Below are 72089 nucleotides of genomic sequence, written 5' to 3' on the forward strand. Positions count from 1 at the left end.
AAAGTATCTTAGTTTACGCAATAGCTTTAAGTTAAGCTTTATACAGATTTAAAAGAGAATAAGTAATAGCTTCTTCTTTATTTTAGGACCATTATATTGCCATTTAGCAACGCAAATGAATCTTATTTAATCTATGATGTTGTTCTTGCAATTAGAATAAAAGCAGAAAATATAATGTTTTTGTTTTTGTTAGAAAAAAAATAGATAATAATATCAAAAAATATCACTTTGAGATTTTGCTACTATTAAAAAGTTTCGAAGTATTGTTTTACAATAGCTTAATGTGAACATTTCGATTACTTTCATTTGCGAACATTGCTGAATAGTTTTTGCCGTACCGGATAAAGCAAAAACCTTTTTTTTATCCGTTGGGTCGAGGTCAATCACTTACCTGGCTCGTTCGAAGCTATTTTCCAATTAATTCTGGAATAGTTATTTTCTGAGGGAAAATCAGTTTGTTACATTTTCCTATATAAAAATACCTACTCACTTATGTAGGAAAATGCCTTGAGTTGTGTACGCGATACGATAAGAATTCAGGAAGATATTGATTTGCATTACACACCCAGGACTGGGTATTGCGGCAAGCGATGGGGGAGGCATTTTACGGCAGGGGAGGGGTCTTCTTAAGATACCATGTCTTTTGGGGGAAAGACATTATGTGAGATTTCTAATCACTAAAAACCTATTCTGTTGCCTGTCTCATAAGCGACTGCGATCTCCAGTAGAACGAGGTCTACGTCCAGCAGTGGGCGAAGTCCGGCTGACAATGATGATGATGACGATGCATCTGAAAATTCTGTCTGTGAGCATCGGATAATTTCGCTATTTTAGCGAATTCAAGTGGCTGCGTGATCGTTTGCCATTTATTGCTAGAAAAAAATCTTCTTTTGAAAATAATATAACGTCAAGTTAAAAGTAAGTAAGCATAAAGCTTGTATACTACAGCTTATTTTGCGAAAAGTAGCTGCAAAAACGCTAGTTAAGTTTGCGGACTTTATTGCTTCCTGACCGCAGAGGCTTGCGGAAATTGTGGCCTTTTTCCTTGAAAGCATATTTAATAGCTATGAACTACGTTCGATTAGATGTTGCATGTATAAAAAAATATGTATGTGCTCTCCTGATCCTAATCGGTCCAATATTGCCCCGTTTTCGACGATTTACTTTAACCTAACGGTTTAACTTAAAGGCCAAAGGCAATCCGTTTGAAACTTCACTAGGTAAATTCTAATTGTAACGACTGATACGATTTAGGCACCGTTTTGTATATACTTCATTGGCTGCACTAAACGAATGAACTCAATTAAACTAATCGACAACATGCATTAAAAAACATGTAAGTCAATTAGTGAAATGATTCGTTCGATATGTCATGCCTAGACAAATTATAGATTGGCGGCATTCATGATTTGTCGCTGACATACACATCGGAGGTACAACGGAATTTCAATGATACGTCACTGACTATGCAATCACGAACCAGACGTTTGCAGTGAATTTATGATATTTGCTAATTGATTCAGCCGCAACGAGAATGCACGCAGGCCAACATTACTGCTGATTTATTAGCGAAACGAAATATTTGCTGAGTTACACGGATGGTTCGAGTGTCAACAATATTGTATATCATTCAAGATTAACTACCGCTTTCACCGTTTTTAGTCTCAGAAACCCATGATGATCTTTAAGTTAGTAGTAGTGGTAGTAGTAAGGATATCTTTTAGTGTAGATTTAATACGAGAAATCTACCCTAAGGGTCTGTCTAATTACCATCAAACCACTACAAGTGTAGAGATAATACTAAGTATGTAGCGTCAGTATAATAGAAGAAAATGGAAATAATATATAATTAATACAATAGCGCCTTTCTAATTAGTCAAATAGTTAAAGAATTCGTTATTAATATTCTTATAGCTTTACTGTCTGACTGATGTTTAAGATATCTTAAAACTTGTAGACTTTAATGTACATGTGTTGAAAAATTGACTGCAAAATGAATAAGCAACCAATTTTACTCTCTTTAACTTACGCACTACACTTTAAACGGGAGTGGGGTGGGTGGAGACATTACACATTGAACTTTAAAGGGACTCCTTTTAATAATATACTTTAGTTAATTACTAAGTTCGTTTTAATTTGTATTAGTTAAGCTTTAATATTTATTTAAATAAATTACATTCCACATTACATATGTATACGCTTTACTCTGTTAGTCCGATAACATCTCCAGAACCGGGTCAATATTGCTATAACACCTACACTAACTCGCATGTCGATTATCAACCTAATTAAAGGCATTGTAACGTCTAATACTAGCGCTATGCTACGTAACGTTACAAATAAATAGAGAGAGAGAGAGATAAAGAACTGTGAAAGTGTTAAAGTTTTTAAAAACAAACTTAAATCATATCTCATCGCTGTAATGTCATAATCTATTCTGAATATTATATATAGACTAGCGGACCCGACAGACGTTGTCTTGTCTACACGTATTTAATTTGAAAATTTGACACTGCGATGGTAGCGCCGTCTGTCGGATCCAATGTAAAACACTCCAAAATCAACAACTACTAATAAATTAAAAAATAATTAAAAAACATTGTCCAGCGGACAAAATTGTGAATCTAAACCATTCCCAGATCCCCTTGAACTCACACAAAAAATTTCATCAAAATCGGTCCAGTCGTTTGAGAGAAGTTCAGTGACACACACTCACAGAAGAATTATATATATAAAGATATCATTTCTGTCCAATTTAACTTCTTATAGTTGTACTAAGGTCTGTTTTTGATTTATATTAATTTTATATATGGTTACTATATTATGTATTAGCCCGCCAGCCCTAATGTTATATTTTACATTTATACTCATTGTAAGCGAAACTTTGTGTTTTTATGAGTAAATAAAGATATTTAAACCGAAACCGAATATCACAGACAATTATCACAAAGCATTTGGTGTTATTCGTATTCGTATCGTACTTCGATTTTGGTTTGTTACTCTTACAAATTTGAGTTGTAGGATACCCACCGTGAAATGGAAATCGAAGTACATTTTTTTATAAGAGAAGGGGCTAACACCGAGGTGTTCATTGACGCCCATGGACATCTGCTATATCAGAGGAACTGCAGATGTAGTCCACTACCCATATAATTATCAGTAAATGAACTCACGTAAGTTATAAATTAAGATAACATTTTCCGTCTTGTTTATTAAAAGATGTTATAATATTTGCTACTAAAACTAAAGACCGAAGTGGCTGAATGTAATCTATGTCAACGCTACAAGCGATAAAACCATGTTAAATTGTTTTAGGTTTATTTCGGTACATCGTATTTGAACTATTACTAGATCTTAATAAACTCTTAAAGTATTCTTTAAATTATTCTAAGTATCATAATATAAATAATTTCACCTGCTCATTTGTTGACTACAGTCTAAATGTTCTGAAACATATAAATCTTGACGAAAAAGCCCCCAAGAATCGTGTTGTTTGAAGAATTAGAATGACACAAAGTGAGAGACAATATGTGTCAAGCGTCACATGAGCAAAACACACTGTAATAATAACTAGCGGTCGCCTGGGACTTCATCATTTTAGCTACCTCCCTCTCCAAGTTCCGTCAAAATCGGTCAAGCCGTACATGAGATTATCCGGGACAAACGCGTCCTGCGGACAGACATGTAGACAGACAAAAAATTTAAAATTGATTTTTTCTTTATGAATTACGCAAATAAATTATATTGTCTCAAATATGAATTTATTATTTCAATGTTACATACAGACACTCTTATTTTAATATGTTTATATTTTATAATCAAATACGTAATATACCTACATTAAATTGCAGCGAGATATTGACCATTAACCAACCACATTGGCCGCTTATTTAACATTACAATTCTGATGCAATACGTATTAGAATTTATAATATAGTTTCCATCAACCGCTAAATTATGTTAACGCATCATATTATCGCATGCATCGTTCTGCACATAAATTAGATACCTAATTAATAAATTATCTCATATCAAATGGCATAAATTACTATGCATCGTAATGTTTTAGAACATAAAAGCAAGTATTGTATGTCACAGATTGATTGCAAAATTAGTCACTTTTTAATACTACTAGATATTATATAAACTATCAGCAACTTATAAATTGAAGTAAATAAAATTATTTTAACGTATAAGATAAATTATTGTAATACATTTTCAGTATGCCAACTTGATTTCTATGGATTAGTAACTATCAGGTAGTGACGTGACAAATGTTTTTGTATATTTAAAGTAATCATGAGTCGTAACATTATAATATCTTTCATTTTCTCTCAAAAAAATGCACAGGTTAAGACAGTTTTAAACCTTAATAGGACGATTTTTTTTTGTAAAGTCATACTTACGTAATTTTCTTTAAAGTAGTTCAGTAGTTTTTTTTAATTAGTTGTTCGTCACACTGGACACAATCGAATTAAGGGTTAACAGTATCACTAAACGAGTACCAAATGTTTGACATAACGAAGTTTTCACATATCCAATATACGATTGAATTCAGTTGAGTTTTCAAAGCTTTAGAATGTTTTAAAATCGAGGCGTAATAATTGTAAAAGAGGCAACCGGCATTTGTGGGAGCGACGGAGCGAACATTTATAAAACATCAAGAGCCCTTTTACATTACATTGCTTTCAATTTTTTTTTACCCTCGTTAAATGAAATCGCCGAGTGTGAAATCTCTTTTATAAATGGTCACGTAGTAAAACATCGGATTTTATAGAAAGGCAATGCTAATTATTATAAACGATCTGAAATAATTTAGCGGTTAGTCATTATATCATCAACCTATCCTTATACCTATGGAAGGTAGGCAGAGTACGTATGCAGGCGAGGTCGCGGACGAAAGCGCACGCTTGCCCGTGGCCTCGCCATGATGCGTAGGAGGAACAGAGGGGTTTAGTGGGTATGCTTCCCATCCGGAAGAGAATCCCACATAACTACTGCGTCCCCCCCGGGGCGCGTAGTATGCATAAAGCCTTTCCCTCCAAAAAAAGGCACAGTATGTACTATTCCTCCATACATCTCTATCAGCCGTCATATCTGAATTACCTCCTACTTACGCATCTCCCCTTTTACATAATCCATACATACTTTCGTTGGTCTTCCTCTACCTGTGTAGTCATCCACATTCAATCTCTTTAATATTTTGTTCATGTTATCATGAAATTCGGTGGCTAATCTTGTACATTAATATATCAACTTATATTAAGTAGTATAAAGTATATACTTTTTATTATGTAGCTTATTTTAAAACATTTTTCTCTGTGCCAAAAAGATTAAGCATATTCTTTTTTGATAAAAGGATACTTTGACAACGAAATTGCGGCAAGGTTTTAAACGATAAATGAATTTTCAGACAATTTCATCGGCGCTTTCCCTTTTCGAGCTTTCAACATTTTAAAATTTAAATTTCGAAAAAAATTCCGAGTTTTAATTTTTTTTAATATATTCACAATAAAAGATGAGACTAACTTTTGTTTTATTTTATCACAATAAAAAAATATTAATCGTATCTTGTACAAACTAAATGTGACTTCTGACTCCCTTATATCAATTTCAGACACGTACATAACTTTATTCAAAATTATTCGGCTTAAAATCTTTAGTCATGATTATTGTTACAATTTCTAGAATTCCTTTTCCTAATTAATATTCCAATAATAAAACCTGATTGAAATTACAGGCCACGCATAAACAAGTGACGATCGAACAATTTAAAAATCAGTTAAGTTCAAGAAAAGATTCGATTTTACATTCGTCATTTGTTTGATAATTATCTTAACTAGTCAGTCCATTTTTTTTGAGTCTGTTATGTGATTTAAAAGGAACGTACGAGTTCGCACCTCGCGCTATTCCAGACGGCATTCTCTTCAATTACAGACGTCATGAATATTTAAAGCGGTTGTTTTTTCAGAGAAATTTCCTTTTAGTTTTATGCTACTTTAAATGAATAAATTCTAATAATTTGGTACCAACTTTGTATTACTATAAAGTAAAGTATTTGTTTATAATGTTTAAATTGAAACGTATTATAATATATTAAACTGGCAATATTTTTTAACATGTAAGCTAGTAAAAAGTTGTAATAAGTAAGGGATTAAGCACGACCGAGTTCGGAGCTGAAATAACATCTACAAACTTTTAAGCACTTACTGGCTAAAAGCCTTCGTTTATATACATTTTATATCGTAGTAAGGCAGTTGCTTTTTGTTATTTTACAACCATTTTCATTTGTTTCGTAACAATATTTTTTTTAAATTTTCCCTTACTTGTTGGAGCAATCAGAAACTAACTTACCGTGGGTTTTCAAGACTAAAATCTCCGTTTAAAACATATTAGTATCTTTGTTTATCCATGACAGAGATGACGATGTGTTTTATACAAAGGTTAGTTAGCTAACAGTTAGTCATAGATTGCAGTAAAGGGAAATACTTGCCGATCATCTGAATTTGCAATTCAGAACAGCTTGTTTGCGCTTGTCAGAGTCAGTCGCAGTTCTACAAGATACTAATATTTTTATGAAACCCGCGGAAGCATACAACTATGTATGTTACATGGCAGTATGAAAGTGCAAATGTGCTGTGCAAAAATGAATGCAATTTGAAGTAGCGTGCGATATGACTGTAACAAAGCGGCGAAATAAATGATGTACATTTATGTAAATTTATTCCGATTTAAAAATAAAAAATATTGTCATGAATTTCGAAGAGAATAATAAATTGACGTAATAATTTTCGTTTCAATTATGAAATGTAAAATTAATTTGTTAACATCATTTAAAAAAAATAACTTTATTAGTTTTTTTTTTTATTTTGCTGCTTGAAAGAATAGCATTTATTAAATATAGTATAAATCTTCGGAGTAGATAGCGTTGTCAACCCATCTCTCATATTAAAATGAGAAATGACCTTCGTCACTTAAATTAGTACGTACTATTTCCAAAGTGACACCATACGAATTACCGACCTTACCTTCCGAGCAATCTATTTTTATGTATCAGTGACAACGTTGTCTTTATCAAAAAATAAATTCCAGCTTGATACCTTTACGCGTTTTTGAGAAAAAAGGTCTTGACAGACGGACGGACGGACAACAAAGTGATCCTATAAGGGTTCCGTTTTTTTCCTAATAGGTACGGAACCCTAAAAAACATCTTCCATTATTAGAAAATGATTATTTTTTAAAAAAAGCTGTTTCTATGTAACATATGAGATACTTTTTTCCGGCGAAATTTCTCGAAACCGTCAATTTCAAATGCAAAAGATCGGCTCTCGCAGAAAGCAAACAAAATTGAATCAGACGGCGGGATATTAAAGCGTTCCCAAACAGAGAGGAGCTCAATAATGCAAAGCTTCAAGCGTTGTTAAAATTCAATGAGACCATTCGTTCTTTAACGTGGATACAAACACAGGCTCATTCACGATGTAGACTGTATTTAAGATGCATCCATACTTTATCAATGATTCATTCAAATGAAGGAAATCAAACGAGAATTCTTAAATTAATGCTATCTTTAATATTTTAAATTACCAAAATCTCAAATATAGCTTCATATTTGAGATTTTGATTGATGATTTGATCATTCATGAAGCGTCAATAGCCTAATGGTTAAGGGTACAGATTTCCGATCACGATGTCGGGGATTCGAGTCCCGCCATTCGATTAATGTCGTAAATCATATCCTAGCACAAGCCTAGAGCTTAGTTGGAATGGTAAAAGATATATTAGTAAATTTACAAAAAAATCTGCTAATATTTAAAAAAATATATATCAAAGTTGGATTTGATTACTTTTTCCTCTAAACAAAAATAACTAGTTAATTAACAATCAAATAAAACTCTAATAATACAAAAACTAATAATCGTAAACATATTCGTCTCAGTCTCGTTGATAAAATTGAAATATTAATAACTCTTTGTACAAATGTTTTGGCTCTGAAAATCTATAGTAATTCTGGAGAAGATTACTAACAAAATCCTATCATATTAAAAATACAGAACTACAAAAGATCGCAATAAACGGACATACATGAAAAACATTACCGTTTTCAATCGATAAATAAAACTCCATTCCTATTGATTTAAGAGCAAAGGTTTTAGTACAATAGGAAAGTTAATATAAACAAACAAAACGAAATTGTTACAGCTCCTGTGTTGATTTGGGATTGTTCTGCAATTTACGTAGACCAGACCGAATGTTATCCCGAATACTATTACGAGGAATTTCCCAGTTGGTGGAATAATTGCGTACCGCGTGCTGCGGGTACGACCTGATTATTTATTGTTAAAACGTTATTATAACGATATCTATTTATAGATGATGGTAATTAGCTAAGACCCTATTGTTTTTTTACTATTATTATTTTTAAATGGTTTCCAAATTACTAATATTTTCTAATCGATGCTGTTAATTTTATACGTCATGTATGAAATACCTCTTCCTAAAAATTTTTTATTTTTATTTCCAGCTTGACGGAAGCATTGGCTCACGACAGGGTTTTGCCCTTGTTCAGCCAACAAGGTTCCCACATAATCGTATATAAGATTATTACAATAAAGCATTTATTTATTTATTAGAGCGCCGGTGGCTCAGGGATCAAGCACTTGACTTGCAATCTGAAGGTCCTGGGTTCGAATCCAGCCATGTACCAATGTGTTTTTCGATTTCCGATTTACATATATACATTTATTCGGATAAATTCCTGAAGTTCTTACGCTGAAGGAAAAAATCGTGATGCAACCTGCACATATCTGAGAATAAATTCAAAGATATGTGTGAAATCAACCAAGACGTATCCCTTAACTTAAGGTAGGCTCCGAGCCCCTCGGAGGGGACATATAGTGAGCTGATGACAATGATAATTTATTTATTTAATTTACATGTGAAATCTACGAGTTTGTTTAATAAACCTCTTTCTTGATTAACATCTTTCAACGTTTTTCCAGTAAAATGCATACAAAAGACAACGTTTGACTAGCACAAGAAGCAAAACACAAGGGTTTCATAAAACGTGTTTACGATTAATAGAACAATTCAGTTCAGTGCATAAATCTCGTGTATCTTCAGTAATTAATCCAGTCCAATAATTATCCACAATTGGTAACAATTATGGAATATCTGTCTCCGGCAATATACCGCTCCGGCAGACTGAATCATATTAGTGATCCAATTAAAATGTGAAGACGAAGAGAATTCTATTTGCATCAACAGCATATATTCTAACTAAGTAATATTATTTAACTATTACTGTATTGCCCTGGAGCTATACTTAATAGGACTAAAATTCTCTATCAACCCGACTGATTTAGGATGGTAACATTTTCGCGCGTCATCTCCATTGTAGCCTCCTGTAGTCGAAACTAAAATTTTGAATGAGATCTCGATGCGTATTCTTTTCCTTACTGGTGTAAGGGCTTTGAAATCTCATGATTTTGTGAAGTTGTAACCATAATTGTGTCACGATAAATAGATAAAATTTAACTTAAAATGCAGTTGATAGTTTACTAGATTTTTAATCAAAGGTTTGTCGTATCGCTAAATAACCGAGAGATCCTTTAATTAACTTTTTTAAATTAAAAACATATTAAATCCTCAGTAATGAAAGCAGCTTCACCACGACGCAGCCTCCGGCGCGACATTCTGAAAGCATCAGCTCGAGAGGACGAAGTTAACCTAATTATTAAAACTCATTTGAAAAGCAGAAACGCTCTGTATCATTTATATAAATTTTCATAAATATTTTCTGACACTTTTAATTCAAAATTGCGAGGTTATTTCGCTTCCAGAAATTTTTACTTATTTCAACTAATGAGAACGTAGTAAAATCATCCATTTCACTACGTTTCGACTGAGGGGCTCAGTGCCTACGTTAGAAGTGACTAGGCCATAGTCAACCACGCTGGCCTAGAGTGGATTATTAACTTTACACATATCTTTGAATGTCTTCTCAGATGTGCAGGTTGCATCACGATGTTTTCCTCCGCCGTAAGGTCGTCGGATAAATGAACATATGTAAATCGAAAAACACTTCGGTATATGGCAGAACCACGCCACGCTCTAGTAGTAAAAGTTCTTTTTTTTATTAACCGACTTCAAAAAGGAGGAGGTTCCCAATTCGTCTGTTTGCTTTTTTTTTAATTTTGACATTTCGAACGGCGATAGTGGTAATATTACTTTGTCTACAGAAGCAGGACGCCGATACACGCCATCGAATAGCTTCATTCAAACACATTTATTTCATATATAAGACAAAAATGGATTTAAAATTTAAATAGCGTAGAATTTTTATTAAAGACGCAGGACGTATGGAGCTAACGGTTAAGTAAATTCAGCAATAAATTGTTCCCGACTCACCCTTCGATCGAAGGGATCACGACCTTTGCCTAAATTATTACTTTAAGTTTTTTACGGCTTTTATTAATCGAATTATTTCGCTATCATAGAATAACTGCAAATCAGTCTTGCAACATTGAATATATATTCCCACCAAAGATTTCTTATATAATACTGAAAATTGTATATTTAAGTTAATTTGGCTCATAGTTTCACATATAATATTCCCCACGACACTTCATTTTACAGGCGCTAACAAAAGTTATATTTGCAGTATCCCTGTTTAAATTTAATTAGTTCACTAACTTTAGTTATTAACATAACTGAAGTTAGTTCCAACCTAGTTAGTGTAAAATAGCATTAAATTTGCATATTATAATGACACTGTTTCGTAGTACATAAGGACATTATATACCATATACATAAGAACTAATAGCTACTAGGAAATATAATCAATAATAATTTACTACTTTCTATTGCTTTTTAACGTATTCCATCTGGAGCCTGATTAAATCTTTATATATATAATTCTTCTGTGAGTGTGAATGTCACTGAACTTCTCTCAAACGACTTGACCGATTTTGATGAAATTTTTTTGTATGTGTTCAAGGGGATCTGGGAATTGTTTAGATTCACAATTTTCATCAAATATTAACTTCATATTAATTTATTCAAATTAAAGACGTGTAGACAGGACAACGTCTGTCGGGTCTGCTAGTCTACGTATAAAATTTTGCAAGCTCTTTAATAGGTCTTATCATTGCAGACCACAATTCCTACCATAATTTGGTAATATAATCTCTCTAATATAAATGTGAATGTTTGAATGGATGTTTGTTAGAAGGTATCTCCAGAACGATTGCACGGATCTCGAACACATGGTTTTTTTTTAATACCGCGCGGACGGAGCCGTGGTCAAAAGCTAGTAATTACTAAAATGTGTATTGAGGATTCTAACTTTTTAATATATTAGGGTTGATATACTACTTAGTAATATTACAATACGATTTGGTAATACCGTGAACAATATCGGTATCGTATCCAAATTATGTTCGGGTTACGGTTACATAAGCGGCTTAGCTGTTCAATTTAATTTACAATCGTAATGAATTAGTGCTGATCGTGCGGTCTGTCGCTGGATGTATTCGCTCGCGTTGTCACTCAAATGTTGTTCAACCTCATTTCGTATTCAATGCGCATCGCCGTTTAGATTGTTAATTATTGCCGAAGCGAATTATGTACAAACCTCAATTTATTGCGACCACACGTTATGGTAATGAAATTAGAGTTACAAAGGAATAAACATTCACTCTAATGTATAGTCATCTGCATAAATATGTACACATTTTGAAATCTTCTTACACTTGTATAAACCTTTAAAAAATATGTATGCACGTATGCATCCATATGCTTCCAAATATCTAATACATGTTAATGACGAATACATTCATACGTTTTTTTAAACGAATAGCCTAAACAAGTTTCTAAAAATGATTTCAAAATGCATACATATTTTTGCAGCTGACTGTACAGTTCTGGTTACAGTATTATAGTTGTTTACAATTATTTTCAAGTTATTTTTTAAGTATGACGTGTGTCAATAACCAAATGGTTTTTATTTCCTTCCATTTTGTGTCGTTACTAAAAAAAGGCTGGCTCCGTTTACTGTGTGTAAAGAGTCGTGAAACGTGTGACTTTGAAAGCAATGGTCCGTAAATCCTGCGTAGAAAATAGGTTACTTTAGGTGATCGTTTATGGAAATTCAACGACCCAACTGGCACAGCGAAAATGGCTTTTGAACTTGATTCAGAAGTACTACGAAAATAAATGAGAAAATAACCACAACGCCTCGAACCCGAGTAAATTTAATTTCATAAAATATTGATAAAGAAAAAGTTAAAATAGGTTCAATAAAATGGTGTAGATTTTATTAAAATAAATTTATAACAATGACTCATACACTTGCTTAAAATATTCGAAGTTCTAAACACCAACATATCAAAATTATAACAAAGCTTACAATTTGAACATGTCCAAAATATTCATGGTGCAAAGGATGTTGGAGCAATTTGTTGTGGTAATTTCGTATACGTTCGTCTATGTTAATGTCGTAGTAAAATATCTTTTGAACAGTAAACAGATTATCCCTTAGACCCGAGCACATTACCTCACCAGTCCTGAATACATTATGTCTTGTTTAAGCCAGGCCTATTTGAAAGTTGTGCAAGTTTCATCATGTTTACAATTCCTTACAATAACGAGGAACTTGCACACGGTCTTTTGTTCTCTTGTTTATTTAAACGTTAATATAGTGATAGCAACTAAACAAGAAGTAATTTAATGAAGCCAGACATATCAGCTTTTAGATTATACTACAATCTGTCCCGGGAAGATGGCAACATGGCGCGGTCACGTGAAGCCAAACTGATTGAAGGCACGAGGAAGTATGTATGTTTCCTGGAGTTGTGCAGAAATTCAGTATAGAGCGCCCAGGTGCGTTCCATTGGAGATCCCGGGAACCTTGCAATCACACTTGAGGTTGACCGAGGGAATTTTAGTGAGTAGGAATCTCAGTTAACCTTGTCTTTCCCCAAAACGACCAGAGGAATTACAAATGTTATTGGTAGAAAAGCACCAAAAACACACCATTAAACCAAATTACGATGTTTAATAATGTTATAAAATTATTTTGTTATTTTCTATCCGTAGTTGCGGTTTCCTTTAGTGGTGAATCCTTTATTAGCATCTCTTCATTACTTGAAGGGAATGAGTTATGACGTCGATTGGAACGGAAATTGATGAATTGAAAATTCTCGTCGAACCAAGATTGATTGATCGAGATAATTGACTATTTTCATGCGATGGAATTGTTATGTTGAGCAAAATGGTTTTGACAAATTAAGGGAAATAAAATAGGGATACAAATGTCATTCTAACTTGTTTCTGTCTCCTTTCTAAATTAAAGAATAATACTTCTTTTTATTTAAACATGAAATCATAAAACCAAAATGTCTCTTAAAAATAGAAATGTGATTGTCATGTTTTTGTGAAAATAAGATTCATTTATTTTGCAATACCAGTTTTCAGTGTTTTAATTTGGACCTGGGAAAATAAGAACACAATGTTATCCTCGCTAAGGAACGATAGCTCAAATAGAATGTTATGAAGTGAAATAATAAAATATTTAAAACAGTTCTTAAGTACTTTGGAGTTGTATCTTTCTTTTTCTATTATTAAAGCCCAGTCTTCGTTGGTTGAGAATTTTTCTTTGTTAATATCTCTCACTTTTAAACTAAACGATTTTTGTTTTTGTTAAGTTTATTGTGTTAAGAACAATACCATTACGTCGTTTAGTTATTGATCTATTCTTATATAATAAATAGAATAAATTTGTATACATCTTTGTTTGTGTTTTGAATACTCTCCGAAACTACTGAACCGATTAAAAAAAAAATCTTTTACTGTGGCCTTTGGCATTTATTACTAGATTTTTTTAAATCCGAACGGACAAAGTCGCGGGCTATTATTAATCTTTAATAATAAGAATAGCATTTTCCTGCTTTTTGGAGTAATAAGAATAAAGAAATCTGTTTACAGATTTTGTTTCGAAGGGATTTAAATTTTCATTAAAAAAAATTTTGCAAATATCATAAAATCGCTGCTGTTTTTTACGCGAGCGCACACAACTTAAGATTTAAATCTCCCACTAAGAGATACTGCAAATAAGCCAATGCAAGATAAGCTCCATTGCGAGAGAAAGAAGCAAACAAGGATTGCGTGAAATTATATTTTTTGTCAAGTTCATCTCGTAGACTAGCAGAAAAACTTAAATGTAAAAATTCTGGGTTTGGTTTTTAGCTCAGGCAAGATATTCTCAGGCATTTCAAAATAATATATGGCTTAGTCTGGTTATTCCCCATTTATGGTTACGATAAGAAACCTTTAGCTGAAGTATTAAGTTTGTTTTTTTTTTTATAACAGAAGGGGGCAAACGAGCAGCGGGAACACCGAGATGCCCATGGACATCAGCAATTCTAGAGGAATCGCAGATGCCGGCCTTTGAGGTGGTGATGAGCATGGTAGTGTGAAAGAAAAAAATAATTCCAAAGAAACTAGCCAATAATTACTGAAATCCAAAAGTTACCAAAACTTAAAATCAAATTAAATGTCTGCACATTCTTTTTTCAAATATCTCTTAGCTGTTTATGCAGTTATAATTTTCATTTTTAACTTTCTCAGTTCTTGTTACCTGAGTCGCTACAATAGGCGAGAAATCACACGGAAAGTATTCAGCACTTTCCGAGTTTGGCTTCTTTCCAGTAGCTAACTGCAATTTGTTGTCGTAAATTTCATTTCTTATGTCCGTTGAGACTAATAAAGTATCGCTCAAATACCTTTCTCAGCTTAATTTTACACCTTTTCCTTATTCAAAATAATCGTTTACTGAAGTTCATACAATTACCGTTTCTTTAAGATCATATTTAATATATTATTCCTTAACTTTGTTCGTTCCTTTTTTAATTCTTTAATTTACGCTGACGTTATGACTTACTTTCATACTAACATTACTTCTTTTATGTAAACTTATTAGTTAAAATGTTCTTTAGAAGTAGTTGCTACGATATCTTTACCAGATGCAGAAATAGCTAATTAAATAATATTTCTAAAGACCTGTTTCCTGATTACTTATAAATTTTACAGAAATAAATCTTAAAAAAACATTAGTTGACAAGCTTTTATAGTAAAAAATTCAATGAAAACTGCAACGATGAAAAATAAACTTCAGGTCAAATGAAAATATAGTCAGAAAAGTCGCTGTACTTTAATGGCGCGTAATTATCTTCATCTTCGCAATATTAAGTTTTCAAGAGCATCATTAAAACTTGCTCGCCGCATGCTCACGGCGTCTCTGCTTCGACCACTGCCACAAACTTTACTCTCTTGTATAGACCTTCCACAGAATCTTCCACTTTTATAATAGCTGCAAGACTGCTAATAATATTTAACTCTATGATTCTTATAATACAAACTAAAGGAACCTGAATTGTAATAAACACATTTGAAACATAAAATTCTCTCGTGTTTTACCTTCCTGATACTTTTTAGTTCAATCTTAAAAGTTTGAAATATTTTCTAACTTATTCTCATGATAATTATAACTACCAAAATATTTAGAGCAAAATTACATTGTAGTGCCAAAAATATCACTATGCGAAACTACTGTTGTATACTTAGAAAACAGATATTCCACAAAACAAGGCATTTATTACTGGAACCGCTCTCGACGACAAACACGACTCACTCACATAAATAACATTTGCAATGTAATTAACAGTGCGGTGAACCATTTATCACTTGTTCTACCTCCGACTTTAACTTTATGTCTGTAAGCAATCAAACATCAAATGTAGCAAATGTCACAATGTTTTTTACTTCTGCATTAAGATTAATTACTATTATAATTAATGGCACGATCCCTTCTTCATTTGTTATTCCTTGATCCATGTATTCAAAAAGACTTAAACCTGCATTAAAAGTTAATTTTATCTGCTCTTTTCGTTACGTCGTTTGTAAACACAGAACACACACCAAAAATATTCATGCGTGTGCCTTCTGTGTTTGTAACTTTATACCTTGAATACATATAAAATGAAAGAACCATAAAGTAGACGCTTACAACCTTACGATACGAGCTGTAACCATAAATTATTACGATCACTTTTATGTGTATCATAATTTTGTGTTTTATACTATTTCATAAAATGATGACATAAAGAAGCTTAATTATGTAACGTATATAACTAAATATAATATGTTTACTTTAAAAGTTCAGGGGTACGTTGTATCGAACGTCAATTATGTCCGTCCGATATGTGCTGGTTGCGTCATGATGTTTTCTTTCACCGTAAGAACTTCGAATAAATGCACATATGTTATATGAAAAGACACATTGGTATAGGACAGAGGTCGTGTCCAGTTAGGCCAAACGCTTAACAACTGCGCCACAGACCCTCTCGAACGTCCATTAAAAGGAGGGATTGTGGACATGTCGTTAAACTTTCTGACGTGCCAGTTTTTCATCAAGAACCTACTAAGCTTATTAATGAAACAAAAAACTCAAAAAAGTCTCCCAGAAATTAAAAATAAGGAGGAGAAATGTTATAAATCAAATTCAAAAACTATGGAATATAAATGTGTTTATTTCATAAATGCATTATAGTAATCACTTGTAACTATCTCTAGTTATAAATTTAGGTACATTAAGGAATTAATACGTACAACACTTGTGTAGTTAAGTAACACTAGCAGTGCAGACTTACATATATTTAGAATCCTGTGAAAGATTACTGTTTTAAATCAACCTTTTTTACAGTCCCTGTACTTGTCTCTGTGTCATTGGAAGATCCTGAATTAGAATGTTCTAGTTTTGTAGTTGGATCATTTCTAAAACTATCGCTTTTACAACTCTTTAAAGTTTTGTTTAAAATTACTGTAGGATTAATTGTCTTTTTTTGCTTTACCTTGACAGCTTTTTCCAGAGGCTTATTAATACTTTCACTTCGTTGCTGGAGCTTATTCAAACCAAAATTTGGCTTAATTTTTGCCGTTCTTTCTGTGTCACTAATACCGGGTAGAAAGAAATCTGATACACAAATATAATCTTCTTTAGGCATCACCTGGACTGTATTTAATTTTACAGGTACGATTTCTAGTCTTTTTTCGAATATTGTTTCTGGTCCCTTGGAATCGAATGTTACTGAACTAGTCGGTGATTCCACTCCTCCCACTAACTCTTGAATAAGTTTATCTTCAGCGAGATCATCAAGAAAATCGTCTTCTTCATCTTCTATGTTATCTTCTGAACAAATAGATGTAAATGATTTAACAGATCCAGTTGTGTGCGAGTGAAAATCATCAGGTAATCTAACTCGTGGTACATTTGTAGATATATCAACCTGACTATGTGAAGGTTGTATTAAGATTTTTGTATCTGAATTAGTAGGGACATGACTAGAAGCTATTATAACTTTTGGGTATTCCCGTCTATGGTCAGCGTGTTCATTTATGCCGTAAATACTTTCAAACGATTTTTTTGAGTTTTTAAAATCATCGTAGCACGTCGAAAGGGATTCTATATTTTCATAATCTTGTACTGACTTTGGTTCACAATTTGTAATGTTCGTCTTAATGCCGAACGAAGAAAATGGCTTAGAATTTTGATATGCTAGTCGACGTTCCAATGTTGTAGTACGTGGTGGAGGTTGGGGCGGAACTCTTGGTTTATCGAAAATATTTTCTGAATTCCCTTGAAAATTTCTAAATGTTTGCAGATTTGTAGGTTGTAACGATAGTCTTTTTTGTGCTTTCGGAAAATCTGGTAAGACTTTCGGGAAATTTCTTCTTTTTATAATCATTAGTGATTCCTCTGGTGATAAGGGTTGTAGTTGAACATCGTCTTTTGAAGTAACATTTATGTTATTTCTAAATGTAACCGGAGGTAGAATATCAAAGACGTTAGATCCCGAATTCATTTTCTCCCTCATCAATAACTCGTAATTAACGTCGGTTACGGGATCTGACGATGAATGTTTATGTGATATTTTCAGCGGCGTTTCTTGTTTCAATGACAATGTAACGACATTAGTAAAGGTCTTATTTTCGTTTTCTTTTATTCCTTCGCATTTGAAATCGCCTTCAGTTTTTGATCGTTGTAGTTTGTTTTGTCTCGAGTCATCCGTCGTATAATCAAGTGACTTAGAAAATTCTATAGGTTCTTGTTTTAAAACAGAACTTGTACGTGCAGCAGGAGTAGCGTCAATTGCCACAGAAACTTTCTTCGACTTCATACTATCAGTCCCTTTACTCTTCAGTGAATCGTTTGACTTTGCAGTATGCTTACTCACCAATGATTGTTTGTTACTACCTATTGATGAGTGCGAACCTAATGCAGACGTAGATGTAGTTTTTTCTGAAGTTTTGGTTTTATTGTTACGGTAATTTTTCGATAGCGAATTCTTTGGTGATACACTGTCACTTATGTTCAAACCATCTTTATTATTCTTTTTACCATCTGATAACAATTCCTCAGATCTTGTAAATGGTATTCTAACATTGTTGCTTTTAGCGGTATCCAATTCTGAGTTAGATTTTCTAAGTATATTTGGAGAACACCTATGCATGACTTCATTGGCTATCCAATCTCTAACTTTAGTGTTAGCGTCTAAAGTACTAGTAGACAGATGTCTTCTCAATTGAAATCTTTCACGAAAACCCCCAGAATCATCAGATTTTGGAGTTTTACAGGGTTCTTGTTTCTTTTTATTTTTCTTACTATTTGTGCTACCTCTCATTTTATTAAGACCAATAGTTTTGATAACGCTACAACTATTTTTAAATGTTTTAAGTGCACTTTTATCATCTTTGGAACATTTTTGTCCAATAACATCGACTTCACCAATATCGGCACGAGAATGTCGCGTTGTTTCCAAAGTCCTTTCACGCAATCTAATTCTTCGCTTCTTGAAATATAACACAGCACATATTCCGACATTAACAGCTAAGAAAAGAATTCCCAATGTAACAATAAGAGTTACGGTCGCGCTGGAAGTTTTTACGGGCATGTTGTTTAATGTCGTAGGCTTAGCAGTCGTCGAATAAGTATTGTGAGTGACTTTTTCCATTAAACCGGGCGGAATGGGCCTGGATGGTGTTTTTATTGACTGTATTTCCCGATATATCATATTCGTATCTGGTCTATGTTCCGGTTGTGAGAACGGACGTATTTTACCATAAGAAGTTGAATAGTATGGTGGATTACTTATTTGAGGTGACCATATTTTTCTTATAGGATCTGAAATAAAGTTTTATGATCACTTTTGGGTTGACTTCTAAATTCTTGGGTCGTATCTTGGGTGTATTTATTGGAAAATATTAAAACTGGCGCATTTTTTTTTAAATAACTCGAGGATTTTTAAATTAATATTATCATACCTATAATCCTATGTGTAGTTTTAGGTCTCGATGTTGTTGGTTTTGGTGTGTACTCAAATAAAGGGTCTATTACATATCTTTTTGCTTTATTAGGTAATGTTTCCAGCCAAAATTTTGTAAAGTTTTTTCTATATGAACTGCTTATAGATGGTGGAATGTCTGCAAAATTCACAACAAATTATATTTACAAAGATGCATACAACTAAAGAGGGAAATGTTAGTCATTTTGGACTTAAAAAAAATGCAAGAACTCAAATTTGAATTACCTAATTTTAAGTATGGTTGCTGCGCTTCTGTGTATTCGGGCCATTCGACATTGTAATGTGACCATTGCTTTCGATCCAGAGAGTAATATTCATTAACGCTTTGTGTATTTGGAGATCTGTGTAATTAACAATTTAATTAATAAAGATATTTCGTTTGCCAGAATTTTTTATCAAATTATAAAAATATTGTTTTTTGCTAAATGTAATCGAATATTTACCCGTTTTTAACGAAGTTAGTCCATAATCTCATGACAACTTCGCTAAGTAATTTTTCTTGGGGAGTGTACTCAGTATGGAAATGTGAGTTGGCACCTCCAAGAGGGATGCCTAACACGTAAGGCATTTCTTCTCCATGAACACTTTTGTTTAACTGCAATGTTTTTTAACAAATATTAGTTATTTATGATTTACTTCTATCTTGTGTTTAGAATCGTTTGACAAAAATAATGAATGGTTCAAGTTAGACTTCCAATGTATAAAATAACATCCTTTTCAGCAGAATCAAAACTAATATTTGTAATAAATTTTATTAAAAAAAATGTAGAGTTTTTATAAATTACAAATAAAACAATACAAGTGGTAGGTATAATTATGAAAATGTGCTTCATAAAATATTTGAAAAATATATAAATTGCGGATAAATATTTTCTACTAATGAAAGTTTTCATAAATATATTCAATAGCTATACAAATAATAATCAGGTTAATGGCGCTGCTTCGCGAGATGAACTGATTAATTCAAGTGGACTATAAACCGACGTGAAATTGATATTTTCACGAATTAATAATCAGAAATGTACGATGTATTTAAATTCGCATAATGCTTGATAAGTTTACAAATTTATTTAATTTGCTCTTTTAATGATTTGGGAGGAAGTCACATGTGATATGAAATCTATTAACCAATATAATTAAGTGGCAAGTATCTTCACTTAGGCCATAGTCAACCATGCTGGCCCAGTGCGGGTTGACTTCACATATATCTTTCATTTTTTTGTCAGTTATATGCCTAGTCACCCCTAACATAGAGTAGGCTCCGAGCCCCTCAGTGGGATGTGTAGTGAGCTGATGATAAATGGATCCTCATTTGCATTATAACTAATATTAAATTATTAGTTCAGTAATGACGAAGATATTAATTAAAATTAATAATAAAAATGTATTAAAAAGCAAATTGCATTCAACTTATCCTATTAGTCAAACTTTATAGATCAAACACACACAAAATATTAAACATACGTGTACATATAATCAATCTTAGCTGCTTCCATTTCATCTTGACGATGACAATTTTACTAATATTATAAATGCGAATGTTTCGATAGATGGATGGATATTTTAAGTTATCTTTAGAACGGCTGAACGGATCTCGATGATATTTGGCATACATATAGAACATATGGAAGAACACATAGGCTACTTTTTTTTTAATTCCGCGTGGACGGTGTCGCGGGCGACTGCTAGTAAGTGATATTTAAACAGCCACTTACCGCTGCGTACTCTGTACTTATAGAATTATGTCCAAACACATAGAAGTACGATTGTCGATTGGCTTTTGACTGGTAATTCGCAAAACTGATCATGGGAGCTAATGTCCTCGCGTCACTGAACAAATCAAGTATGACGTCACGATTCGTGTCCACATTCCAACGTTGCGGGTCCGCCTTTGACTTGGAGTATCTGGAATGATAGAGAAAAAGATATACAACTTTCTTCTTTTTATTACAGAAGTTGGCAAACGAGCAAACAGCGATCACAGGGCTTCACTGAAACAACCACACTGAAGTAACCTATGCTCAGAAACATTTGCAACGCGTTACAAGAAGACAGAATCGATGAACCTTTGGCAGAGGAGATAATGAACAGACAAGGGATACTTTAAATCTTTTTTATATATCGTCTTCCTCTCCAAATCCACTTCCTGGTCCCATAATCTCAGTATTACTTTCTCTTCCAGAAATACCAGTTCTAACTATATTAGAAACAAATCATACTTACTGTTTAAGTATATCTTTAACTGCTTCTTGTTCGGCACCTTCAAAAGTTATTTTCATATATTTCTTTATGAAGTCATCTCTTTGATTTTCCAAAATCCCAGAGTCTAATTCTATGACACCAAAGTCATGGTAGCTCTCTAATTCTGTTACACCACTTAGTAATTGATATCTGAAAAAGTTTATGTCGAGTTATATGAACTGTTTTATTTATATATTTAAAGTTTTATGAAGAGCAAGAAAAAAGAAAGCTTAATTCAAATATGCTATGATAATATTCTTCAAATATACATCTACAATCTACAGCATATAAAAATTGTTCTTTTGTACCTTTATTAAAAGGAAATGAAGAAAATGAAGTGATTCTGATCGCAGCGTACTAACTTTTAAATTGAAATATTGAAGAAAAAAGTTATAATTCTCACTTGCTTAGTAAATTGGGAAATGATTGCATTGTTTTCTCCGGTTCATTGGGCACGAAATATCCGGCGACGCTAGGACCGAGCGGCGTTTCGAATTCTCGAGCCAGGATTTGTACTTTCTTTATATCAGATAAACTGAAAGAGAAAAAATATTACACAAATTTATTGAAAGAAACTATTTCAAGATCGGCAATGTGTTATCTAGAAATAATAGATGAATCATTTTCAAATATCGTTAGATTATACGATATTACTTCCCAACCGAGGGGCTCAACCACGCTGAACCTGTGACTTGGATATCCAAACAAATTTTTGGATTATTTCGCAGATGCATGGAGCACAATATTACCCTTCACCCTAATTACAATAAATCTATGCGGTAGAAATAGAACATATTTTTTTCTTAGCTACGCTTCAATTCTTTAGTTAGGGCATAAGGAACAAATTATGTACATCTCCAAATTTATACGAAGCTGTGAGATGTCTCACAAATCTTACCACAAAGGAAGGCGGAGTGTTCGTCGGCTAATGCATAATTTATGTCGAGCTCTGATTCTTATAGTTAGGTTACGATGTTACGAAGCATATCTACTCCATATCTTACCTAACTATAGAACAACGATCTTAAAATAATAATAAATAATATAAAAGTGATATCGCTTCAAGGTTAGCTTTCAATCATAAAAGCTTGTAATAGCGTTAAGAAAAGAATAAATTTTAATAAGCCTAAAAATGGTTGAATTTGGGTCAGATAAGCACTGAATTGGCTAAAATAATAATATTTTTATAAGTACAACGACTACTTACGGTTTGTTCTGCAAGCACGTCATCATGTGCTTAGAGGTGGGGTTGCAGCCGAGGCCTTGAGCGACTTGCAGCGTGTACTGCGCGGGGTCCCGAGTCATCGCCCAGTCTGACAGCGCCGAACCCGACATCAGGATCGCTCGGTGGAACAACGCTGTAAACAGTTATATCATCGTCAACCTGCATTAGTCCGTTTGACATTGGAATTCTAAAATGCTTCTATATTTTCTAATCCATGCTTTAACTATTGAACTCTAAACTCTTTAATCGCTATATTAATTACAACTGGCTGAAAAGCAGTACAAAAACTAGAAATCTCCACAATATTATTACGAATTGTATTTTTATGTCTTAATATATTGAAATTTAATCCAGCACTAGCTTTTTCCTCCTAACTTCAATATTTACCGTTAGAAATGGGTGAGAGCATGAGAAAGTTGACGCAGGCAGCACCAGTGCCGTGTCCCATCAGTGTGACGGAGTCAGGGTCACCGCTTAGGTCCTCGATGTTGTCCTTGATCCACTTGAGCGCAGCTAGCTGGTCGAGCAGACCATTGTTCCCGTACTCGTGCTCAGTGAGACTTGGCTTTACGAAACCTGGAAATAACAAAGACTTTATTATTCTTATTAGAAGTAGCAGCAACCAAAATAACACAGACATAAAGTTCAATAATTTTGTATTTCGTCTAATTAGTGACTTGGTATAAACTTTAGTTCTGAATTTAAGGTCTGAGATCGGAGTAATGTATCTCCAACACTGATGTTTCTCGTATGTATGCAACAATGAGAATAAGTTTTGGCAGTGGAAACTCATACATTAAAATACCCACCTAGTATTCCGAGACGATAGTTGACAGTGATAACCATAATATTGCCGTATGCGGCAAGTATTCTGCCGTCGTAAGGGTTCCCTGAACTCCATTCAAAGGAGTCGCCGTGTATAAACACTAGCACGGGGAATTTCTTTGATTTTTGTTCTGAGAAGAAAAATAATTATAACTTTTAATTTTAGAATATGATACGTTTGCATTTTTATATAATTAACATATAAAATAACTATTTTTATAAAACGTACAAACTTTTAGCTATATAACTTGTGGAGCTTTTGATTGAGAAGTGAACCGACGTGTGAAAAAAAAACATGGGATTGTCCACATATAAAAGTTTTACCCGATATAAAATAAATTGTCAGAGTTAGGAACTAAGCAAATAAAAGTTAGATGATGTAACTTTACTCATATAAGAAGAGCTGAGTTGGCATAAGTCAAATAAATGGGGAGCCTCCATTACGGGCATCTATTACGGTCCCTCCATTTGGCCGGAAAACGTTTCTTATGAGGTAAATTTAGCGGCGAAGTAAATTGACCGCTATTTGTATCGGTTGCAAAGTGGAGAAGTTTCACCGAACGTCCGATAGTCGGAATGCTTGATGAACTTTACTCCAATGTTTGTCTTATATAAATATTTGATTATACGTCGGTCAACCTTAATAATGATTGGAATTGGATTTACAATATCATTCAATCGTGTTTAGGAATGCAACTTTCAATAGAAGACCCGAAAGCGACGTAGACATCGATCCTTAACTCGAATATAAATAAAAAATTTAATAACTTTACTGCTTTTCCCATACGGGCAGGGGATTGATGTGTAAACTAGGGTACCCTGGGTGATGGATCATCTGTTGTACGGAACCAAAAACCACAGAATATTTAATTGAAATTTATATAATATTACAAATAATTTGTTACGAAAAGACAATTTTAAGAATTTATGGAAATGCTATTGAAAGTTACAGTTAGTGTGCGTGTATGTGTTCGTATTCCGGCTGATGTGCAAGTGTGTTTGTACAACTTATTTATATGTGTTAGTTTAATCATTGTATAGAATATCATCTGTTTGCACGTAATCTAACTCCTACTATAGGTACCATGCAAACAAATGGATCGGGTAGAACGGGAAGAATGAAAACTGTATGACAAATGTAGTTTTTTGTTTGTGTCCAGTTAAAATACTCAGTTATTTCTGTTAGTGTTCATGTTTATTTTTGATTCATTCAATAATAAAACATGTAACACGTAATGAAGCTATTGTGTATAATTACACGAGTTAAAAGGATTCCTTGCTAATGCATTTTGTGGTTTGATTGTTTAGAGAAGATCAAAGGCGCGTTTGAATGAAACTCGCCACTCGGAGTTATGGTTCTAGTTTGATATAACAATGCTTTAACCCCGACTGAAGCTGTCCGATTCAATTCAATAATCATTTATAAATTTTCAAAATTAAATCATTGTGATAAATTGTTTATTTTCAAGGTTACTGTTCTTTAGTAAAAATTGGAATGTCTGATATTGATAGTAAATATAATTGAACATGTTTGAAATGAGAAAATACAGTTTACGGAATATATTATTATAGTTTGTGACATACATTACATATTTTCGCACCAGCAAAAATATGACATTATCAGTGGCACCATCAACTTTGGTTTTTTGCTTTCAAATCACACGAAAGTTATATTTTAAGAACAACGCCATCTATGTGATGCTTAAGGTTTTCATTGAATTTTCAAAAATGATTAGATTTAAATATGTTGCTATTTGTCCCTAGATGGCAGTTAACTATATTTGATTAGCAATTTATTTTGTTTACAGATTTGTTATTTTTAAAAACATAAAAGGAAACAACATTTTTATTGTAAAAAAAATTGGGTTATTTTTAAAATATCAATATGAAATATAAAATATAAATTTAATTTTGAATTTTTTATGAAAAACAATGCCATCTGTTGTTGTAAATTTGAATTACAACAAATATTTTGTATCAGTCACCAGTTAATAATTTCACTATTCACCAACAGATGCTGCTTTTCTAGTTCATTGTATTTTAAAACTACGTAGCGCGGAAGTATTCATTACTGTTTGAAAATAAAATCGAAAATTTGATTTTTATACAAATGAACAAACGCATGGTTCTTAGTATCGATAATTTCAATGTTATTAATTCAAATAATCAAATTCTAACTTAAAAAATCTGAGTATTTAACTACTGATATATATATTCTGTCGTTAAAAACATTAGTCGATCGACCTTCGGATTAAAAATGTTAAGTAGAAATGTCGCGATTAATCAAGATTGACTCGAAATCTGAACGATTTTATTCGAAATAACAATTGATTCCAGAACAAACAATAATTTTAAAGTCAACAATATTTTCCAATATTAATAAAAAATAAAAAAGATCGCATGTAACGTGTTGATTGACATTATAGACACGTGGGTGAAATTGAAAAAGTGTACATTTTGTGATAACAATAACAATTGAAAGGCGCTCGCTTTGCCCATAGCTTTTATTGTAGCTAAGCTTTTGTTCAAAGCTTCCATTGTACGCGGGCAGCTAAATAGAAAATTCGCTTCCATATACGATTTATGGCTAACTTCCGACCTACCTTTTGGATACGATTCAACTTGCATGATATATTGAATTAACAATTTTGTTCTACTGTAATAAATAACATTATGAATATATAAATAATAATAGTGTTATCGTTATATGAAAAAGGTAATCTTACTTCTTACTAATAAATGCAAATGTTTAGATGTATGGATGAATGTTTGAAGGTATCTCTAAAACGGCTGAACAGATAACGATGAAATTTGGCATAGATATAGAACATAGTGTGTAAGACCACAAAAATTACTCATTTAGTTTTTATATAATTCTGCGCGAACGGAGTCGCGGCGACATCTAGTTCTAAATATATTAATGTCAGTTTTGTGTGTGGATGATACAAAGATAAAAGAAGACATAAGAAAATATGGATAAAATGTAAGAGAATATACGTAAAAAAGGAAAGAATTTAGATATAAGGGCTAATAGACACGTAGAAGAGTAGCTTATACGTCATATGCCGATCTTTCATACGGAATAGGAAAGTAACGTTAATTATGTCGGACACTTATCATTTGTAATAGTTTTAACACTGTTTCAAAGTTTCTAAGTATCAAGAACTGGCTGTCGCTCGCGACTTCGTCTGCGCGGAATGAAAATATTCTATGTGGTCTTCCAGATTGTTCTATATCTATGCCAAATTTTAGCAACATCCTTCCATCTATTCAGACATCATATTAGTAAGATATAGTACATCTAAATAAAATTTACGTGTAATTCATTTTAGTGTTAGTTAATATCAGTCAACGTATCTTGAGTAACAACTATAATAATAGTTTATTTGTATCATAAATATAGGAGAGCTGTTAAAGTATTTTGTGGCGCCAATGTATAGATCGATTCACATGTTTCCCTGTCTATTTATAAACATTTCCGTCGCGGTCGTGTGTCCAAATTCTTAACGCGGGCGAAAATAGATGTCGCTCTTAACAAGTTTTGTAAGTGGGGTAATAAAGGAACACGGCCGTTTATCTTTAGAAAAATTTTTAATCATTTAAACTATAGTGCTGTGGTCGTGCTACTTTAGTTAGTTACTTTGAAGTGTGCGGATCGAATCAGAACGGAAAAAATATCTAGGAATTTTATACAAGGGAAATATAATTCCGCGACTTCGTCCGCCTTTTATATCCGTAATTTTATTTAAAAATACGTCTTCCCGGTACCAAATATATATTTTACATTTCTAATGTTATAAATGCGAATTTTTAGATGGTTCGATGGATGATTTTTAGAAGGTATATCCAGAAGGGATCAATGGACCTCGATGAAATTAGGCATAAATATAAAACATAGTCTGGAAGAACACGTTTTTTTTTTTATTCCGCACGATCAGAATCGCGGGCGACAGCCATCACATAAAACATAGATTTTTATTCATTAATGTTAAGTCTGAGTTTAATAATCCTGGTAGATTAATAGGGAAATTGTGGGTATTTTACCTGCAAATCTGAGAAATATTTCGAGAACTATCACATCTGCCAAATGGCACTAATAGTGCGGTGGACGTGCCCTCATTCTCAAGAAGTCGTTTGCCCACACGTGGGTGTGGAATTAGCTTTACTTTACTTCTAATTAAAAACTTATAATGTGATATATTTGAATGCTATAAAAATATAAGATGCTATCTGAAAGTTACATCATAACATAGATATAGGTAATTATAGATGTGCCTTACTTTATTAAGCTTCCTAGCTATGTTTTGGATAAAATCATGCTTTCTTTTACGCTCGTTATAAACAACAGGAGAAGCAAAAGGGCACCGCGACGCGAAACATTAGAAATTAAATTGATTTAATTATTTGCAGTGACCCTGCTTATCAAACAAAAGTAATCTTAATGCGAAACCCAATTTAATGTAAAACTCTTTGTTGCGTTTTCTCTCTGTATTCGTATTTCGGTGTGCTCTGAGCTTAACGTTTCGCTTCGCTTCCGGTTCGCTTTCGCTGCCGTTAGCTACAGTTACTCTAAAAATAAATACGACAAGGCATACTGTCAATTAGTTCAATCTCAATTCTCCGTTCAAATAACGATGTTGAGCAGTTGGCCGCAAAATAGCAACGTGACATGCGCTGTGTAAAATTAATGAAACCAAATGAGATTCAGATATACATATGTACGTAAATATTTTGCGTACCAAATACAATTGACATCTTACTAATATTAAAAATGCTAAAGTTTTGATGTTATCACATATCTTCAAAACGGATAAACCGACCGAGCGATCGGAATGCATAAGGAAAACACATACAATATTTTTTTTTATATCAAAGCGCCAATAGCCTAATGGTTAAGGGTACGGATTTCCGATCACAAGGTATGGGGTTTGAATCCCGCCATTCGACTATTGTCGTAAACCATATCCTAGCACAAGCTTAGAGCTTAGTTGGAATGGTAAAAGATATATTAGTAAATTTACTAAAAATCTACTAATATTTAAAAAAAAATTAGGTAGGTTATTATAAATAAGTAAGCAATTATATAAACACACATTTCATAATTCCATTCCAATAGTAAAATGTTTTATTCATTAGCGCCAATTTTTAACTAGTCCGGCTCTAATTTTAGATTTCTGGATTATGGTCCGTCGTTGACAGTCGTTGGCATGTGTACTCTAGTTTGGTGACATGTTTCAACAAAATGGATACAAACACGAATTTATGTAGCATTTGTAGTGAAAAATATTTTAAATCTGCGTATTTTTGTCTAATTTGTTACACTTAAGAATTTTAAGAGTCACAGTTTGAATTTGAACAAGATTCGTAATACTCAACTATTTTAATGTGTACTTTATGGTGAAACTTGCTAAATTTATATGTATTTATTCGAAAATCGATAGATTGAATTAGTCATGTTTGAAATTGAAACGAAATTTTTCTTTCTGTGCATCCTCTTCATCGTTTAAAGGTAGGCAACGCATATGCAATTGCGTATGTCTATGGGCAACGGTCACTTCGCTATTTCAGCGATTTCAGGTTCAGGCCGCTCGCTCGTTTGCCACGTTATTCTATAAAAATATATACTATAACTTTCTAAAATCCTTTCGCATTCCTCATTCTTAAATATCTTAGCATGGTATTGTAAAGTAATTTAAACTTAATTTATTTAATATTGTATAGAAACGTAAGGCCCACAAATCTAAGTTCGTGGCAAGTTTTTTTGTATTTAGCCTAAGAAGAAATCTAAGAAAGGTGAGTACTTCAATAAAATTGAGGTGAAAGAAAATAATTCACTTCATACCTTATTTACAACATAAATATTTATTCTATTTTAAGAAATAGAGTTTCGGTGGAACAACAGAAAGATTGATTGGCGTGTATTTACTCTAGAAATTGGGTTGCCGGATCCATCGCACTGTTTTTTATAGCTTTGTTTGTCCAATACAAAAAAAAAACATTAGCGATGCCGGGTATTGCTGAAATATTTGCATCTAAATTAAAAAGGTAAACAAATAAACATGATATAATGGAAGATTTATCTATAAAGGTTTAAATAATTTTTGTTTTGTTTTATAATTTTTGTTACGAAATTTCATACTTTTCATTGATTAGCTAACACTAGCTTTTGCCTGCGACTCACTCCGCGCGGAATTAAAAACAAAACTTAATAAGTAACCTATGTGATCACACAGTGTTCTACATCTATGCCAAATTTCATCAAGATCCGTTGATCCGTTCTGGAGATACCTCCTAACAAACATCCATCCATCGAAACTTTCAAATTTATAATATTAGTGAGAAGTATTATAGAATTAACTACAAGTAAGCAGCGGGCAGTGTCCGTGAATGCTTAAAGAGTTTGTAAGGAAATGTTTGGAATGTCCGCTCTATAACATTTTTTTGTTCTCTTTGTATTATTGTATGACACAAGAATAAACATTAAATCTGTCAGTAGTATGTATTTTACTTGAAAGTACGTTGATATGTTTATTTTGCTCACGTCTTCACTATGATATTAATTTAAAATATTACACATTTTGTAGAAATAAAAATGAAGCGTATTTTTTTAAATAAGTTTCATTCGTTGCATGCAAATTTTCCACTAGGACATGGCTTATTAGGCTGCTTGAATTTCAAGCGAACCAACGAGTGACTTGCACATAGCATTTATTTTCACAAATGACCTACTTCGGAATGTTTGACGAGACTTCAGTGTAAGTTTCATTCAATTACTACTTTCATATGTTACGAAAAACTAGTAAAACATTATGTAGTAATTATTTTTAGACATCATTAATTACAGCGTCTGTGGCTCAGGGGTCCAGCACTTGACTTGCAATCTGCAGGTCTTGGGTTCGAATCCCGCCATGTACCAATGTGTTTTTCGATTTCCGATTTCCATATGTCCATTTATCCGACGTTCTTACGGTGAAAGAAAACATCGTGATGCAAGCTGCACATATCTGAGAAGAAATTCAACAACATGTTTGAAGCCAACCAACCCGCACTTGTCCAGCGTGGTTGACTATGGCCTAATCACCCTTAACTTAGAGTAGACTCCGACCCCTCGATGGGGACGTATAGTGAGCTGATGATGATGATGATGATGATGATTAATTACAATGCTTTGGCGCGAATAGCGCGCTTACATTGCAAAGTCAAGTGTCAGAATTATTAGTGAGGGGACATAGTTGTCGACATTTTAGTAAGGCTTGTGTTGTGCCAGTACACCGGCACAGTGTCGGATTTTCTTCCTAACATTATGAAGCTAAACTAGACATTAAATTAATTATTCCAACTCCTACAAAATTAAAATTAGTAAAGGAAATTAATTTTTAGGTAGAGAATTTCATTCAGTAACTAAAATGGACTGTTGTGAAAGAAAAGATAGGGATAAGGGAGTGCTTTCAAACAAAATGGCTGATAGAAATGTATGAAACAGTGTGTACATGAACATGTAATTATCAGACGGCATTTTTTTAGGTACAAAATTAAAAAAAACACTTACCTCTATAAGGAACGTAAATATTTAAATATAGACAATCTTCTGACTCATCTTTAAGGAATTGTTTCAGTTTGTTCATGTAATTCTGCCTTCCTAGTGATGGTGGATCTCCTTTCTTTATCACTGGCAATGATTGTGGACACACCGGCGCGAAACGAGTGGCCATTTTGATGCCTGACCAAGGTGGCGCACTTACTGCAATAACAATAATTGTATTTTTAACTTTATCTATTTGTAGATAGAGTTGATATTTGAATAGCAAAATTATACAACAGCAGATAATTGCTTTAAAACAAACGAACTACTACTCTGGTCGTTAGATATGCACTAAAGTATGATAGAGTTCAATAGAAGTTTCTAATAAAAATAAATATTAATGACTAACGTTTATTTTTTTCTATTGATCTGTTTTGAAATATGTGTAACAATAATAATCTACGTTTGATATTCTCGAGAATCATTCATGTATGATTTGTTTAAATAACAAGAAGAAAGAGTGACACCAGTTTAAAAACAATATTAAAACGTACACAAGAATTCATATAGGTTGTTAATTCCTAATCAAAGAAACTCTCATTTTCTTTGGAGAACTATAGATAGTTAAAGACCCTTGTGTTAGTTCTGTTATTATCGAATTAAATGATTTTACGTAATGCTTTGTGCGTCGGTTGCTCAGTGGTCAAGCACTTGACTTGCAATCTGCAGGTCCCGGGTTCGAATCCCGCCATGTACCAATGTGTTTTTCGATTTCCGATTCACATATGTACGTTTATCCGACGTTCTTACGTTGAAGGAAAACATCGTGATGCAACCTGCACATATCTGAGAAGAAATTCAAAGGTACGTGTGATGTCAACCAACCCGTACTTGGCCAGCGTTGTTGACTATGGCCTAATCACCCTTAACTTAGGGTAGACTCCGAGCCCCTCGGTGGGGACGTATAGTGAGCTGATGATGACGTAATGCTTTGAATTACAATATTTAAATGATCATTTGTTTTTTGTTGTGTTACAAAACAAACATTTCCGTCAAAGCTTTGTTTTTTTTTGTACTTTTTTAACTTTATACAATATTGTGTAAAGCAATGTCTACTTCACATAAAAATCAGACGTATTTTACAATTCCAATGCCATTATTATTCAGAGGTCTGAGTTTACTTTTCATCTCTATGTAAATTTTTTCTGGTGTCTAGTCCAAACGACTTTTTAGTAAGCATACTTTCATTATTTTTTGATATTTTAAGCCTTGTTAAATGTTTAATTTTTGCCTTTTATTTCCTAAACGTGATGAAGAATATTCTACGCGATTGTTTCTTGTTTATTCAGGACTTTTTTGTATATTAATGGTTTTATTAATGTAGGGAAATTTAAGGAAAAATTGAACAAATCTTGTATTTATTTAAAATAATTTTCTGTTTTATTTATCCGCACCAACGAACGAAGCGACCTCGCGTTTTTTACTAAGCAATGAGTGAGTGCCTTTGTCTCTATTCCCTTCTCTTGTTTCCATGTCTTCCTTCTATGCCCTAACTTTAAAAATTCTGTCTATATCTAGCTAGCTCGATATATCTACATATTCTTTATGATCTCAATATTAAGAATAGTTGTGTTATAATTATTTGCCTTTGATACGAAGTTGTGTCCCTCACTATGACAGAAATCACTTAAGATGACCGTGATAAGCATTTACCTGGAGGCATAAACCTCAAGGATCCAACCGGAGCAGCGGCGTAGGGTATACCTAAGAACATTTCCACTTGCTGCAGGTCGTACTGACGACCCGGTTTCACTATCAGACCCCGCAGTGCGCCTTGCCGCAGGTGATATTCTCTCGTCAACCTCTTCTCCTCATTCGCGAAGTTTCGTGTGTTGTCGTATATCTTCGCATCACCTTCGTTCACCATCGGTAATATGAGAGAGACAGCAACAAAAATAAACACACCGTGGCTTATAAATGGTGTCGCGTGCCGGGTCGAAGCCATTTTGTTTATGTCCGTCGAATTGCTCGCTTTTCAGCCCACGGTCTCAGAATAGTATGGATTTTATTGTTTCGTTTTGCTCTTTGGTTTTATTGCCTTTGGACGTGGACGTGAGTCACGCTTGAACCTGACACGACACTCGGAAAATATTCCGAATTGAATTTTCGTAATAACTAAAAAATTCTTATGTACTTAAAAGAAATTCACAATTTGGCTAAGTATCTTATTAATACTGCTAAATCACACAGTTTTGGTTTTTATTTTGTACTTCTAAACTTATTTAAATTTACCGAAAATTGTCAAAACAATATCACAGTACTAGAAAACACTTAACAAACTCAAAGCAATTATCGTCACTTTCCAAAACAAAATAAACATACTTCTACGACATTTCCGAACTAACTGCACATTAACTGGCGATTATTGTCTCAAGTCCGATCACTTTTATGTAATCAATAAACTATTTTTTCACGCATATTTTTGTTATGAGACCAGGCATCCAATATGACCAGTATACCGCGACCTAAACGCAGGCGCGCGCGCGACTGGACCGATTCCAAACTGTCGCACCCATCTAGTACCGAAATATTACAGAATGCGAAGCAGAGGGGAGAACATAACAGAGATACTGCAAAGCTAACACACTTGCGAACACTTTACATTATACTTGTACATGTTGTTCTATTTCATTAGTATCTGTTCTGAGTTCGCTATAAATCACTTCTGTTCCTGGTAGTACAGATGTCTTAATTATGTTTTTAATTTTAACCTTTTCTATGATCTCATTCATGTATTCTGCGGTTAAATCAGAGATGGTCTCTTTATTGTCATTACTTCACTGTTGGGAATTTATATCTTACGTTCTGATGAAATATTGTTTTAAATGGCACACATTTGTACGAAACAATTTGTTCCAGTTCGGAAGACATGGTACTTTACTTGTACTTTAAATAAAAATAACGCTATATTCAGTTTTATTTTTGCAGTTTTCTAAAGATGAAATCCAAAGCAATAACTGAAAAGGAAGAAAACGCTGAAGAATACTATTAACAGTCACACAGAAATGAATCCCTTAACGTTAACCAAAGAAAAGGAATTGGAAGAACTATCAGTATATAAGATTTTTATCTAGATCTAGCAGTCATTTTCTAAATGTTAAAATTATCGGCAATTTCTGGAGTTGCATATTTACCCAGAAACAAATTAACAAAATTATGACGCAAGCAAACGAAGTATAGAAAATGTTTATGAGCAATTTTATTTGTAAAGCTAAACTGAGAAAAAGTTTGCGTCGACTGAAAATCTAACTGCACTACTGCGTTTTAAAATGGCATCTTTACATAAAATTTACATTTCTCTATTCCAGAATTTTTCCGACATAGTTTGATTCTTTAAACTCCGTATAACATATACCACTAAATATGGTTATTTTATTATCGTAATGCTTAACCCAGAGTTGCTAATTGGTCTTTAATGGAGATACTGTAGAAATCTCATAAATACACTAAGAGGTTCTACTCCGTAAGACTCTGAGTGCGGATTACAGTATGTTTATTAATTGTTTGTATAATTATCTGAAGACAAATCATCGAACAGCATCTCACGTGCATGCGTTCTCGGGCACGCGCACTTATCCGGGCTGTTATTTCTGTCCTCGCCACGTGCTCGCGGTCCGCGCGGTAAACATCCGGACGATGCTGAGGAAGCGCTCCACTCTAAATTATCTCGTTAACTATTACGATAATTGTAGCTTCTAGTGTGTTGATTTTGTATAAATTATTACGTACAACAAAACCAGCAGCGGCAAAATAATTTATCGTAAGAGTGTGGAGCTAAAGTGCAACATTCATTAAACTTTTAAAATAGTATGCAGCTACAGTCTTTTAAAAAAATAAAAAAGCTAATATCAATTACACGACTATAAAATATATTCCTAAACCTAATGAATATGGGACTGAAGTAAATTTAGTTGCGGAAACTGTCAACGCTTATTAAAATAGTGTCACACAAAAGGAGGTTAGCGCTTGACAAGCTGTCACTGCGCACGTTGTTTGAATTATGGATAGCTTAAAAATTCTCGTCATTACGTTCCCTGTTCTAATTATTACTGCTTTTACCGCCTTGTAATGCTTAAAATTTACTTCATAAACAAAAGAAAGCCGTTTTTCTCGTAATAAGTGAAGTAATTGTCTTTCGTCAACTGCGTTATACCATTTTAGTGTTATGACTACAATTAACTCTATATTCATTACTAGTAACTAAATAATAAACGAACAATTATTAATTATTATTTTCATGGATCGTATATTTTTATTAAGTTCCAATGTCTGTAATTGAAAAACAATTTTCAAAATGTCCTTCATGTAAAATCTTTTATGAAAAAAGAAATCAACAATTGGTCTAAATTTCAGTGCGCCGCGATTCCAAGTAATCCGTCGCAGTAACGAGTTCCTCTTGTTGCTTGCATTTGAATCGACATAGGGAGAAATAAAGGCAGTGTTTCACTAATATTGCATACAAATATGTATTTCCTTTCTTGTGTGGCACTATATCACAAGTACAAGTAAAGTGAAGGTATTTTAAATAATAAAAATAATAGAACTATTTATCTTACAAACTTTTACGGTTAATCTCGTTTAAATTATTGTAAATTTATTATTTCCTTGACTATGATTATTTGAATTAGATCTCTTAATTCGTTCTTATATGCTTTGGTTTAATAAAGACTAATAAAACATGAAAACTTCTTTGATGATTTGAACATGAGTTATAGAAATTCTTTTCTCTAAGCTTTACAAACGACAAACGATTCGTAGCGATACGATGCGCCTAAAGCCTCGGAAAAACGTAACTCTAACCGTTAACAAGGGCCTGTGTGCACAACGCTCTAACTCTGTTTGCGTGTACTTTTTGCAATCGATACCTCTGGAACAGAGCAGCTGTGCCATCTAAACCCGATGCGCGGATGCCGCGTCTTTTTGCTCGCAATCGTGTGGATGGCGTTTATTTTTGGAATGACTCGAGTTATCCTTTTTAGTCTTGTGTTTTAAGTTTATTAAATGTATATCTGTATCAAGAACTGCGTTTTGGATTGTAATAATAAACTAAGTCCTTAGGAGTTACTACTGTGAACTGTTTTGATGTTAAATATTATTTTAGCATATCAGATGGGATATTATGGATGTTATTATTCTTGAGGATATTTGATATTTTTAGAGGGTAATGTAAGCTCTCTGGACGGGACTGTTGCAGCCATAAAATTTGGTATTCAAATAGCATTTGTAAAATGATACGGGGAAGTCCCAACGATGTGCAAACGAGATATTAAAACGCCATTAACGATCGCATAACGATAAAACAAAGAGAGAAGTTAAAATGGAACATTTAAGTAACAGTCTCGTTTTTTTTTTGTCTTTTTCGGGTCGTGTTTATTCAAATTAATTGCTTCTTTACGGCCTCGTTGAGAACGTGACGCTACGTGGCGATGAAAACTCGAATATTAAAATTGTTCTTTACTTTAGTTTTTAAATCTTGGATAGGCTTGGTTTGCGTTTTTACTATCGTAAATGAAGATATATTGTCTAATACAAAAGCAAATACACTTTTTAAACTCAATTTAACAAACTATTTTAACCTCTTTTATTTTTAGTAACGTAAATTCAAGTCTTTTTTTTATCATAAATGGAACACAACAAAGTAAAAATTTCTTAACACATTTTATGTATTTTAAAAGAAATTAAAATACGTAAAGAGAAAATTCCGTCTGAAAAACTTACCTAAATGAAAATAAAATAACTTTCAATTTTCCTTTCTGCTTAATGAGGCATAAAGTTGATGGATCGTTTGAAATTTATTGACGACTTCAATGAGTAATCGGAGAGAAATTAGCTGTACATTTTAAATTATTACTAAATATTGAAGACTCATGGACGATTTACTACAGTCTCGAGCAAACGAAGAAAATTGCCGACTTTTAGATTAAATTCAACTAAAATAAAACAAAGATACAATGATTTTCGATTTTCGAAAACTTCCTATTCCGAGAATCTATTTTTAGCATGCTCGTTTTTAACATACTTTAGCACTCTTAAAAGTTAAACAGTCTTTGTTTAAATTTCAAATAGGCACGAGTTGTAACAGCTTATCGTGTAACGGATCAGCTTCAAGTTATAAGAGATTAACCAAGTAGAGAAATACTAGAGATTCCCCCACAAACTCTAGTCATGAGTAAAAACTATATTTTCAAGATGCATACTAAATTAAGAGACATATGTGGGGGTGAAATGAATTGTGGCAATCCTCCGGGATGAAAAGGGTAGGCAGCTGTTGACATATGTCTCATATTATAAGAATTAATTTAACTAACATTTTTACACTTCATGCGTACTTTAAGACAGATATTAATATATATTAAAAACCAGAAACTGCTCTTCCTTACAATTTGTAGCAAACAACAAAATTACATTGTCCAATCTTAATTAAGCGAAGTTGTTTACTAAGGATTGTGTACAGAGGCAGGACTCGTTTCTGCCACGAGGTAGGTAAATTACGCTGTCCTGTATTTCGCAGTTTTTTGTCTCTACTAAAAAAAAACTATATTACTTTATGTAGAGTTTATTAAGTAAAAAAAGCTTTTTGTTAAGTATAGTTTTGACTTTTGGTGAGCTTTTTGTGTTCTGTAAAGAAGAAATTAACAAGTATGAATAACGAAAAAAAAATTACATTTTTTTACTTGAGTAGCATTTTAAAAATGTTATCGCTCTTTGTATTATGGTTTGTCTATTGTCGTCAAAATTAAAAAAAAAATACATGCGACGTTTCTTGTCCACCATTATTTTTTGTTATATTTATTTCAAATATATAAGACATTTTATATTTTCTACTAATGTAAGAAAGGAGAAAAAAATTAACAAACTCTTCCTGAGTCACCGAGTATTTCAAAAACATTTTACCCTTACGATATGCTGACGTTTTTCAACAAAAACGCTTTGTTTTTGCGTCGGTTACGTAAGGAATGGTAAAGTTGATGAGGGTACGAAGTGGGCAGTTTGTAAAACAACGTAAGTATATACGGCTTTAATATATAATGCCTAAATTATCTTTAAATCGTGCTTTGTATAAGCAGCATTTCGCTTGGCGTTTGGAGTTTGACTCGATTCGACGACTCCCGATTTTAGGTGTATATTTTTTCACGATCGTGTTTTGTTTTGTTATCTTTAGTAAACAATTTATTTGCCAGGATTAAAAAGAACACAATGTATGAATTCATTTTCATATGTTTCAAAGAATACCTTTGTATCACAGTCAGTCACAACGGTTTTCGATTTATAAAATCCATTCCGTCTGTGCATACGTTTGTGATTCGTATGTTATTGCAATCTGCGTGGCCCGGTACAAATGCATAGTTCACTTACTCCTGTTGGACTCATTCATGTGATATCCGTTCGCATTTTTACAGACGGAATACTCGTATGTATAGATTAAAAGTATGTATCATGTTACCCATATTGTTTGTACATCGATGTACGTTTGTGTAACAAATAAAAAATATTATTGAATATTTTTATATTGGATTTATTTTAAACTCTTCTCTTTTAATGGCAATTAGGAAAGGAATAGATAAATGTATTGAACGATTTGAAATCATATCATAATCAAGAACAGAGATATGGAAAAAAAACAAAGGTTAGTTAACAGTGTTTCATGGCATTTTAATTAATAGACGAGTAATTGCTGAGGTCTAAGGTAGATTTGTAATCTTATAGACTTTGTGTCAACAGAAAAGGATGTTCCATTCTTCTTCTTCCTCTTCGTCGTTACAGTCTTGTCAGACTGATCGTGGTCATCGAGTAGTTCCATTCTATAGATTGAAAAATTCCCCCCGATCGATCGGTGGGGCGATCAGCTCAACGGGAAACACTCACACATTATAATATTGGTGAACAAGTTATTAAAAGTTGACTTTTGTATCCTAAAATGGTTTAGAAGTATTTAAAAATAAGTTAACCAATGATATTAAAGAAGATAATTTATCTGGTAGAAACGTTAATTGAATGTCGGGAGCGAGTTTCTCTTACTTCCCGGGTCCGTGTCGGCGAAACTTGTATTGCCGGGGGATTGCCTCAAAAATTAGCACCGTTCTGGATAAGTCAAGTCGATGTAAGGCGTAAGAAATGGGCGGAATTCGATATAAATATCCATTGATAAGTAATTGGTTTGTCTCTATGAAATTACTGTTAAAGTTTAAGCTGGCTACGTTGTTAACTATGATTCTCTTTTGATATTCATACATAATGAAGCAAAGTCAAAATATGTAGAGTAAATATTTTCTCATTTTATTTTGAAAAAGAATATACATGAAAGCAACTGATTTGATCTCATATTGTGAATAAAGTACTTCTTTGATCTTGTAGTTCCAAATAAGCTTGGTTAAAATTTTAATCTTAAATGATTTTCTTTCATTTTTAGTTTTGAATTAAATATAAGTTTTTTTTTATTGGAAACTCATTTTAAAAGGAGTCAAACGTGGAATAAAGCAGCATTTCATTTACGCTACGCCTTACAACTTGTGACGTCATTCTTGAATACTTTTAAGTCGTCGGGGAGCTTTTGCAGAGTTTAGTTGGGAGATTAAGATAATTAAAATACTTTATGCTGAAATTCCAAGATCGTGGTTGAGACTTAAAAAAAATGACTTTTACAAACGTAGAAAATGTGAAGTTAGTATTTCTGTGAAATTTTAAATTATTAATCGGTCTTCATTTCATTCCTAGAAAGTCAAAGTCACAATTAGGTATGATTATTATTTAAATGATTGTTAAAATTGTGACTTAAACATAGCTTCAGTCTAGGCAGGTTAATTTATATACTTTGACGGTTAATAAAGTGATAAGGAAAATTACGAACAAGCTTCAACTTGCAGCTCTAAACCATCGAGTCGCTCCCAATCCACTTTCAAATGTCACAAAGTTGTTGGAAACTTCGTAACAGATAACAATGGCCCGGCGTTTGCGAACAGACTTCTGGGATGTCCCAGTTATTTGGCTAAATGCGCCTCTAAGATAAACACGGCTTTATCAGGAGTCTTCTTTTATGTACTTTTACATAATTTTAATGTACTAAAACTGGTTAATTCTTTTAATGCTTATGGATTCTTAATAGTGATAATAATTTTGTCTTTGGCAGAAATTAATATTCAAAATCATCTAAAAACTTAGGGGGAAAATGCTGATGGACACTTTTCAAATAAGGAGTCTTTTAGACTGCAAGTTAAAATCTTAAATACTTATATACATAACTATATTACCTATATATCGATCGGGTGAGAATTTCTAACAATTTGTATATTTCTTTTATTTCATCTTCCTACGTCAGTTAAGTGAAATTTAGTGCACAAAGCGCACCTTGATTGTACAACGTATTTTTAAAGTAGTAGCTACGGAATTGCAAACCAATTTTCTTTGTGCCAATTACGTTGAATGAAATACAAAGAGGAAATATCGAGAATGTAGATTTGTGCTAGTGAGCAATTATTGTTCTTTGTGGAAAAATGCAAGCGCTCGCGACTATGTTACTTTGAGTAGACAATTCGGTTTAATAAACCTTTTACTAGTCACTGTTAAAATTAGCAAGTAATGAAATACATGAAAATGTATGCAAAATATGCATATGAACAAAGCTTGTTCTAAAAATAGTTTTTAATTTTATAAATTACTGGCTATCGCCCGCGACACCGTCTGCGCGGTATTTAAAAACATAATTAGTAGCCCATGTGTTCTTTCAGACTATGTTCTACATTTGTGCAAAATTTCGTCAAAATCCGTTAGGCCGTTCCGGAGATAACTTTAACCAAAAATCCATCCATCCGTCCATCTAAACATTCCTATTTATAATATTGGTAAAAATAAGATTTATGAGTTTTTTTTTTTTTTAGTTCCATGCGTTATTATCTTTGTTTATTATAAGATGCACAATAGAAGTTTTTGTTAAATTAACTTCGAAGTTAGTGTAATTAATTTAACAATTTTATGAAGATTGTTTTTAATTCTACTATTAATAGTATTTTTTTACTTAATGCATAATTTTTAATAAAACGATATGCAAAGTTAAAACGACTTTAAAACTAAATTAAAGTTTGCAAGTTTCAGAGAAAATATTTTAAATTGTTTAATTAATTCATAGCGGAAACCAATTAAAATGTTTAAATACTTTGAACAGTACTTTGTAAAGTCCAATGTCTAAATTTGTGTCCTTTTTGTTTGTTTAAATAATCCTCTAAAATGTTTGCTGTGAATTTGTTACAGACATTTCGATTTCGTTTTCAATGTCGACTCTCTGTCTTGTAATGAATTTTAATTAAATACAAATGCCTTTTGTATTGCGTTATTTAAAATAATATGAAGCCATGAGTGTAGCAAAATTATATGTATATATATTTATATCATAAGGTGGCAAACGAGCGAGCGGCCACATGAAATAGCTGAAATAGCGAAATGACCGCTGCCCATAGACATACGCAATTGCATATGCGTTGCCTACCTTTAATCGACGGAGGAGAGGATGCACAGAAAGAATATATTTTCCCTTTCCATGCATCATCTCATCCGAAAAGTCCACTTCCTCTTCCCGTCCTTTCCTTATAAGAAAAAGGGTGAGGGGAAAGAGGACTAAATTAGGCCTCCAGGACGCACACTCATCAGACGAAACGCGGAATAGCTTCCACTTCACGCCTGTCTTCTGTGTGGTCGTTGTATTTCACCCGGCGAGCCGGACCTATTCGTGCGAAGATGTTAAAGCGGGCTCTACCACTGTTAAAACCAGGATAGATTTATTCTAAACTGGAACCATTGTTAATAAATGCCTAAATATATTTGGATTCAATTTTACTAATATTATAAATCCGAATGTTTAGATGATGGATGCATGTTTGTTTGAAGGTATCGTCAAGTCGGATAAACGGATGTCGTTGAAATTTGGCATAAATGTAGAACATAGTGTAGTAGTACATATAGGCTACTTAATGTTTTTTATTGCGCGCAAACGGAGTAAGGGGGACCAGCTAGTACCTATATGAATCCACATTAAACAATGTATTTTTTGCATACAAAATTGGTCAATTGCTGTAATACAGATTATTTACCTATTGTTTGATAGTAAATATGTATTGAACACTTAGTTCCATTTAATTAATTCAATGTATTGGACAGAGCATTGAGATTTAATGCGTGGAATAATTACATGAGCCCGGTCCTGCCTCTGTTTCTAATACATACTAATAATACATAATGAGATAGCCCGAATGGATTAATTAAGCATCAATTAAGGCGTATTGGATTTATTATTGCTATGGGTAGTACATAGTAATTGCGTTTATTTTACGTTCAATAAGAATATCAAAACTTATTTTTACACACGATAAAAATTAACGATTCAGCTTATATGTAAACGTTTCTTTTAAATCACTTTATGTTCACCACACAGAAGACAGGCGTGAAGTGGAAGCAATTCCGTGTTTCGTCTGATGAGTGTGCGTCCCGGAGGCCTAATTTAGTCCTCTTTCCCTTCCCACCTTTTTCTTATAAGGAAAGGATGGGAAGTGGACTTTCCGGATAAGAGAATGCATGGAAAGGGTATATATTTTCTTTCTGTGCATCCTCTCCTCCGTCGATGAAAGGTAGGCAACGCGAATGCGAATGTTTGGATGGATGTATGTATGTCGCACATCGGTTACAATTTTTTTTAATTCCGCGCGAAACAAGCCGCGGGCGACATCATCATAGCAAATAATAATCGTATACAATTTACTAGCTGACACATCCTAAAGGAAGAATAATTTTTTTTTAACGTGAACAAAGAGTGAGATAGAAGGAGTGGAAGAGAGAAAAGGAATGTATTACGGTCGCATTATCATGCAGACCGGTGACTTTTAATATCCATTTCAGATAAAACATGACAGTTTAACATTACCCGTATCAAATGATACCGAAATGCAAACCTTTCCAAATATTTACGACCGAATTTCCATTATCGGTTTCATATGCCAGCATACGAAATTGCTAGGAATGCTACGTGCTCAGAATTTATAGTTGAGTTTGGAAAGGCATTTGTCTGCAAGATTCACTGCGACTTTGTCCACTATAGGAAGGACGTAGCAAGTTTAGTTGATACTAAATTTTAGAGACAATGGTATTATTAATAACATGTAAAGCAATAAATATTGCTATATATTTGACCATTTATCAGCTTAGGTTACAACACAAAAATAAATCTTAATTGGATCGAATTTTGTGTTCCATTTTCAAATCATGTTTTTTGTGTTACGCCTCTATTCGCATCTGTTTTCGCGGTTATTTGATGGTGTCAAATCTATTTCTCTATATGAACGACATGGTAATTATGTACTTCTCAATAATAAGAAAAAGCCGTATAATATCAAATACAATATATCTCATGGAAAACATTTTTAAAAAGATACGATACGTCTGGAATGAAAAATACAATTCAGGTATACAGATAAACATTATTTGCCATAGAGATATCTCAGCACGTAACCTCTGGCATTGCTGTCTGCAATCTCAGTACTCTTATCCGCGAGTCTTATGCTAGTTTCACACGTGGGTAAAGGTATGAGGCAGAGTAGTAGATAGTGTTTCTGTTTTAACGCATTTACTGACAAAATGATTCTTTCTCGGCATTGTACGTTGACATAATAGCAGTGCTCATCATCGTCTATTTGCCTAATGCAAGGTCGGCTCAATACGTACTATTCTTCCATTTAGGCTGATGGTAGTGCAATCATTTGACTTTAAAATATACTGTATTTACTATACTGGACTATAACTTTATAATAATAACGTAATACGAGTGCGTGTTGTCACTATGTTTGTCAGAAATCTATTAGTATTTCTCATCGCTGTGAATATCTTATATGAAGAAAGCCAATAAGGCAACGGTATTTATTGGTTACGCAAGAAATGAGGATGACAATACTTAACAGAAGTAATATTCTGTCCTACTACTCTGCCTGGCTATGCTACCCTCGTGTGAAAGCAGTATTACATCTGTATTCAGAGAGACAACTGGGCGCACTCACCTGTGAAGAAGAATAGGTGAAGCGATCTTTGTCTTAAAATGTTTGTGGTTTTAAAATTGTACTTGGAAAATGTTTATTTTATATCGCTTTGTGTTTTCCACAGATGTCCAAGAAATAAGTAGTTAGAAATATATTATATATTGTGATTCTTTTAAAAACAAAATGTAAAACACATATCGAATAATAATACAGAAAAGGGTAACATTCTTTATTGTTTATAAAAAATAATTTAAAAGTAAAATAACCGATATTTTTGTTTTTAATCTTATATATAAAATTCTCGTGTCACAATTTTCGTTCCCATACTCCTCTGAAACGGCTTGACAGATTCTCGTAAAATTTTGTGAGCATATTGAATAGGTCTGAGAATCGGCCAACATCTATTTTTAATCCCGCGCGGACGTAGTCGCGGGCGACAGCTAGTAACTAATATAATATTAGAGAGTCACTTAATTTATTTAACCACTGATAATATATCGATACAAATTACCAAACCGCATGTTTATTTTTGCAGTGAATGTTATGTAAACGATAATGAATACCACAAATATGAATAAAATATTATTGAAACAACTTCAATTACCTATCAAAATAACTTTATTATACAAATTAATAATTACCACAACTGATGTTTATACTAGCTGTCGCCGGCGACTCCGCCCGCGTGGATATATAAAAAAGTTAATTAGTGTAAGCCCAACCATCTATCCATCCACATCACATCCATCTAAACATTCGCATTAATAATATTAGTAAGTTAAATGAAAAGCAGCTCTTCAAGGCATAAATTCGAAAAAAAATGAATAAATATTTTCCTATGTCGTCCGTCTGCTGGATCTGAGCTACCTCCTCACCAATTTTCAGCCATTTCGGTAAAACCGTTCTTAAGTTAAAAATAGTGTAACTAACACGACTTTCTTTTATATATATATAGATATAAATTAAAATCCATATTAATGTTGAAACTCATTAGTCATAAAACTAATTGCATTAATTAATTAAAGACACAAAAATGTACTTTATAAGCAAACTAGTCTGTAACCTCGTAGGCAGAGAATAAAAAAACTTAATTATTATTAGCCTATGTATTCTTCCAGGCTATGTTAACATCTATGCCAACTTTCATAGAGAACCGTACAGCCATAGAGATAACTTCTAACAATCATCCATCCATTCGCATTTATAATATTAGTAAGAAGATTATACAGTTAAATTATTTAAGAAGATAACATGTTTATTTATAGTAAACAAAGTATAAAACACGGAAAACTTTACGCCAGGAAAGAGAACGTTAATTCATAAGTGGATTAATTACAAGAATTAAGAGTTTCGTCCGACCGCTTCTAATTTATTCAGTCCGGCCTCACGTTTTAGTACTAGGGATTATGTGTTGTTTGTACACAAATTGCAAGAGAAATCCAGTTTAGAAAATAAAAATTAAAGTTTAAATAAAACAAACATTAAGCTTTGGGTGCATCCTCAGTAATGAAACAAAAATTAGCTGACTTACACATAAATTAAAGGTTTCTTTGTAACTCTTGGAGAGTTTTAAATATTGATCATAGCATGTACATAGGTTACAGCTATAAAGGAATCGTAGAATCGTCCGCTTCTTATCAGCTCACTATATGTCCTACTAAGTGGCTCGACTACCTTAGGGTTGATAAGGCCATAGTCTACTACGCTGGCCCAGTGAGGGTTGGCTTCACGTCTTTGAATTGCTTCGCAGATATATATAGGATGCATTACAAAGTTTTCCATTATTGTAAGAACGTCGAAAACGAATGTATTCGAATATAAAAAAAACACGTTGGTACTTGGCGGGATTCGAACCGCAGACTAATGACAAGTCAAGTTCTTAACCCTTGAATCATCGACGCTCTTAATAATAGTAGTATAATCAAATTAATATGGTTTTCATACACCTATAAGCAGGAATAAAGATACGTTAAGGTTTCTCTGCGGGTTTACTGATGATGAGAATAAAGTTTTAATTGGAAATATTTGCAAGGATGCTCCTTCTAGTTTATTATAGTAAGTTCTATACTGTAGTTTAAATGTTAATGTTTTAGAAGTTTCTGGAACGTTACTTTATTAATTTTGTTTTTCTAATAGTAAACTATAGGGTTACAAAGTAACCTAAAACATTTGAATTCGTAAAATATTAAAGGAGTAAATTAATTTAATTTTAGAATAGCATTTGTTTGCTACAGTGAATTAAAAAAAATATAGTTTTCAAGTCCTGTTTGCATTCCCGTCTTTATTCTAACAAAACCTACAATCTAAATCCAGATTGGATTCCGCATGTTGGATGCAGTTTGAAAAAGAACGACGCTGGCTGTGAGAGCTATACGTTTTGTGTTGCAGAAACACGCGTGTTCTATTCATGTTTGTTTTATTTCACTCACAGTTTACTTTTAAATGCATTATGTGAAAACATTTGTCATATAGAAGACAAAACGTTATATCATAACTATTATGGTAAATACCATAGAAAGAATGAATATTATTATTTTATTATTCATCATAGTTTGAAATGAACCAACCTGATCCTATGCATTTCGTCGAAAGATATTGTTAGTTTAACAACCTAAGTTCACTGTTGAAAATTACGCAGAAATGATCTGAACTACATCGAAGATGAAAAGCTGCCTTGGTGTGAAGTTCTACGTACGTTCGTCTATTAGAGGCCCCAATGATCTATTCCCAGTCCACTGTATTCTTACAACTTTGAACAGTAGTAGACGCCAACAACACCAATTGTACAAATTCATTGGCTCAACCGGTGAAATACGACGCCGTGTGAAATTAATTCAGTGTTTCATTTGATGGGTGTGCGTGCCGGAGGCCTAATTAAGACCCTGTTACCTTCCCACCCTTTTCTTATAAAGAAAGGATGGGAAGTAAAAGGGATTTGACGGAGAAGGAGACGCAAAGCAAGGGAGTATGTCATCTTTCTGTGCCGCCCCTGATCCGTCGATTAAAGGTAGGCAACGTATCTGCAATTGTAGATGTCTATGAGCAGCGATTGCTTCGCTATTTCGGCGAATTAAGGTGGTCGCTTACACGACAAGATAAAATAGACCAGTTTATTTACTTAACAAAACAAGTTTATAAAATTTTGATTTCAATTATTAAAAATGCAACCTTAAGAGCATCTAAAGCAAATAGCAAAGCGAAATATTCCTTTTGTTCAGTGTACCTAAATAATCATTTCACTGGATTACTGAATCCGAGCCGGAAGAGTGAATTAAAACAAGCTCGTTCCGTGCTGTTTTATCTCTTTTAGTAGCGTTTACAGTAAACATTGCAGCCGATTTATTTCAAACTAGGGTTTTAGTTTGCATTCATTTATACAGAGTTTTATTTATGCTCGTATTATTTGCTATTTTGACTGTAAAAATAGCAGTTTACGTTTGAAATTAGCGTACACAAAGCACTTACTTACTTATCTTCTCTATACAGATTCTCCTTAATCCTTTAATATCAAATTAAATGGTCACTAGGCCAAATATTTTCATAGTGATTAGTTAGTAATGAATCTTGTATCCAAACCATGTATATTCATATAGAACAAAATATTTGGCTAAATACAAAGACACATCTAGTTATCTTACACAATAGAAACAGAATGCTAAATTATTGTTAGATTGAGAAGACATGTAGATATGTAACGGCAAAGAGCTGTTGTGTCGACATTGTACAAACAATCCTCTTTGAGAGAACGTGTGGAAAATCAACATTGAACAATATGGTATTTGAATGATCGAAGGACTCTTACTACAATTATATTTGCATATCACTTAATGACACCCTTTATTAGTCTGTTATGACAACAGTAATTGTTAATTATACATTTCTTTATTATAACCAAAGCATTTTTATAATAATCTTCAATAATCTAGCCTTTTAGTACATGGATAAAGATAGATAAAATTGCTTTATAATAATTTCTTGCATTTTCAGTTACTAATACCTTAGGAGACGTCTATTTATAACTTTTTTTTTTTAGTAACTATTTGACCCAATCTCTCTCTGGTTTTAGACCAACCCCTCTTCACCTAAAACCACGTGTATTTTTTTAAAATTTTAAACTAGCTTTTGCACCAGACTACGTATAAATATAGCCTATATCATCCAGTAATAGGGTAGCTTTATACTTCGGGACTCCTTTTCTTCAACGTTTAGCGTCACGTAATAAATAGACGAGCTCTTAGTACTACATACTCGTATGTTTGATGATGATGGCTATAATCAATGTTCAACATTTTAGTCGCTTTAACTGTATTTAATATTTGTGTACAATAAGAGTAGTATTTCTTTTAACGCAACTATAAAATCATTAAATTATCATGTGCCCCAGCGAGCTAGATAAATGGAAATGCAACGAATCGTGTCCGAGGCTCGCGGCTTGCAGCTCCCGGAGGAAATGTCTCAAAGTGACTTGCAATATTGAAACCGGAACCGCGCGGACTTCAATAAAATAGTCGTGAAATCACTGTAATAGATATCACTAAAAGGATCAAATCTTTAACCGTGGGTTTCCACTGCCAAAACTAAAATGTCAAACTTTCTTATTGAAAAAACTTTTTTAAACATAGTTTACATTTTATTACATTTCTTATGCGTTAAAATAATTCAAATATTTCGCAATTACTGTACGACTGAATTGTTTAAAAAAAGGATCTTGACAGACGGACGGACAACAAAATGATCCTATAAGGGTTCCGTTTTTTTCCTATGACGTACGGAACCCTAAAAATTTAAACAAAAGAATAAACTAAGAAAGAAATGCTTCTGCATGCATCTTAACCTATGCTTAAGTTAAAAAAGAAAATAGATTATTATTGTGAAAAACTAATGTCAAAGTATAAAGTTATAGTAATTACTCGTAACCGACAAACATGTATGCGTAGGTTCCCTGTAGCGACGGCGTAGAAGTTTTGTAGACCTTTTTAAGTAGGTAAAGATGTAGGTAAACTTCATTACACCTCCTCTAGGAAACGCAATTACGGTGGCCTAATATTGTTGGCTCTGAGTGTACACTCATTTAAAATTTTAATCAGACCTCACTCAATTCAAGTACAAATTAATCCCACTTAAATGAAGTCAAAGCGACGGATTTCGTCCAATCTTTTAAATGAAGCAGAAGATAGACGATGCTTTATGAAAGGGACTGGGCGTGATACTTAATTAGATATTTGAATAATAGATTTTATTTACACTTAAATAAGTCGAATTTGTCTTCATACTGCGGATACTGCTTCATTAGTCATTATCATTTGAACGTTTTGTTCTTCATTTTAAAGGATAATATAAATTAGTATCATTCATTATAAAGATTAAAGACTACTTTATATAAATTGTGTTTACATTTATAAATTAACAATAAATAAACAAGATAATTGGTTAAGAATTTTATATTTCAAAATAATAAAAGTAAAATTTATATTTGAATCATTGCTATTTTTGAAAACCAGGCGCTAAAGTAATAATATACTGAATGACATAATAGTTGAATGCTCTAAATTCTTAAAATATTTCATTGTGCAATTTTAAAAGCACATAAATTTCACTTCCATTTTCGAACTTCTTGAATGAGAGGATTTAGGGTATTAACTCTCTATGTGTCACTAACAGGCTTGCGGCGGATCTATCCGGATTACCTTCACCAATGCCCGCGAAGCCTAGAAAGTTCGATCGAGCGAATTTCTACGCTGTAGATAAATATAGTGCGATCTTATGACCTTTTACTAAAATGTAACAAGAAAATGAACTTATTTTTTTAGTCACTATACTAAACTTACAAACACCATTCTTATGAAAGTACGAAACTAGTAGTCATTTAAAAATCCAAACAGTAACAATGTGGTATGTACAAATTTAGCGTTATTAAAGTAATGAAAATCAAACTATAGGAAATGACAGTTATTGTTCCGTTGTTAGATTCGTATCATAGTTTTCATATATCACGACGGCTCTGAACTTCGTGTGAGTCGCTGCGCAGCTCACGATTTTTGGTTTAGCGGGGTGTAACGGGATGCGGGGGGAGAGCACAGCGCACCTCGCCGATGACCTTGAGCCGCCAAAATATATGAATAGAATAATAAAACAATGTGATTTTATGAGGACTCTCCCTTAGTATGAGCCAGATTTCTCTTGAATTTTTGTTGATAAGTGCCAATTAAAAATAATCAGGTCCTTAATTTTTAATTCCTTACATTTCAGAACAAAACCAGATAGACCATAGACCAGGCTATGCATAACGTTTTTGAGTAAACAAAAAAAATCCTGGATGGTTTTGTTATCGATTTTACTTTTTAAAAGCTAGACAACAACAGCGCTTGTGTTCGCTGAATAAATCAGTTCGCAAGCGGACCGTGAAATCTTAGGCGGCGTAGCGACAGGGGCGCTAAATGTGGCCCGCACCAGTAATTAACGATTTATAACCCGGTATTTCGTTGCGAAAATATTTTAAATTAATAGCTCTGTTTTCAAGTTTTTTTGCTAGGAAATTAATGAATTTTGATAAAGGATTAATATAAAAAAACCCAATGTATATCTATAAATCCTATTATCATTATCCAAGGGGATATTTTGCTTTTAAGTTCGTAAGAGGTATTCAAGATAAAAGTCATAAAACATAAAAGAAATTATTAATTATAGGTATATTGCTTGATTTGAATTCCTACAACTTTTCTCTCAGTCTGTACTTTATCCCTTACTTTATCAGACATTGATGTCTTATAAAAACACAAGTTTTTTTATTGTTAACTAGCTGTCGCCCGCGACATGTGTATGCCAAGTTTCATTTAGATCCGTTCAGCCGTTCTGATATATTCAAGCAAACATCCATACATCCATTTAAACATTCGCATTTATAAAATATGAAGATTAATTATTTCATGTACAACGTACCAGAATTCGTATAAGCGATGTTAGATCTTATATTCTTATTTCAAACGAATAAAAGTTCATTATTAAGGTTGAAATAAACCTCATGAAGTGAACTGCGATAAAAAGTTCATCCCCGTTAGGAACAGCGCGCGAACAATCCGTCACTGTCGGCGCGCTCCTACCAAAAACTACCAAATGACTTGAAAGCTCACTTTTTGTAACAGATTGCACGAAATAAAGTTTTGTTAAGTTATGGTTTAGATGAATATAACATGTTTTACTTACTTTATTATTTCCTTATATTTCGATGTAATGTAACAGCGCAAGTCTTTCAAACATATTTTTTTGGTATACTTATTTTCAGGTTCATCATCATCATCATCAGCTTGGTTAAGGGTGATTAGGCCATAGTCAACCACGCTGGCCAAGTGCCGGGTGGTTGACTTCACACATATCTTTGAATTTCTTCTCAGATATGTTTTCCTTCACCGTTAGAACGTCGGATAAATGTACACATGTAAATCGGAAAAAACACATTGTACATGGCGGGATTTGAACCCAGGACCTGCAGATTGCAAGTCAAGTGCTTAACACCTGAGCCACCGACGCTCCATTTTCAGGTTTGCTATAAGTAAATTAGCTCTAAGTTATATTATTAATATTAAATTGTACATAACGTTAAATCTTACTAATATCATAAGTGCGAATGTTTGGATAGATTGATATTAGATGGTGTCTTCACAACGGCTACATGGATTTCGTTAAAATTTGGCATACATGTGGAGTATATTCTGAAAGAGCACATAGGCTGCTAATTAAATATTTTATTAGTCCTGGAGTCGCGGGCGACAGCTAGTAATAGGTAAAAAATAGATTTTAGGTTTTGCAATTTGTAATATTTTTATTTAATTGTTTATTTTTTATATAAGTTCCAATAAAACGGAATATCATATAAGGAAAATTCCAATTTTACTGTTGAAGTAGGATATTGATAGTTTATTTTTTTTTTAACAATGTAACATAAATAATTCTTAATGGGACAAACGTCAAAAAATAGCAAAGAAGTGGTTTATGTTTCTTTGTAGGTTCTTTCTTGTTAATTTATTGTGGCCTCTTCGGATTGCTCGGAACTTTTATAATGTTGGAGTTTTGCCAGGATGAAGTGATCATTGCGTTATATTTCACGACGTGTAAGTACCCTTACGTGCTGACACGTTTCATTGAGGTTTATCGTAAAATATATATATTAATATTACACTAATAATTCTAGCTAAATTTAAACAGAGAATAAAAAAAAATAGATGTTTTGATAAAGTCGAACTTTAATAACTGAGAAAGCTCTATAAAGAAGTCATTATTCTATCCAGATGGACTGTCCTGAAGCGAGAACCTCGGGTTAGAGAACCATCTCTTTAAGCGAGAATGTCCATTTGACTCACACTTATAAATATGCGACTATGCATCATTTTTTTTAGTACTCAATCTCTTGCAGCAGATTTTCGTCCACCAATTTCTAGTTTTCTAGACCTAATACATAACCCTTTCTAATGCTATAAATAAGTAATGAAAACATCATATGATTAACAAAATATTTTTACTGCTTGTATTATGTTTTGGTCTTGGAAAAAAAGGAGAACATTTCAGTGAAATCACGGCATTAGTCACAGTCGCAAGAGGTAACATCGTCCGTGTCTCGTATTTTCTTATCGGAAACAAATGCGCCGAAGGGACCACTCTGCTGTAATGTATGGATTCATTTGTAACTACACTATGCAGTATGTAGGTTTATATAAATACGTTATGTTTATACGTTATAAGAGTATATGCCAAGTTATTTTTTTACAGGGGCAACGTAATACAAAATAAATTTATCTTTTGTAACAATATGATTTTTTATTCTTTTAGGTATAGATTATGTCTAAGGCAATATAACAGACTAAACGTGAATAAACAACTCAAGCCAACATAATGATTGTTTTATTTACAATGATATTTTGTTACATTTATCTTTAAAGTTATTTTATCTGTAAATTTTTTAAGAGCTTGAAACCAATGTAAAATTATGACTATTTGAAAAACAAAGTCACTGTGGGTTTTAAAATAACATAATTTTGTACAATTTGTCAATGATAAGGCGTCCCTAAAGCCCGGCACGGGCACGTCAGCGTCACAAAGGAGTGCGCGGAGTGTACGCGACAACGCCGCTTGTAATCCCTTTGAAGCAAGCTAAGCTGAAATTCAAGCGTTTATACAATAACTAGCGAGCATTCGCTGTAAACAATAATAATGTCGCTCTAGCTTAAAATGATTTAAATTGTTTTCCTTGCTTGAGAGATTTAAGCTTTATTCAAATACCCAGTTTATATTCGCGGTTATTAGTTCTTTTAGTATGGTTTTGAATAGTTGTTCTAAATTTAAAATTTGCGGAATATAACCGAAACAAGAAATATGTAAAAACTAGATGACGCTTGCGAGTCCGTCCGCGCGGAATTAATAAAAACTTAAATAGTAGCTTAACTAGTAAACTTAATTAATTCTTCCAGAATATGTTCTACGTCCATGTCAAATTTCAGCGAGATCCATTCTGGAGACACCTTCAAACAAACATCCATATATCCATCTAAACATTCGTATTTATAATATTTGTAAGAAGTAAGATATGGAAAATATATAATAATTCGGAAACCCTATTGGCCGGCGCGTGATGACGTTGTTAATTTCACACCACTACGGGGCGCCACTACTTTTTCTTATTCACTTAACCAATGTTGTTAGCACTTAACATTGTTAAAAAATTACAAAAATTGTTAAAAATTAATTAATAACACACAAGTAAGCAATAACAAGAAGATCTATTTTAAATCCAAACAAAATGCCAATGGCAGAAACAGTTTACAGACCGGAAAAGGAAAAACGTCTGCACAATAGAACCTGATAGAGAAACATATAGTTTTATTAACAAGATCCCTTACACTTATAATATAGGTATAGAATATCTTAAATCCCTGGTTAGTCTTATAGCCAAGCGTACACGGCTACTGAGATCCTACTTCAAAAATGTGCCAAAACAAATGACATTTCCCACACAATCAGATTCATGCAATTCCTTACATTTAAATTTGGTCACGTCTTCAATTCAATAATATATAGCTTAGTTGAAAATAAACTTTTGCCATAGTTCTGGATGCTCGCCAAAACTTAAGTGAACATAATGTCATACAGTTTTCACTATTACTTCGTTCTACTGAAAAAAAATATGCAGTAAGAAGACTGGAAACTTCCAAACGAATTTTATAGTTCGAATCAAATTTTGTGATTGACATGACCCTTACTACTCATGACCATATTACGTTACGGTTACGGTTACGTTACGGCTTAAGAAGAGCAAGCGTAGGTGTTTAAATTTAAAAAAATAAGCGAAAGTATTTAAATGTTCAAAACTTAGGATTTTCTGCTTTACTCGTCTTTATAATTATAAATAATAATTTTAATAGCCCCGACCACTGGTTGTTTAAGTCATGGGACTCCGCAGACGGTGGTGCTCTATTTTTAATATCATACGTTTTGTATAATTTTTTATTTTATATTTGAAATGTACTATATTAAGAATATGATAAATAAATAAAAACATATTTTCAAAATATTATATATTAGAATATTTGGATGAATCTCGCCGAATTTTAGCATAGATATAAAACATATCCTGAAAGAACATATAGGCTGTTTATTAAGTTTTTTTTTAATTTTGCGCAAATGGAATCGCGGGCGAAAGCTAGTTTTTTATAAACTAAAACATTAAATACTCGTCCTATTTGAAAACGATCTGTTAATTTATAATATTTATAATAGTTAAAATAAAAAATTCATTATGCAAAGTTATATAATAGCAACAATACTAGATTAGCCGCTCTTAAAAGCTGCAATAATGCCGCCGCAGCCTCGAAGAAAGCAAACAATACAGCCTCTGATTATAGCAGAATTGTTGGTTCATTTCCGTAACCCGGACGGAGCCAATCACTGTTCCCAGTAATCGAACCGTGCAATAAAACCTCCGGCAAATAGAGCGGGCGCTATCGACACAGATGATACTTACGAAACCGATAAAAAATCAAGTTTTACTTTATTTTAAAGTAGAATTTATTAAAAACAAGCTGTCGCCGGCGACTAGGTCCGCGTGGATATATAAAAAAACTTAATTAGTGTAGCCCACCCATCCATCCATCCATCTAAACATTCGCATTTATTATATTAGTAAGTTAAATAAAAAGCAGCTCTTCAAGGCATAAATTCGAAAATAAAAATATTAATAAATAGTATCCTATATCCGTCTCCTGGCTCTAAGCTACCAAACTAATTTTCAGCCATATCGGTAAAGCCGTTCTTGAGTTATAAATAGTGAAACAAACACTACATACTTTTATATATAATACATATATAAATTTAAAAAAAAATCGTCTCTATTCCGAATTACAGTTTTTAAGGAGTAATAATGGTAGATACATTTTTAGCGTTAACTAGATTGTTAATATGTTATAATCTATATAAAAAAGCGCCAATTATGTCCAAGGATTCGGATCGCCAATCTTTTGTTGGTTCGATCGAATCCGGTCATAGGACTATCGTAAAATCATATTCTGGCACAACCTTGTTTGGTATTCTAACAACTGTGTGCAAAAAAAAAATTCAGTTACTTTATAATTTTACTTGTAAACTGAAACTAATATGTAAAAATATATCTACATATATCTAATAAAAATATTATTATTATTTAAAAATGAGATGCCCCGTACACACATCTTCTTGTGTACCGATGTTGTAGCTACATCTGGTGAGTATAACTTGGTGAAAAATACTTAGCTATCTAAATTAGTTAACTCTGTACATTATGACACGTACACTTAAGTTGGCAACGCACACATTGACCACCAACACTCTGGCGTTAAGCCAATTCATTGTACAGTTCAGCACGCCAAGAAACTACCTGTGAAAGTATTTTGCCGCTATAAACTTATATTTCTGGTAGAAACTCCTGGTAGCTTTAACAAATTTGTTAACGTTAAAAGTTGCAGCAATTTACTTTGTAAAATAAACTGTGTTAAATATCTGGGCACAACGCCAATTTTGTTGTGCTGTAATCGTATAGGATAAGTATTCAGTTAAAAAGAGAAAAGACAAATGACAAAGTAAGTCTATTTCATATTCTTAATCATGTTAGAAATTTTGTGTAGTCGTAGGCTTTTAACGATTCCATAAACCACTTAAACCTGATTTCAAGAACTACCTTATAGGAGTCCATTGTTCCGACTATTCCGAAAATATAAAGCTTGTTTTTTGACGATTTCAAAGTTTAAAACGTTAATTCTAATATTTGTTTAAATGTTTATTTTGTCATTTAAATTCTAAGTTATCACAATTCATGTTACCGCTAAATGTTACACAACGGTCATCTTAAATTCGCATGTTACAATGTCGACTTAAATCTACCATTTCAGTCGCACGCGATATCCAAATAACTTACAAATTATAGCACATATGTGACAATTGTAACTTGATTTATTTAATTGTAGCATTATTGTTCTGCGTTACACGTATTAAATATAAATATAAAGTAATAATTAATGATATAAACAGACCTACAGCTATTTGGTGTATGGTAATATTTCGTCTTTTCTTAAACTTGACAAAGATGGAATTTTTATTTTAAACTAGCTGTCGCCCGCGACTCCGTCCGCGCGTGATTAAAAATATATGTTGGCCGATTCTCAGAGCTACTCAATATGCTCACAAAATTTCATGAGAATCGGTCAAGCCGTTGCGGAGGAGTATGGAAACGAAAAAAAGGCCAAAGCAGCATATCTCGGGACCCCGACTGGCCGCCGACACATCGGTCGGCCCAGGTACCGCTGGCGAGACGCCGTAGAGCTGGATCTGCGGGAGCTACAAGCGATGGACTGGCAGGAGAAGGCGCAAGACAGGCGACGTTGGCGATCTCTTATGTCGGAGGCCAAGACCAACTTTGGGTCGATGCGCCAGCGGAGTAAGTATGGGAACGAAAATTGTGACACGAGAATTTTAGATATAAGATTAATTTAAACTGGTATCATAAATTTCAGATAAGTATTATACTACTAAACTGAAAGGCTGGAAGTCTCACTCTATTATCATAAAGAATATATTTCTGTATCACATTAAACCACGAATATAAATGTTGACGAAGTGAGCGGTTGACGACGATATCATTGCTAATTGAATATTAAATTAGTCCGGTAAATTAACGCACATTAATAATGTATTAATCACTCACGTAATCCGATTTTCAATAGTTAGTAGAACAAACATCAGTCATGTCACTTAACAAATGTAATACGTTGATACTAACGCGTTTCGGCGTTTGCATTGCGCCTCGAAATCGCGTTTGGATTTGAATATTAATATCCCCACGTCACGCACAAAAGGTAACATGACGTAAGCTAAACTTGCCTGACAGCCGCTTATAGAGGGGATAAATCGACTAATGATATCTGCAGTCGATGATCTTCTAATTAATTGTTAGATTTCTTTCTACTTCAGTTTTCTAGTGGGGTACTATATACTGTATTCCCTTCTCCTGAATAGATTTAAAGACTTATAAAGGGCGAAGGGTTGTATAGGATAATTGAATATTCTTTTCCTTTCCTCTGTGTAACAAAGATAAGCACTAGTTTGTAACCATATACCAGGAAAGTCTAAACATACGTGTGATGCAGTGTCTATGGGCAGCGATAGCTTCGCTATTTCGGCAAATGTAGGCAGTTTAATCATTTGCCACCTAATAGTAAAAAGAAAAACATGTCAGATTTCCTTACCTTAAGATACACAGCTTAAAAATTTAAACATCTCACTCGAAGCGTTCAAACATCTTGTAATAAAGAAACAATTGAATCTACCACATCCTGGCTACTGTCATCGACGTACAAAGAGCTGATTTAACATGCAGCCGTCAGGAGGAAGCTCTTAGAGCCATTCAAAGAAATAAAGTGCTCTCTCTTTTGTGGGCGACTTCCATTAAAATGATTTACGGCGCCGCCTCTCTTGATATTTCCTTGCTTGCAACAAAAAGAATCTTTTAAAACATTCAGATCAATTGACAAAAATGATTATTCTGAGTACCAGTACCTACGAACTACGTATTGTTTTACGATTACATTTTTGTATGTCGTTGTTTTTAATCCCTTTTTCACAAGTTCACAAAAGAATGTGTCTGGTCGTATTTTAGTCGTTATTTATTTAAAAAAAATAATATTCTATTTTTCTTACACGTTTTTATTTTGGTAAAACAAAACAATGTTTACACAAAATATTACAATTTGTTTTTGAGTTTTTGAAATTAAAAATAAATATTTCGAAATCGTACCAATATTGAAAATATTATTATGCTCATTATTTGCTCAGTACATCGAAACACCAATACATAATTTTTTTTTAATTTTTAAAATATTAGCAGATTTTTTTTGTAAATTTACTAATATTTCTTTAGCCATTCCAACTAAGCTCTAGGCTTGTGCTAGGATATGGTTTACGACAATAGTCGAATGGCGGGATTCGAACCACCAAATTCGTGGTCGGAAATCCGTACCCTTAACCATTAGGCTATTGACGCTTCAAAATGAAAGTATAACGTATTCAAAATTACCCGCAACTGTAACTTAAACAATTAAACATACAAATTGTGAATATAAAAGAGAATCAAAACTCAATGGAAATTGTCGCAATAAATGTTTTCCGTACATTAAATTTGTACGTTGTGGCTACCGATGGCGGAATTAAAAACTCATCGTGTTTTAAAGCATTGTTTCCTGCTAAAGGATTTGTGTCCTGTCAAAGTAAGCGCTCATTCACACGGGCGCTTTTTTAACGCCGCGTTAAAACTCAGTTTTGGCAACTCTCAAGAGACGAACTTTTTAAAAATGCTCTTGTTCCGTTCGTCCAACACTGCGCGAATAAAAAGCGCTTGCGTTTTAAAAGCGCTGCTCAATGAACAAAAATAATGTAATGAACGTGAAAATTCGACATTTTGTCTATTTGAATGCTTTTTTTTATATTGTTATAATATAAGTAGATTATGTTATAAAATTTATTAAATGTTATAAAAAGTAGGAAAATGAAAAATCCTTAAAAAACATTTTTTCCACTGCCCACTAGATGGCGCTGTTTATAATCTTGTACAAAATAAGAATGGTAATAGTATTCGCATAAGTAACAATATTAACGTTTTTGTAACATAACTAAGTAATAAAATATCGTACTGAAAACGAAATAAAAGTGTTAAACACGCAAGGCACGGTGTTCATCACGCGCGTTTAAAAATATTTATCGTTTTTATTTTATTTCTGCTAATACTTCGGTGCGAAGTCATAACTCTGTGACTTTGCGTGCATAAAAAAGTAGTACCTGAATGATTTTTTTTAATTGAGTTTTTGGAAATTATATTTAGATACGAATTACTAATAAAATGATGAAATATGAATAATATTTTTCGATCTTACCGATAGAAAAAGTTAAGTTTATGTTTAAGTTGATTATCGATAAAACACGAATAAAATGACATTTTCTAAAAATGATTCCTAGCTAGATCGATTTATCGCCCTCGAAACCCCCTATATACTAAATTTTATGAAAATCGTTGGAGCCGATTCCGAGATTCCAATTATATACATATATACAAGAATTGCTCATTTAAAGATATAAAGGTTAGTTATACTTCGGGTCTTGTTATGTTGAAAGCAATAAAGAGAATTTAACATGTTGATGTATGTTTCAAAGTGAGCAGTGCGTTTCAAATAATAATATATAACCAACATTATTAAAATTATCCATAATTTAAACATATTAAATGGGTTTATCAGACAGAATATTGGTATCGCTTATTTGGCAACTTTTTACATTAATTTTTACAAAATTATTATATAAACACTAGCGTCATTCTGCTTGTAATATAAAAGTAGCTTTGAAATTATAAAACATCAAGTTAGTCTATGGTATTATATATTTTTAAGTCTGTACTTTTCTAGTTCCAATAAAGCTATGTCAGTGAGCACATCGTTTTACTATAATAATAATATTCTTGGTTATTTATTGAAATATACAAAAAAACAGTCAAGGAAATAAGAGATTGTTACCTACAAAGCTCAAGGCAGTAGCTACTTTGTAATATAAATAAAATAAAGTATTTATATTGTAAGCAATAGGATTTAGTGTTGCTGTGAAGTTTATGGGCAGTAATATTGTACAGTGAGGCGCGCCAGTCACTGTACTGTATCAGGCTCGGCAGCCGGCCAACGCGCACTAAGCTCCACCAATTGAATTGTTCTCTACATAACTGTTACATCTAATATCAATAAAATAAAATATTTTCAAGAATAAAATAAGTATTAATAAAATTAATGTTTTTTTTTCAGCCGTCTATAACACTGTATATATAACAAATTTCGAATTGGCCCGGCTCGCCCGGTGAAATACCACGACCACACAAAAGACAGGCGTGAAGTGAAAGCAATTCCGCGTTTCGTCTGAAGAGTGTGCGTCCCGTAGTCCTCTTTCCCTTACCTTTTTCTTATAAGGAAAGGATGGAAAGTGGAAGTAGACTTTCCGGATTAGAGGATGCATAGAAAGGGAAGATATTTTCTTTCTGTACATCCTCTCCTCCGTCGATTGAAGGTAGGCAACGCATATGCAATTGCGTATGTCTATGGGCAACGGTCACTTCGCTATTTCAGCGATTTCAGGTGGCCGCTCGCTCGTTTGCCACCTTATGATATAAAAAAAAATAACAGCTATGTACATTTAAAATCATGTAATATATACATACGTGTGCTTTTTTGTGTATGTAAAAAAAATCCTGTCGTACAGATTATATCATTAGAAATTACCCGTATAAAGTAACACCCTGTGTTCTTCTTGAGAATTCGTCGTAATCTTTTTCGTTGTCAAATCATCTATTTGATACCCTACTTTCGGGGCTAGATAACATCCATTCGCTTCTAAGCGATTCTTTAGCGAATATATGGAAGTGCTGTCGCACGACAATCACGTGATTTATCGAAAGTTATTGTCGGTTACATTTTTGAAGTACGTTATGGAATCGCTTAGGAGCGAATGCACTGTGTCTAGCCCTGTTGATCTTTTAAATCACGTACCACACCGTTACTTGGTAAAACAAGTATTAGTCATAGAAAAAATGATTGCTATGCGACTTTAGAGTTAGCAGGAATTGCGAGAGTTGTCGAACTGATTTAGTCTTAATTGTGAATTCAAACCACTCTTAATTAGAGAGACACTTCGAGAATAATAATGAATCATAACCACTCGGTTTATAATGAATTATAAAGTCTATAAGGATTTTTTCAATTTACAACCGCATGATATTTTTCGATCCTGCGCTTCAATAATTCATTACTGGCCCACTTAGCTGTACAGAGTTTCATAACGGCTTTGGATCGCGGCCAGGACGGGCTGTTATATATCTTGTATAACTAGAAGAATTGTCGTGCGCCTTATTTTACACCGGGATTTTTTTATCACTCAAAACGACGTAATATCCAGTCAGATAAGTTTCAAAGATTTTGTTAAAATATTAGGTATCTCAAATGTTAAAAATTGAATTAATTCTGTCTTTTTTAGACCAATATATAACATAAATACTCTATGAAATCTTATATATAAAATTGTCGTGTCACAATTTTCGTTACCATACTCCTCCGAAATGGCTTGACCGATTCTCATGAAATTTTGTGTGCATATTGAGTAGGTTTGAGAATCGGCCAACATCTATTTAATCCCGCGCGAACGGAGTCGCGGGCGACAGCTAGTTATGTTATAAATTTCGCGCCAATACATTATGATGTACTTAGTCCGGTGTTCGAAATCAGTTTGTTGTTGTTAAAAGTTGCTCTAGATAAGATAATATAAGGATACTTCTTTTGCACTAAATAACGCGTCTGCGGTTCCTCTGGTATTGCTGATGTCAATGGGCGTCATTGAACACCTCGGTGTTCCCGCTGCTCGTTTGCCCTCTTCTTTTATAAAAAAAATAACAATAAATCTTAAAATAAACATTGTGCAGAGGAAAAATAGAATCATAATAGGACATTAAGTCTCCGTTAAGTTTGCATTAAACTTGTACGTACCGTGATAGTATTGGCACTTTGCCATACTATCATAAAACATCGTATGGAGTGAAATTGTTTGCATCCCGGTTCCGTGATTTACCATTACATAGTCTTACTAGCTTACCACCGCCTCTCGATTATCTTACCTCCGTATTATATTTGCATCTAGATGAAGAAACACTTATATGTCTATGATGTTTAATATTTTCTGTGATATTACAAACAACAAGTATTATGCAAGTAACAATGCGATTGAAGTCGGCTGATTTACATCGCCTTGTCCTTTTACAGTTTAGTATTAAATACTAGAAACGTTGTTACGGTCTATGTTTTATGTTTCATCTTTTTTGTTATATCATAAGGTGGCAAACGAGCGAACGGCCACCTGAAATCGCTGAAAAAGCGAAGTGACCGTTGCCCATAGACATACGCAATTGCATATGCGTTGCCTACCTTCAATCGACGGAGGAGAGGATGCACAGAAAGAAAACATCCCTTTCCATGCATCCTCTCATCCGGAAAGTCCACTTCCACTTCCCATCCTTTCCTTATAAGAAAAAGGGTGGTAAGGGAAAGAGGACTAAATTAGGCCTCCGGGACGCACACTCTTCAGACGAAACGCGGAATTGCTTCCACTTCACGCCCGTCTTCTGTATGGTCGTGGTATTTCACCGGGCAAGCCGGGCCAATTCGTGCGAAGATGTTAAAGCGAGCTCTACCACTGTTGAAAATCTCTGTTGGAAATCTACCCTTATTATAAACAAATTAGATTTTCCCGCGTAGTTTACATTTGAAGTAAGTTAGAAATTTCCTCGTACGTTTGTATCTCGTCGCCTCCGACGTCGTCGCTCGCTGAATACCAATGGGCATTGATTTGAATACATTTTACTCGCTTAAATAAAATTTGAAAGCTTTTCCATGTTGCTCTTGTGTGATAGATTGTTTCTATAAAGTATTTGTTTGACGTCTTGTATATCTTCTTCAGTAAAGTAACGTTTTATGTATCTTTAAACTTTTTTGAATGTTTACACAATTTCACTAACATTGTCACAATGAATATTTCTGGTATTTGAATGTTTTCAAGTTAAATAAAATACAATTGTAAACCTAGAAAATGTTAACCTATTTCTAGGTTTCTAGTTTCTACAATTGATATATGAACGGACATACAGCATCTTAGAAAAAAATCCTAGAAAATTACATAAAATATTCGAGTGAATGTTTGTTAAAAATATAAACCAACAGAAGTAGAAGAACATGTAGTAAAATAGTTAATTTAAGAAAACAAGATTCTTATAGCATCTTACACTGCTGTATTTTCTCGTAAAACCCTTATAAAACTAGACGTAAAATGTTAGTAATTCTTTAAAACTAAAGCGGCCCGTCAACGAGGTTTTCGAGGAGCTTGCATCTGTTATATTTCGGATGCCGCTTGAATATTAAAGGTAACGATGAGATATTTAGAACGATTTTATTTTATTGCAATTTTACTTGAAGCTTTAGAATTGTTTTACATACTACAATCACTTGGTACAATGTTAGAAGGCCGGAGGCCTAATTTAAGTCGCCTTTCTATTCACACCCTTTTCTTATAAGGAAGAGATGGTAGGAGGAATTGGATTTGATAGAGGAGGGGACGCATATTCGTGCGATTAGGAGTAACGCATCTGCAATTTCCGATGTCTTCTGATTGGGAATATAGGTGGCCGCTCATGATGTAAATAATATGATGTAAATAATTGTAGTATTACATAAATAAGATCATAGAATAACATAGAGCGGATGTGTAGAATAATCATTGGATTGTTTGATAGCTTGGGAGAGGTTTTACAGACATCATTTCGCTGAAGTCTCGCACTCTCGGATTATTTCCCGCGGGATATGAGCTCGCGACTTGCTGCCTCAGGCGTTGTACGACTTGCGAATGATTTGATAAATAAAATAAATATGCAAGGAACGTTTGAGATAGCTACACGCTTTGTATTACAGGAAATAACTGTTTAATTAGGATTTCATACTTCCTTATTGTTGGTACGATAAACTATCTTACGGTAGGATGGAGGTTTGTTTGAAGGTAAGTCCAGAACGGGTGAACAGATACTGCCAAAATTTGGCATAGATGTAGAACGTAGTCTAGAAGAACACATAGGCTACTAGTTAAGTTTTTTTTAAAGTTTAGTTCTTTATAAAAGTTGCTATAGATAAAAAATGGCATCTTCAATGTAAAAAACCAAAATTATGCGATTAATGTTCAACAGTTGTAAACAGGTTAAGTTTCTTTTAGAACGTATCTAGCAACAGGGTAAATATCACTAAAGTTTTACGTTTCAAGACGAAATCTCTCGATTGCTAAATCGTCAATAATATATGATACTGTGAATAATGTATGTACCAAACGTCAGACCAGCTAGTATCGTTGCTCGGTCGTTGCAGCGTAAATAATATAACAAACTCGAGTTTACGACATCACCGCTATTTAGAAACGCAGTCACACGCGAGACGAGAGTGATATAAAATCACTTTGAAATATATCCAACTTTAATACGTTGTGACTTTACATCGTTACTCAGAAAAAAACCCACGAAAGGTCACTTTTCTATAGTAAGGGCCAAAACATTACTATGTTTCATTTAAATCCCTTACTATTAAATTCTAAAATATATATTTTTTTGATATTAGCAGATTTTGGTAAATTTACTAATATTTCTTGTAACATTCCAACTAAGCTCTAGGCCTGTGCTAGGATATGGTTTACGTTAAGTCGAATGGCGGGATTCGAACCCCTGACTTCGTGATCGGGAATCCGCACCCTTATCCAATAGGCTATTGGCGCTTAATCACTAGTATGTTTTAATTAATATCGTCCGAAAAGAACACAATAGGGACTGCGGTATCTTAAACAAATAAGAAACACATCAGTAATACTTTGATACTTGAGTTCCTTTAGTACTATTTCCAAATGAATGTTTTGACAGTACGTTTTAGTTAATTTCTGTTCTTTTTAATTCATTTTATCGGTCATAGACTATACAAAAACAATATACTAATGTAATTAATTTATTAATTTAAATCCCCGGGTCATACAAACCCAACGACATTTCAATTACACTTACATCATCATTTAATTAACAAACACGTCACGATGTGACGTCATCCTTTGGGAAATCGGAAATATCCATCGCTACAGTTAATTGATAGTTATCTGATAGATATAAAATACTTAAATTATCACAGATTCTGTACTTTAAATAAAATCCATGAAAAGTTAACATGCCATCTGTTTACAGATGTAAAAAGTTGAAACACATTCGTAAAAGCTTATTGACATCCATTTCATTCTGTATGAAAAAGAAAGAGAAAACATATTTTAACACATGTTTAGCAACAGAGGAAATTCATAATGACAACCCAGATGACGTAATGACCTGTAATTATTGTCAAGTGCGTAAAATGTGTTTGCGTTCTAGCTTCTTTTACGCAAAGCTTTAAATGCATTTCGCGCGTTTTGCCGCGGCCGCTTCACGGGCAGTTACACGTGAGTAATGCGACTACGATCGGAAGTGCCCTACTACCAATAGATTACATTGAAATGCTATACGATGCCACTTTGTAGATTTTTCTCAAATAATGTATTATATTTGAACGAAGATTTTTATTCCTGAATTACTGGCTGTTTTAATTTTCTTTTCTGTAACCAATAACCTCTAAATGTGGACAGGCTATAAAGCGTTGTATTTTGTGCCTATTTCATCTTCAACATTTTGAGTTGACGATTGCAGTAAGCGGTGGTAAGGATTCCAAATAATAATAGAGGTAGGGTTAACTGGCAGTAAGATCAACTTCAACAGGCGCACTGAAGTCGGAACCACGCAAAATCTGTCATTTCCAAGCAATGATCTTTACAGCTAGCATTTGCTATTTACAGATTGCTTTCGATAAAACATTTAAAGACTAGTATATGCCGATTACCTAACTGTTAGCTTTTTTATATTTAAGCTGGCGAAACAAGCACGCAGCCTAAATTCGCCGAAATAGTGAAGAGACCGGTGGCTGTATTTCACTGATCGATTCAAATACATTACCGCATTATTAATTTTAAAGACTCGCAGCGACAGCCTTTAAAAAGGGCTTAGTGCGTTACAAAACGAGCTTTACATATTAATATTAATAACAGTATTCGCGGTGAACTCCATTTCCTAGTTATGAGGCAAATTTCCCCCGGGTGCTTTGAGTCAATCACGATGTGGTACGACAGGTTAATGCGGCTTCCGAAAGCGGAAGTAGATCTTGTTGCCGCAAATTTTGACAGTAATTTCATTTTCGCACAATTTTTAAAGTAAATCAATTACCTGTATTAAAATCTACAGATTTATAACGCATTTACAACTTATGATACCAGTGCAATATCACGGAATCAACTGTATTCGAGCGATACATTCTTAGAGAAAATTTTAACTACGCATTTTTATCAGATGATATAAAAATAGCTTTGGCCGGAGGAATTAAGAAAAAATTAAGTAGCCTATGGGTTCTCCCAAGTTACGAGTATGTTTTATAACTATGCCAATATTGATCAAGATAAGTTGAGAGGTTTTTGAGATACCTTCTATCAAACATCCATACATGCATCCATCCATCGAAAAATTGCGTTAATAATATATGGAGTCGTGGTGCGAGGACCAAAATGGAAAATGTCATTTTTTTTTCTTTTACAAAACAGTTAGTGCGACAAAATGTTAAATCTGTTGATCCATGTTACAAATATTTTAATACTCATCTTTATGCAATGCACAGTATTCGGGTAACAGAGAAAATCTGCCCACTGTTAGATTTCATGAGTATTCAAAGTAATAAAGGTTTGTTAAAAAAATCTGCATCGCCGGACATTATGAATCTACAATAGGACTAACGATTCTATGTTTGATTTAGTTACACGAGTAACTCTCACACTTAGGGTCTTAAAATGGTCACTACAAACCCTCTTAGTGTACATTTGTTTGATAGATTTATTTTAAAGGACCAGATTATGACAGCTGTTCATCAATTGGAGTAGTTTAGGGAATTCTAATAAAACTAGATGTAGCCTATATTTCACTGTAAGGTTGTGTTATTTTTTCATTCAAGAACTTACTGTGAATTTTTGATATCGAAACATGTTGTTGTTCGTGTTTGTATAAATTAAAAAAAAACAACATGGCAGCCAAAAAACGTTTATTAGGTTGTTACAAATCCTTATTCTGAAACTATATACATATTCGCATTAACAATTCCATCAAATTCTATTCACGACAACATCTCGTTACACTTCCCGCACGATTCTCTTCTCTATTTCATCTATATTTTTAAAATCTAAAAAGGTTCACAGTGGCCAATATGCCACGTCTTTGGCAGAATGTTTAATTCTGCACTCGACAGTTTTCATTGGAAAAGACAATAATGTTAAATCTTCATAAACAAATGCGCCAATTTTACTATTCCACGTTTTTTAATCGATAATTTCATTAAATTGCACTATAAGACTCCATTAGCAGTAATTATCGGAGACTTATAGCTAGTTATATAGTCAATTAGTGCAAATTAATTTGCCGTGTAGTGCAATAACTCAAGTGGAGGAGGTGAGGGCAAAACTTTGATATTGCCTTTCGTAAGATGAGAGTTTTAATCAATTTTAATTTAAATAAATATATATATTTATAGATCAGCGTCAATAGCCTAATAGTTAAGGATACGGATTTCTGATCACGCGGTCGGGAGTTCTAATCCATTCGACTATTGTCGTAAACCATAGGACTTGTGCTAGGACAAGCCTAGAACTAATGGGAATGGTAAATGCAATATATTAGTAAATTAACAAAAAATCTGCTAATATTAAATATATATATATAATCATTTAAGCGATTAAGTCTATTGATTAATGAGCTAAATACAATAACGTAAAAGCTCAGTTGAAAATTAAAGAGTCTGGTTCAAAATTAAAAAAAAAAACTTTAATTTTATTTACAGATTTCTATAGAACGTGTTAATACAAAAGAAGTAAACACAATAGAAGTAAACTGATTTACATACAGTGGTATCCAAACTTTATAGTGGTTCGGGATATCATAGAAACGTAAAGGTATGTGTGGGCTTTTATGCACCTGATGTGCCCACCTCGTAACTCTACCTATGTAAATGCGTTCGCGGTTAACGTCAAGCTGTTAAGAAGTTTGAATCTTTAAATACGTATACACATTGAAGCGAGAGTATCCATTGATATCTCTGGAGACGGCGGTCTGTGCATTCTTACATTTTAAATTAAATCCACTACAAACCTGTACTAACAATTCTTTCCTTTGAAGCATTGTATGCAATACTGTATTGCAATACAGCATTGAATCTTTTGTACAACATTCAATGATATTCAAAAGATGTACGAAGTATCTTTTTAATTTTTATTTAATATTTAAAATAGTTGTTTTCATAATTATGATATAGATACTTTTGTAATTTGTGTTTAAAAAAAACACAATGGAACTGGCACTTTAGAAAATATTAAGTACATTAAACGAGAGTCAAAGGCGAAACAAATTCTTACATACAAAATTGCGAGTGATGTGAACGAACTTTAAAATTGACTTCAATACCTTGTTATAGTGCAATGTTCTTCGATTCAACTAAAGCATGAAACTGCAAATAACGTCGAGTTTAAAAAGCTTTCAGTTTAATAATGCTAACCTGGGGTCTGGGGACTGGGAAATTTTGCTCAAGTCACGTTTTCGAGGTGGCGAGCGATTTTAAATACGATGAATATCAAGTTAGGAGAATGTACGCTTTGAATTGAAATTGGTTTAAGTTTTTTAAACTAATTACAATTTTACTATTATAATATTATAAATGCGAATGTTTAGGTGGATGGATGGATGGATGTATTTTTGAATGTATCTCCAGAACAGGTGTATGGATCGTGCTGAAATTTGGATTATATGTAGAACATAGCCTAGAAGAATACATAGACTATTTACTAATCGCCTATTTATTTGTCGCCAAAGCTAGTTATTTGTATTTGATAAATTCATATATATTTTCCTTAGTATTAAGAAACGTTACGTAAATAGACAAAATTGTATCAAATTAGTAACATAATAACTTGACTCGTACACTAATTGCATTACTCTAGAGACTTGTTAAAGTATCCTTCTTAGAATTATATGAAATAGGACCCTCGTCCACATTTCTCAGTAAATCTTATTACACAAAGCTCGCAAACACAAAGACTTAAGGTGTGATGTCTTTAACACTCACGTCATCTCGTCCTTTAACCTTGTATCTTACTAATATTATAAATGCGAAAGGTAAGATGGATGTTTGTTAGATATCTCCGAAACGGCTAAAGGGATCTCGCTGAAATTTGGCACATATTTAGAACAGTCTGGAAGTCTAATAATTGAGTTCTTTTTATTTTATTTAATTGTCAGCTTATCAAGAAATTTTTGCGTTCTATAGGCACTAAAATCGACAATGTACTCTACACTATAAAAATGTGGATTGTCTAATGGCACTGAGTTTTTTTTTTAATTTATCTAATTTTAAGGTTTCTCTACACTTGATTAACGTAAATATGCTCAAGAATCTTTAAAAGTAACTGAAAGTAAAAATCGTTCTTAAAATTAAACATCACATTGTTGTAACAATACACTGAATGTTAGCAAAATAAATTCCCGACTCTGTGCAGTCATAAAACGTAATGTAAGTAAAAAGTCTGACCTCTGCAGTCTGCAGCTCACACGGCAGCGAGCCGAGCGAAACGACCTTACGTCTGTAGCACACAAATACAAATGCGTATTGGAAGCGAAATTTAAAAGGAAATAGAAGTAGAAATAGTAAAAAAAAATATAATTGTGCATAAATGTTATTTAAAAAATGAAATAAAAAAACTATTTGTGATTCGATTTCACGTTATGCGTCTATGAATCTGGTCGCTGGATTAAACTACACATATGCCATATCCATAACAAAAGCTTTGCTTCGATTATGTTCGCTTGCGATACAGTATGGTACAGACCTTACTCGTTTCAACTCCGCGGAACGAAATTGTTAAATCTTATGTGATTCATTGTGTAATGTGCAAACGTTAAATATAAAACTTGAACCTTTGAATCTGGAATAGTCTGCTAATTCTCAAAGCTTTATTATGAATGTAGGGAGAGATTTTTTATATTATAAAGTGGCAAACGAACGCGCGGTTACCTGAAATCGCTGAAATAGCGAAGTGACCGTTGCCACATGTACAGAAAGAAAATATTTTCCCTTCCTATGCATCCCCTCATCTGGAAAGTCCACTTCCACTTCCCATAGTTTCCTTATAAGAAAAGGGGTTGGCTGGAAAAGAGGACTAAGTTAGGCCTCCGGGACGAACACTCATTAGACGAAACGCGGAATTGCTTCCATTTGACGGCTGTCTTCTGTTTGTTGATGTTTTATTATTTTAATAAAACATCAACAAACAATAAAAGACGGTCGGCAATAAAAAACTGTAACATAAAATCAGTGGTTTATCTTACTTTATTAACCTACTTAAATATGAATTCAACCAAATTGATCGCGTGGATGCCGCGTTGTTGCTGCGAAGCGGTATCGATGGTTCTATGGTCCTTTTACAAGGCACATTGTTAAAATATCATCATTGTTTTATTATGGTAAATATGCGAGTCATACATAATAAAAGTATATTTTTATTGCATCAGAATTCAAAGATAACTTGACTTAGTATTCACAAACACAATTTCCTTTCATATAGAAATCTTTCATATAACCTTTGGCATTGCTTTCCGCAAAGGATTCCGAGAATCCTTTATCCAGAAAAATAAACCGCATGCATCAAGAATAATACGACGGAACCGGTTGCTCTGTTTTAGAATATCTGAAGTTTTATTTGAAATTTATGAAACATTCATTCATTGTTTATATTGATTGTTTTCACGTGTGTTTAAGGCAGTATAAATTGAGCAAGAAAAATATTTCAACATTGTAAAAGTCCACGCAAGTAACTAAAACAGTGAACGTCAAAAAATATATTAAAGAGTTCTGCCTATTCTATTATACTAGCAGCTTGCCGCGGCTTTGTCAGCATGGAATTAAAAAATCTAGTGATTAATACAGCCTATGTATAAAATAAGTTTTCAAGTCGGTTCTGTAGTTTCGGAGTCTATCCAATGTAAATTAAAAATCTTCGTTAATATAATTGGATGGTCATTAAATATTAATTTGAATATATCTTCAAAGTTTAAATAAAAACTCGTCGGTTGTCGTTGAACACCTCGGTGTTCCCGCTGCTCGTTTGCCCTCTTCTGTTATAAAAAAAAATCTACGTAAAATTTATAAATTTTATTCGATCGGTTGCGTTAAAGCGATCATAAATCAATCATACAAGATTCAGCGGAATATACGTTTAAGTAAATATCAATATTGGTGCAAATGCATGCTGTGTGGTCGCAGGAATATGTTATAATATGCTTACGTAGCAAATGGAGCGGATACCCAATATTCAATATGATCCCTAGAGGCGCTGACTAGAATACGAGATAATCTATCCACCATGTTATCTCAAACTGATTATTGAAATGAGTAAATAAAATTATATTAGTTGATATTTAAGTCTTCAAAATTCTGTCTCTTCCATGGTCATGTACTATATTAAAAAGAAATTTAACAGTGGTAGAGCCCGCTTTAACATCTTCG

The 72089-nt window shown here is 33.2% G+C and overlaps 1 protein-coding gene across 1 annotated transcript; it reads right to left on the reverse strand.

The window, feature by feature from the left end:
• Nucleotides 1-16591: 16591 nt before the first annotated feature.
• On the reverse strand, nucleotides 16592-33269 carry LOC106127466 (uncharacterized; the record flags this gene model as incomplete). Its single annotated transcript, XM_013325545.1, has 12 exons — nucleotides 16592-19240; nucleotides 19381-19539; nucleotides 19647-19762; nucleotides 19865-20016; nucleotides 21137-21326; nucleotides 21645-21812; nucleotides 22066-22197; nucleotides 22870-23020; nucleotides 23275-23463; nucleotides 23697-23843; nucleotides 31262-31453; nucleotides 32948-33269. Coding segments are annotated over 12 exons (4425 nt in total), but the record flags the coding sequence as incomplete, so codon positions are not given.
• Between the last annotated feature and the right edge of the window lie 38820 nt (nucleotides 33270-72089).

This window comes from Papilio xuthus, unplaced genomic scaffold, assembly GCF_000836235.2.
Source record: "Papilio xuthus unplaced genomic scaffold, Pxut_1.1 DF824655.1, whole genome shotgun sequence".
Lineage (NCBI taxonomy): Eukaryota > Metazoa > Arthropoda > Insecta > Lepidoptera > Papilionidae > Papilio > Papilio xuthus.